The sequence below is a fragment of the Dendrobates tinctorius genome, unplaced genomic scaffold (assembly GCF_039654945.1).
Source record: "Dendrobates tinctorius isolate UK_male_01 unplaced genomic scaffold, ASM3965494v1 ptg000028l, whole genome shotgun sequence".
Taxonomy (NCBI): Eukaryota; Metazoa; Chordata; class Amphibia; order Anura; family Dendrobatidae; genus Dendrobates; species Dendrobates tinctorius.
Window position 1 is genome coordinate 38,081,646 of NW_027361696.1, and position 62,102 is coordinate 38,143,747.

The window sequence follows — 62,102 nt, forward strand, 5'->3', positions numbered from 1 at the left end:
CACCGTCAAAAGTGCGCAGCGCAGGTCAAAGCGCAACTAGCGCACGGCCTGCGCACGATCTGCGCACCCTATGCTAAAGATAGGGTGCGCCGATCGCAGGCGCCGCTGTGCGCTAGGAGGCGGCGCTACAAGCAAGGGGCGGGCACGCCGGGCAGAGAGCCAGCTCGGGGGCGGAGCTACCCCCGGCCGTGCATGCGCTTAAAAAGCGCTAATGTGAAACCAGCCTTAATGATGTTCTGCACATGCACCAAGTCTATTTTATAAATTACCTCTACTGTCTAGAGCAGTGTTTCCTAGTCTCCATTTCTCATTCCTCATGGTCTCCAACACATCATGTTTTCAGGATTTTCTTAGTATTACACAGTTTATGAAATTTTTATTAAGGAATCATAAACTGCAACAGGTTCTCTCACCTGTGCAATAATAAGTGTTAAAATTTTTAGATACTTAGTACATTAACACAATGAAGCAATTGTGAAGTTGAGATCCCACATGTAAATGTAACATTAGAATTAAAGGGAAACTGAAAACAGGTCAGCTATTTAATCTGAGAATGGCATAATATAGGGCAAGAGAACCTGATTCCAGGGTTGTGTAGTTTAGTAAGCTATGTGTTGTCATTTCAGTACAATCAGTGTTTTATCAGCTGGAGATTATCAATAGAGGACTAGTTCTCACATGCAACCCAGTCAAGCTATTCTGTGTAACCCTGCCCCCACCTGAATTCACAGTGTAGACAGGAAGCTGCCAATAAGGGGTGTGGGCAGTGTTATACATAGTCCAAAAGTCTCAGCTCTCCTACATCTACATCAAGCAAAATAGGGAATCTATTTAAACTCCATCACGCAGTCCAATGGATGACACATCCCTGTAATCAGGTTTACTTGTGTCATGGTATCTGGAATTTTTGTCTGACAAGCGAAACGTTAATGGTTAGAGCCTCTCTTTGACCTCAGGTATTTATGGCCATAGGCGGTCAACCTTCCCTGTCGTTTATACTTCATACTTGAGTGTGTCCGACCCTGTCTTTGCTAAGTGCCTCTCGCCTGTTCCCGTGTCTATGGTGTGTATGATCTGGTCTGGTTTCTGGTTTTGTCTCTTGGCTTTCTGATTTGGTACCGTCCTGCCCGACCCGTGTTCTGACCTTTGGCTTCCCTCGACTACCCACTCGCTTTCTGATTTTGTACCGTGCAGCCCGACCCGTGCCTGACCTCCTGCTTGCCTGACCATTCTTGTTCTGTCTGATTCTGGACCACGTTGCTCCTCCTGTGTATTACTTCTGGATTGTCTGACCCTCTGACAGCCCCGTGGTCTGAGTTGCTACGCTGACGCCGGGACCGCTGACCGGTCACGCTACCCTCCTGCAGATAAGGGTAAGCGTGATAACTTGTCCTAAATTATGCTGCTCTCAAATTATTAAGCAAAAACCTTCAGATTTCCCTAAGTCTTGACGTTGTCGTTACATTGAAAAAAATAGTAAAATCCAAGCCACATTTGAATACAAAAATTTTTTATTTTACATGAATTAAAGGATTCATAATTTAATGATACAGGAAAGATGTATATCTTTGTACCGTGTTAGCCAGTAGATAGAAAAATATTCAGAATTGAGAGTCCTCAGTGGTTGATACCTTTAATGGCTAACTGAAAAGATGGTAACACATTGCAAGCTTTCAAGACTACTCAGGTCTCTTCATCAGGCATTGACCAATACAACATCTGAAGAATCACATATATATGCACAACACAGCACAGAAAAAATGCAATAGATAAGACAGGTGACATTTTTGTATGCCTGATCACAACAACACCATGGATATGAAATTACTGGTATTGAAAAGTAACTTCACATCTCAGAGAGACAGGAGGGTATGGGAGTATAAATTTATGATGACCTTTGACACTCTCAGTGCTGGAATGAATGTGTTGCATGGATTTATGTCTTTTTACATCAATTAAGGAATTTGCTCCTAAGACCTTGTGGGGGAATCACAACACATTAGGAGACCCCAATCAGAGGACAATAAAACATCCAGACTCCTTATCTATGAACTAGTCCAATATTTGTGTTTCTCCCTATCCCATAATGATAATTCTGCTTCACGTCACTTGTCTTATCTATTGCATTTTTTCTGTGCTGTGTTGTGCATATATATGTGATTCTTCAGATGTTGTATTAGTCAACGCCTGATGAAGAGACCTAAGTAGTCTCGAAAGCTTGCAATGTGTTACCATCTTTTCAGTTAGCCATTAAAAGGTATCAACCACTGAGGACTGTCAATTCTGAATATTTTTCATAATTTAATGAGATATTGAGGGTTTACATTTAAAGGCTATATACAACATTGTACTGGTTCTTATATTTTTCATTGGCTGCCTAAAAAGCAAAATTAAGAAACTATTTAAATGATTTTATTAAACACTAGCTCAAGAGCATGGCATTGCACGGGTATAGTAGCTAACTGTGGTTAGTTATAACAATTTATAATGATTATATCTATATATAAAACTGAGTGTATAGCCCCGCCCACTCTGCATAGCCAAACTCACTCTAATATCCCACATCATCCTGTCAGCCATAGCCACCGGACTACTACTCCTAATATCCCTCATCATCTCGTCAGCAACACCGAACTACTACCACTAATATCCCACATCATCCCGTCAGAGCCACCGGACTACTATCCCTAATATCCCACATTCTCCCATCAGCCAGAGCCACTGGACTACTACCACTAATATCCCACATCATCCGATCACAGCTGCCGGACTACTACCCCTAATATCCCACATAATCCCATCAGAGCCACCGGACTACTACCACTAATACCCACATCATCCCGTCAGAGCCACCGGACTACTACCCCTAAGATCCTACCACATCCTGTCCGAGCCACCGGACTACTACCCCTAATATCCCACATTATCCCATCAGAGACAATGTTGCCAGGTTGGCGCTGTTACACCGATTAAAATGATACCTGAGTTGGAGAAATCCGTCTTGTGTTTCTTTTTTTAATCAGTGTTTTAATTTTTAAGTTAATGAGATGCTTCATGCCAGACAAAGAGAAGTTCCTGATTCTGGGCTCCTCCTGAAGTCTGTGTCAGAGGTTGATCTGTGTCGGTACGGTAATAAATTGTGTTATTTCCAGCTTTACAGAAGGATGATAACACTATAGAAATGATAAGAATAATAGACCTCAGTTACCACAATTGTCTACAAGAAAAACTGTTGCTCATAGTGTGGTGCCCCTGAGGGTCCAGTCGCCACAGAGGTACTGCATCTCATCCAGAGGTGTGGTATCCCACCCGCAGGTAAGGAGGGGGCACCACTTGGGACTCCTAACACTCGCACCCAACACACACCAGGTTAGTCAGGGCATCTGGGCGTACCCTGCGGGAAGATGGCCTCATCACAGGCTGGCTAGGAAAGGGTGTTGGGGAGTTAGTGGGGAAGGTAGGTAGAAGGGGAGGAGCTTAGGAAGTGGAGTGATTTAGGACATCCAATCAGTGACAGTGAGGTGACAGTTAGTGGGGGGAGTTAGTGTGAGGTAAACAGAAGATTGTTCCTGGAAAGATCCAGTCAGTTGGTGGCAGGACAGTGGAAGAGTAGGACTGACGCGAGAGGAGTGAGGGTCAGAGAAGCAAGAAACATCTTGAGTATGCTCCCAGATAGGAAAGAATGGGTCCTTGGGGCACAGGTAGTGCGATAAGCCACCCATGGGGCCCGCATCCCGGAAGAGAAGGATCAGGCCACAGTGGGGGAGCTGGCCCCTGAGGCTAGTGGAGAACTACAAGGCTCAGCTAGAGAGCCGGAGGCTGAGGTGACTGCAAGTACCTCAGCCATATCCACATATACTTCCCAAAAAAGAAGCTATAAAGGATCCCGGGGCCTGACCCACGTCGCCCGGTGTGATCTGTGACTGCCTGCTTGGGACACTGCTCGTGAAGGCGCAGGGCAGGAAAGAAGGGAGAGATCAGCGCAGCAACACGGCCTAGAGAGGAGACATAAAGAGAAGTCCTGAAACGGTGTCACCAATTTACCTGAGAGTTGGCTGGACCCCTCCCCCGAAGGACACAGTGCCAAGCGAGTCATCGTGTGCACAAGAATTGTGAGTAAAAACCCAGAAACTGCACCCAACTGTGTCCTTCGTGTTATTAACATCTCGCCTGCTTTACACCGCATTCACCATCACCGTCACCGGCTCAACTGCTCTGGGACACAGCTCTGCCTGTGGAGAGCTTCACCATCTCTGCTGCCGTAACACCGTCCCAGTGGATCTGCATTGCAGTGTTGGCTACCCATTGCCGAATACCACAGGTGGTGTCACGATTCCCCTTTCCCTATGATTATCCTACCATCTTCCCCCCCTTCCCCTCATTGAACTTCCACCTTCATTGGACACCCAGGGCCACGGATCGGGTCACTATCACCACTGTAACACACTTACTCTTTAATAGAGCCTGACCAGCCCGGTACCGAGTAATACTCGGCTCTGAAGGGCGCTCCAATAGCAACCAATCGCAGCTCAACTTTCACCTTTTAAACAGCTCTGGTGAAATGAAAGATGCTTAGTGATTGGTTGCTATGGGCAACACAGGCAGTGTAACCTGTTGTGGTCTAGAAGATGTGCCTATAAAATAGATATATTAGATATTTATTATATACAGTAGATTAGATATTTATTATATATGCATATATTAGATATTTATTATGCGGGGCTTTGCGTGTGGAATGAGTGTGGCTATGTGGAGTGGGCTGGGCTATGTGGGGTGGGCGGACTTGATACACACATACACACACTAATTTTTATATATATATAGATGTAACACCATTTTTCTGCTATAGAGAATGTATGCCCATCGCATAGCTATTTATAGTACAAATTCTGACACATATCCACCAAATCTCTACTTGGCTGTGACAGCTCCTCCTTAAATGCCCTTTCCTTATTTCACTGTTATAGTTAAGGTTGCACATGGCAGAACAGAATGTGAAGAGGGGGAAAGCATCTACAGTATGTTCAATCAATCAATCAATCAATCAAATTTATTATCGCCAAGTACATATTACATATATACAAGGAATTCTTTGTGGCAAAGAGGCAACATAATATATAACAACAGATACAACAAGTAACATCTAACAAGACAGATACAGTATATAGTCTACACATGACGATTTAATTGTTGAACAGAGAGTGGATAGAAGCTGTTCATATGGCGGTTGGTACTGCATTTGGGGACTCTGAAGCGACGTCCTGAAGGGAGTAGTTGGAATGAGGAGTGTCCCGGGTGAGAGGGATCGGATGAAATTTTCAATGCGTGGGATCGAATACTCTTATCATAAAGATCCTGGATTTTAGGCAGGGGGGAGCCTATAATTCTCTCTGCTGTTCTGAAAGTCCTTTGTAAGCGGAGTTTGTCATGCGCAGTGGCTCCCCCATACCAGACTATCAGAGAGGAACAAATCACAGATCTGATGACAGCATTAAAGAATAAGATCAGCAGATTCTTAGACAAACCATATCTTTTCAGCTGACGCAGGAAGAACATCCTCTGTTGTGCTTTTCTTATAACAGCATCCACGTTTTTCCCCCATTTAAGATCATGAGAGATGATAACACCAAGGAATTTGGTCTCTGTGACCCTAAGAACCACTTCGTCATGGATGTAGATTGGAAGTATCTCATGTTGATCTTTCCTAAAATCCACAACCATCTCAGCAGTTTTTTTAGTGTTGAGTACAAGATTATTGGCTTTACACCAGTCACATATTCTTTCCACCTCACTCCGATACAAGTCTTCAGCATTTCCCCTGATGAGACCAATCAGTGTCATATCATCGGCAAATTTCAAGATTTTTACTGAGTCTGCTGAAGAGATGCAATCATTCGTATAGAGAGAAAACAGTAACGGGGACAAAACACACCCCTGAGGTGCCCCGATGTTTGTGACCAAGGCGTCCGAAGTGAATGGTCCAACTTTTACACTCTGTATCCTGGCTGTCAGGAAGTTATAAATCCACAAGCATAAGTTGAGAGGGACTCCAAGAGCTACCATTTTCTTATGAAGTAAATTCGGATCAATGGTATTGAACGCTGAGCTAAAGTCCATGAAAAGAATCCGGACATATGAGTGCCGTTCATCTGTATGATCCAAAATGTACTTCAGTGCCAGATTGACAGTGTCGTTTGCCGAACGATTCTCCTTATAGGCAAACTGAAGCGGGTCCCATAGCTTCTGCGTGAATTTTATCAGGTGGGACATCATAATTCTTTCGAAGACTTTCATAGCTACAGATGTGAGTGCTACTGGTCTATAGTCGTTCAACTCAGAGGATCCCACTTTCTTGGGGACAGGGATAATTGTGGAATTTTTCCAACACTGAGGTACAACGCACTCTTTCAGTGACACATTGTATATATTTGTCAGTATAGGGGCAAGCTGGGTAGCACATACTTTCAGACACATTGGAGATACACCATCAGGGCCAGGTGCCTTTTTGACCTTAAGTCCCTTCAGGATGCGTATCACCTCTGCCTCGGAGATCACTACTTGGGTGTTGCACAATGAATGATCTTTATATGAACAGACTGAGGAGCTTAGAGATGAATAGCCACTGTGTGTAGAGCTTGCCTCAAATCTGCAGTAGAATTCATTTAACTCTGCTGCCAGACTTCTGCTGGGGTTCACTATAGTGGGGTGGCTTTTATAAATGGTGACCTCTCTTAATCCTCTCCATGCAGATCTAGTATCTTTTGATGAGAACCTTTCCTCCAGAATCTTTGCATACTCGTGTTTGGCTAACTTGATCTCTTTAGATAGCGAGTTCCTAAGTTTCTTGAATTCAGTAATATCGCCTGCTTTATAAGCCTCCTCTTTTCTCTTACGGATCAACCTGACTTTATTTGTAAACCACGGCTTGTTGTTTCCCCGAAAGTGGACAGATTTGGATGGAATAAACGTGTCTTCACAAAAACGGATATATGAGGACACTGCATCAACCCATTCATCCAGACCCGAGCATGTTTCCTGGAATACCTCCCAGTCCGTGCATTCAAAGCATGCTTGCAGTTGCAATTTTGCCTCCTCAGACCATGTCTTCTTTGTATAAACTGTAGGTTTGGATGTTTTCAACCTTTGCCTGTAGGCTGGAATTAAATGAATTAGACAATGATCTGAAAAGCCCACTGCTGCTCTCCTCACTGCCCTGTAGGCCCCTTTTAAGACAGTATAGCAGTGATCAAGCGTGTTGTTCTCTCTCGTGAAGCAGTTTATATGTTGAGTAAATTTGGGGAGATCCAGGTTGAGTTTTCCTTTGTTAAAGTCCCCCATTACGATCACAAATGCTTCAGGAGATCCTTTCTCCCATTCTGATATTTTGCAAGCTAATTCACCAATAGCAGCTTTAACAGATGCTTGAGGGGGAATATATACTGCAACCAGAACCATAGATGAAAACTCTCTTGGAGCGTAAAATGGTCTACAATTGAGTGCAAGGTACTCTAGATCTGGAGAGCAACCTTTTCCCAGTATGTTAACATCACAGCACCATGTTCTGAGAAAAGGCAGGAAAAACAGGTAGTAGATAGGGTGGAAAGCACTTAAAGTGGAAATTCCTTCAGGAAAGAAGCTGTACTCATACATGAGAACTAGTGCAGACAACAGCAACTCTAAAACACAGACCTTCAATCTGGCCATGGTACACCAGTATAGAAAATTCTAAACTTAGGAGAAAGCTGCAATCTGTAAATATGGGGTCTGAAAATGAATAAAGATTGCAGTTAGGAATATAGTGTGATTTTTACGTTACTAACGATAACCACTAACGAGTAAAAATATTTTTTTCAAAGGTGTTCAATTTAGCCCCTTTGCAATGCTACCTAGGTTTCAACGACTCCAAAATGTTGTGAGAGCAATCTGTGATTTTTTTTTCTTTTTTTTTTTAAGTAAATAATTTTAAGGTTTTTTCAATTTTTCTTATTTTACATTCTCATATGGATAAGCCGCACCCAGATGTCGACCTTTGAAGATGATGTGCATGGATTTCTCAGGCTGTAAAGTAAAAGAAAATAGAGTGAATTATAGACTTTATTAATTAATATATTATTAATACTCAAAGGTAATTTAATAATTTAATGAATATTAAGGCAATTAATGTTTAGAAAAGTTCGTATTAATTTTTTCCAATGATGAATATGAAAACTAAAATGTTTTTTAACCCCTTCACCCCCAAGGGTGGTTTGCACGTTCATGACCGGGCCAATTTTTACAATTCTGACCACTGTACCTTTATGAGGTCATAACTCTGGAACGCTTCCATGGATCCTGGTGATTCTGACATTGTTTTCTCGTGACATATTGTACTTCATGATAGTGGTAAAATTTCATTCAAATAACTTGCGTTTATTTGTGAAAAAAAACGGAAATTTGGCAAAAATTTTGAAAATTTCGCAATTTTCCAACTTTGAATTTTTATGCCCTTAAATCACAGAGATACGGCACACAAAAAACTTGATAACTAACATTTCCCACATGTTTACTTTACATCAGCACAATTTTGTAACCAAAATTTTTTTTTGTTAGGAAGTTATAAGGGTTAAAAGTTGACCAGCGATTTCTCATTTTTACAACACCATTTTATTTTTAGGACCACATCACATTTGAAGCCACTTTGAGGGGTCTATATGATAGAAAATACCCAAAAGTGACACCATTCTAAAAACTGCACCCCTTAATGCTCAAAACCACATTCAAGAAGTTTATTAACCCTTTAGGTGCGTCACAGGAATTTTTTTGAATATTTAAAAAAAAATGAACATTTAACTTTTTTTCACAAAAAAAAATACTTCAGGTTCAATTTTTTTTATTTTACCAAGGGTAACAGGAGAAATTGGACTGCAAAAGTTATTGTGCAATTTGTCCTGAGTACGCTGATACCTGATTTGTGGGGGGAAACGACTGTTTCGGCGCATGGCAGAGCTCAGAATGGAAGGAGCGCCGTTTGACTTTTTCAATGCAAAATTGGCTGGAATTCAGATCGGACGCCATGTCACGTTTGGAGAGTCCCTGATGTACCTAAACAGTGGAAACCCCCTACAAGTGACCCCATTTTGGAAACTAGACCCCCAAGGAACTTATCTAGATATGTGGTGAGAACTTTGAACCCACAAGGGCTTTACAGAAGTTTATAACGTACAGCGGTACAATTAAAAAAATCATATTTTTTCCACAAAAATGATCTTTTCACCCCAATTTTTATTTTCCCAAGGGTAACAGGACCCTAAAAGTTATTGTGCAATTTGTCCTGAGTATGCTGATACCCCACATGTGGGGGTAAACCACTATTTGGGCGCATGGCAGAGCTCGGAAAGGAAGCAGCGCCATTTGACGTTTTTGACTGGAATTGAGATCGGACATCATGTCGCGATTGGAAAACCCCTGATGTACCAAAACAGTGGAAACCCCCCACAAATGACACCATTTTGGAAACCAGACCCCCTAAGGAACTTATCTAGATGTGTGGTGAGAACTTTGAACCCCCAAGGGCTTCACAGAAGTTTATAACATAAAGCCGTACAATTAAAAAATCATATTTTTTCCACAAAAATGATCTTTTCACCCTCAATTCTTATTTTTCCAAGGGTAACAGCACCCTAAAAGTTATTGTGCAATTTGTCCTGAGTACGCTGATACCCCACATGTGGGGGTAAACCACTATTTGGGCGCATGGCAGAGCTCGGAAGGGAAGCAGCGCCATTTGACATTTTTGGCTGGAATTGAGATCGGACACCATGTCGCGATTGGAAAACCCCTGATGTACCTAAACAGTGGAAACCCCCCACAAATGACACCATTTTGTAAACTAGACCCCCCAAGGAACTTATCTAGATGTGTGGTGAGCACTTTGAACCCCCCAGTGCTTCACAGAAGTTTATAACGCCCGGGCGTGAAAATAAAAAATTCGTATTTTTTCCACAAACATGATCTTTTAGTCACCATTTTTTTATTTTCCCAAGGGTAACAGGAGAAATTGGACCCCAAAAGTTGTTGTCCAATTTGTCCTGAGTATGCTGATGCCCCATATGTGGGAGAAAACTACTGTATGGGCACACGTCGGGGCTCGGAAGGGAAGTAGTGACGTTTTGGAATGCAGACATTGATGGAATGGTCTGCGGGTGTCATGTTGCCTTTGGAGAGCCCCTGATGTACCTAAACAGTGGAAACACCCACAAATGACCCCATTTTGGAAACGAGAACCCCTAAGGAACTTATCTAGATGTGTGGTGAGCACTTTGAACCCCCAAGGGCTTCACAGAAGTTTATAATGCCCGGGCATGAAAATAAAAAAATCGTATTTTTTCCACAAACATGATCAATTAGTCCCCAATTTTTTCATTTTCCCAAGGGAAACAGGAGAAATTGGACCCAAAATTTGTTGTCCAATTTGTCATGAGTATGCTGACACCCCATATGTGGTAGAAAACTACTGTATGGACACACGTCGGGGCTCGGAAGGGAAGCAGTGCCATTTTGGAATGCAGACTTTGATGGAATGGTCTGCGGGTGTCATGTGCGTTTGGAGAGCCCCTGATGTACCTAAACTATTGAAACTCCCCACAAGTGACCCCATTTTGGACACTAGACCCCCCACGGAACTTATCTAGATGTGTGGTGAGCACTTTGAACCCCCAAGTGCTTCACAGAAGTTTATAACGCTCGGACGTGAAAATAAAAAAATCATTTTTTTCCACAAAAATTATATTTTTGCCCCCAATTTTTTATTTTCCTAAGGGTAACAGGAGAAATTGGACCCCAAAAATTGTTTTGCAATTTGTCCTGAGTAGGCTGATATCCTACAATGGGGGGTAAAACACTGTTTGGGCGCATGGCAGAGCTTGGAAGGGAAGGAGCACCATATGACTTTTTCAACTCAGAATTGGCTGGAATTGAGATCAGACGCAATGTTGCATTTGGAGAGCCCCTGATATGCCCAAACAGTGGAAACCCCCAATTCTAACTCCAACCCGAACCCCAACACACCCCTAACCCTAATCTCAGCCCTAACCCTAGCCCTAACCCAAGCCCTAACCCTAGCCCTAACCCTAACCCTAGCCCTAACCCTAACCCGAGCCCTAACCCTAGCCCTAACCCTAACCCTAATGGAAAAATGGAAATAAATACATTTTTTTAATTTTATTATTTTTCCCTAACTAAGGGGGTGATAACGGGGGGTTTGATTTACTATTTATGGCAGTTTTTATGTTTGCCGGCTGTCGCACGCTAAAGGACGCTTTTTATTGCAAAAATAGTTTTTGCATCACCACATATTGAGAGCTATAATTTTTCCGTATTTTGACCCACCGAGTCATGTGAGGTCTTATTTTTTGCGGGACGAGTTGACGTTTTTATTGGTACCATTTTCGGGCACGTGACATTTTTGGATCGCTTTTTATTCCGATTTTTGGGACGCAGAATGAACAAAAACCAGCGTTTCATGAATTTCCTTTGGGGGAGTGCGTTTACACCGTTCTGCGTACGGTAAAATTGATAAAGCAGTTTTATTCTTTGGGTCAGTCCAGTTACAGTGATACCTCATTTAGGTCGTTTTTTTATGTTTTGTCGGTTTTATGCAATGAAAACTATTTTATATAAAAAATAATTATTTTTGCATCACTTTATTCTGTGAGCTATAACTTTTTTATTTTTTTGCTGATGATGCTGTGTGGTGGCTTGTTTCTTGCGGGACAAGATGACGTTTTCAGCGGTACCATGGATATTTATATGCGTCTTTTTGATCGCGCGTTATTGCACTTTTTGTTTGGCTGTATGATAATAAATCATTATTTTTTGCTCCGTTTTTTATTTTTATTTTTTAAGGGGTTCGCTAAAGGGGTTAACTAATGGGACAGTTTTATAGGGCGGGTCGTTACGGACGCGGCGATACCTAATATGTGTACTTTTATTGTTTTGGGTTTTTTTTATTTTCAAAAAATCAATTTATTGGGGAATATTTTTTTTTTTTTTACTAATTTATTTGGCGATTTTTTTTAAATTATTTTTACACTTTTTTTTTATTTTTTTTTTACTTTATTGCATAGTCCCCGGTGGGACATCACTGCCCTGTGACAGATCGCTGATCTGTCACATCACAGATCACTGTGACAGATCAGCAATCTGTCACAGGCAGTGCCGAAGGCTTCCTCATGCCTGCGCTTTGCAGGCACTGAGGAAGCCAGCTTCCTGCAGGCCCCCGAAGGCCCCCGTCGCCATCTTGGATTCGGGGGCCTGGAGGAAAGGAGCCCCCTGCAGCAGCGCTGCACATTGCGCTGCCGTGGGGGGGCGCAGGGAAGCACGGAGGGAGCCCCCTCCCTGCCGATGCTTCCCTTTAACTCCCGATACACCGCGATCGTGTTTGATCGCAGTGTGCAAGGGGTTAACGTGTCAGGGGCGGTCCGTGACCGCCCCTGACACATTGTGCCGGGTGTCAGCTGTAATAATCAGCTGACACCCGGCCGCGATCAGCGGCGCTCACCACGTGGGCGCTGCTGATCGCGGTAGACGTACTATCCCGTCCATGGGCATAGGGGCCCGGGTCCCATGGACGGGATAGTATGTCGGATGTCAGGAAGGGGTTAATACCTCAAACATTATATAAAATATGTAATACAAATGAGTGATTTCAATAAGACATACTGTAACTCTCCGATGATACTTTTTATTTAGTTGTTGGCAGTTGACACTACAAGATCTTTTCCAACCTCTCATCATATAAGAAGCCTCCATCATTTGTAATAGTCTCGTTGTCGTCTCTGAACGGACTCTAACTTCCGAAAATCCTTTTTAGAATGTGGAGCCCAAAATTTTAACTCTATTGAAGAAGTAGCCTTATGAATGATTTATAGAGGGGTAATAATACACTAGGATCACAGGAATTTATCTCTCTTTTTATACACCCCTAAAATCTTGTTTGCTTTTGCAGCTACTGCCTGACATTGAGTACTGCTGCTCATTTTTTCCCTGTGGCCAATATGCTGTTCACACATAATTTAAATGCTATTTATGTACAGATTAAGCTTATATCTGCAAGTAAATAACATTTGTGGACATGTCAGGTTTCCTTTAAGTAGACTTTGCAAAAAGTTATTTTGAATCATCATACATTGTTATATAGTTACCTGTAATTGATTATAGTCACTGGCAATATCGCTTTTCACCAGGTCAGTGTATATGTGATTTGGAGACATTTCAGTCTGAAAAAAAAAGAATTGATAAAAATGACGGTTAAGTGAGAAATGTACAATTCCGAGAATCGGTCATTGTGAACCTTGCTATTAGTTGTATTAAAAAGCCTTGCTTTGCTGTCCTTATTCTGACATTGCCACTGCAAGGAGGAGCTTTTTTGAAGAGGCAGTTATTTATATAGTTAAATATTTTTCAATTCATTTTAGAATAAATGCATGAGCGAAAGCACAAACATTTGTTGCAGGTCCTGGCCTAGTTTGAAGAGATCCGGGGTTTAAGAAGAGTGAGTACCATGCAGTTGAGATGTCTAAAATGGGGGACAGCCGGCTGCCATCTTGCTGAGTTTGCATGATGTAAATGACCCAAAAAATCTGCATTCTGGGGAATATGGATTTTTTTGTAATTTTTTTAAATTCAAGTAGAAGTATGTTCCACTTGAAGAAATTCACCCAACTCTTTACAGCAGGTGCAATTGAACATTCTTATTTTATGGTATGATGATGTCTGGAACTGGAGTTATATGTCGGAAGCACTCATCCCCTCACTCTTTATAATGTGTCTGCAACAATTCCCCCGTTCCTTATAGTGTTTTCACACAAATCTCCCACCCATATTGTGTTTGCACCAATCCCCTGAATCCCCATCTTCAGTGTGTCCTCAACAATCCACACTCTGCTCCTCAAAGTGTGTCATCAAAAATCCCTCCTAGCATTGTGTCACCACCAATCCCCACACCCCCTCACTCCATATACCGTGTCCTCACCAATACTGTGTCTGTCTTGCTCCTCATGTTGTCTTAAATTTCCTTTCCCTTCTCCAATTACAGTAAATCTTTGGTGTCTTCAGCTCCAGGGAAGTGCTTACCAGACTGATGCTCACCACGCTGCTGCGATGCTGAAGAGGAACATCATCAGTATGATTAGCTGAACTGGTTGCGCTGCTGCCATCGTCCTGACCCGGATGTGCCATCATTCACTGCTTCAATTGTGCTCCCATTTGAGAGATGCAAGTTTAATTGACTACTTCTCTAAGTTGTCTTTCAGCTTGCCTGCCAGCACAGGGAACGTCCATCTCCCACTCCAGAGGAGGGTGGCAAAATGCAACCGCCGGGTAGACACCTCAGACCACCGCCTCCGGTGGCTTGACAGTGCCCCTTGCCCTTCAGACACTATCCAGGATGTGCAAAAATGGCTGGGATTTCCTACTGCAGCTGCACATGGGAGATCGCTGTGCATACGCAGGAATGTCCCAGCCATAGTTACAGCTACAAGTTTGGACTTAGTGTGAGGATGCCCGAGGTTTCAATGTGCAGCAGTGGTAAGATGGGGCTCAAAGCACTGTACGGGAACAGTGAGCAGTGGAGATGAGCAATGAGATGACTATTGGCTGTTTCAATTTTTTACTACATCTAATGCTTATTAAGTTCTGGGGTCTCTTCAGATCTTAGACCAAAACCTAAAACATTTATTTTGTGCCGAATAAATTTGGTGCAAACTGAATTTCCCATTAAAATTGTCACGGCGTGACTAGGGGATAGCAAGTGTGCTCCTATACCAACCCTCAGGCTAGGAGGGTCTCCACCTACCTCTTTCTCCAGAATTACCCCTGAAGGTGGGGATGCTTGGGCCTTGTTCCTTACTATGCTCCTAAACAGCACTAGTCAATAAAGTGTATGGAGGAAATATAAACAGGAGAGACAGAGCAAAACAGAAGCACAGACACACTGCACAGTCTGAGGGAAATACACTAAGGAATAAAAGTGTAAAGCCCATGAGGCAATAAAGCAACATAAAGATAGCTAAGGAAAAAGGAAAGTGTTAAGCAAACACCACTCACAACAACTTTGGACATAATCACTAGTAACCAGGATGTGTCCACCTCTCCAAACCTGGATAGAGAAACTACTGCTGGCATCAACTACATATCAGAGCAAGCTTAAATAGGGAAACAGCAGACATGACTGGTTTTCCTGCAGAATATAGCCAAAGGTAATCAACAACCTCAGCTCTGCAAATATTTAACTTGCTATCCTGGTTAGGAACTGTAGCTCTTTGAGTTGATGCCTGAGTAATTCTACACTGATCATAGCTAACAATGGAGTTACAAGGAGGAATGTAAGAATCTGTGGAATTCAAAGACCTTGACGCCACCATGACAGTGGGTGAAGATTAAGAAAACCTCCTTCTGACAAAAATCTTTTGCAATTGGCAAATGTGAATTTCATCAAATCCACTCTTCTCTAGTTTATATTATTAAATTTGGCATTTTTTTCTTAAAGGGTAACATTACTATCAGGAAACGTTTCATAATAAGCTGTCCTGTGTGTACTTGAGGAATTACTTGTATTCTACATTTTTACCAATTGTGCTCTCTGCAGGTCCTATCTCTAAATGTGATTTTCATTCTTAGCTGGTAGGAGATTAGCTGCTAAGAACTCTCCCAAACACAGCACACAAATACTAGGTTTTAATTTCTTAGCAACCAAAAAGATGCAGTAGCATGGAAGACTTTATACAGCAGTACTGATCATTGTAGATGTGTGAGGCAAAAGACTTGCTAGAAAGCTCAGCACAATCTTTTTGTTTTTCCCAACAAGCTATTTTCTCACTTTTCACTTCTTTCCACTTTCCTCTCTATAAAGCATAATAGGTTGTGTAAGTTAACCCTTCACTCTGCTGGCAGAATCGATCTGTATTTTCAAAGTGAACAGAGGTGTGGGAGAAATGGCTCATATGGGAATAGCTGTAGGAGAAGACTAGCTGCTAAGAACTCTTCCAAACATGGCACACAAAGAGGAATACTAAGTTTTAATTTCTTAGCACACAAAAAGAAACATCAGTATCATGGAAGACTTTATACAGCAGTAGTGATCACTGTAATGTGTGAGGCAAAACTCTTCACTCTGCTGGCAGAAATTATCTGTATTTTCAAAGTGAATAGGGGTAGGGGAGAAATGGCTCATATGTGGATAAAGAAACTGATTTTTCTGTTACAATATTTTACAAAGTTCCTAATGTTCTAAGGTTGCTTGGTTTATGAAATCATCATCTTGATTTGTTGCTCATACCTGTCCTTCTGTGATGTTGGTGCTTGTGGAGTTCCCAGGCTGTGAAGTAACGGAAGAAATAGTAAATGATAGCGATCATCAATTAGTAATATATTAGCAATAATCATAACTTTTAGCTTTTAAGAAAATAATATGATTGATGTGAAAACTTTTATATTTTCTCTTAATGCCACAAACAAAAAATCAAAAGAGGAAAATAATTAGTAGATAGCATAGCACTCAGTGACACATGCCTCATTGCTTGTCAATTTCTGGCTTCTTTTTCTATGAAAACAAAAAATGAATCACAATTGTTAATGCTAATACGTTCTAATAGTGAATAAAGGAAACAAGAAAATGCATATATCAAACATTGTATAACAAAAACATAGACAAAGTATAATGATGGTCAGTAATCTCTGCAAGTTTTCCTTCAGAGACATTTATAGCATTAGTGATGTCAGAGCTAACTCCCAGCCGTAGATGGCACAATCATAGTAAGCCTCTTGGTTACTACAGATCTGCTGAATTACCCCCAAACCCAGTAGACCCTGTCTTCTGTCAGTTTTTTTTCTTCCCAGTGCTAATACAAGTCCTGAGTATAGTTGAGTAAATATGTTTGGAATCGGTCAACGAATCTGAAGTTGCCATATTCGTGCCGTATTAGTACCTTAGTCGTGCTGAATTTATGTTTGACGATCGATTCCGATCATTCCTACTCCCATTGACTCCAATGATGTGCGGCTGTGTTCGGCGAATATTGCTAAAACAGTATTCACCGCCGATCATAATCGGAACTGAATTTATAAAAATTCTCTCAACTCTAGTCCTGAGTAATGATACCTTTTACGGGAAATTGCAAAACATTAAGTTGAGAAAAAGAAAATGTAAAGTTCAGTGATAAAACTAATGAAGAAAAAAATGTAGTGGCATATCTTCAAAAAATGTTTTATTTTGTTTTTTTTTTCTCTATAAAACCATCTTTAGGGCACATCCATATTTCCATATCAATCAGTCCGAGATCAGACCACAATGCAAAGACTGGTCGATGGGTCTTCCGACTTACAAGTGACCACTTCATATATTTTTATTCAGTGGTCACGTTAGGGTCGGATAGATCTTACATTGCAGTCCAATCTATATCTGATTTATACGGTCGCCTGAATGCAACTTTGAAGAGACTTAGGCTATGAGCACACGCTGCGGATTCCGCTGCGTTTTTTCCACGCGGAAACGCAGGTAAAACTGCAGGTAAAGTGACCTGCGGTTTTGCTGCATTTTGGCCTGCGGTTTTGCCCTGCGGTTTCACACCTCTACTATGTTAAAGGTGTGAAACCGCAGCAGAATCCGCAGAAATAATTAACATGCTGCGGAAAAAAACCCGCAGCAAAACCGCGCAGAAAAAAACGCAGCGTGAGCACTGCGGTTTTGAAAACCCATAGGCTAACATGGTAAAGTACCATGTCTGCGGAACTGCTGCGGTTCCGCAGGGCCAAAACCGCAGCAGAACCGCAGCAAAAACCGCAGCGTGTGCACATAGCCTTATAAAGAGAAGACGTGATATTGATTAGTAATATACACTACCTCCAATAAAAGTAGACAATAAATGCAAGCAGTAGTAGTAGCAGGCAAACTGTTCCAATCGTTGCTGGAAGAACAATGCTACTAACGTTGGAGCTTTTATCTGTAAATAAATACAATATATAATAGGCGAACATATGATGAACTTATAATTATAAATTATAATTTCGGTCCAACACCGCGAGAATCTGTAACATTGTGCCAAAAATCTGACATTTGTGATTTGTAACCTGTTATGTGTTTTATGTGCTTTATACACTATGTTTGCCTTTTTCTGAAGAAGGGGCTTGGCTTTTAGGGAACGAAGGGTTGTCTATCTTTCAGCACTGTGTGTAAATCTTGTAAGTCAATGAGTGTAAATTTAGACTAAACAGCCTAAGGATGCACCAGATATATTAAACAGCATGAAACACTAAGATGAATTTAAGACTCTTTATTTGTGGATAGAAATGAAGAATAAAATATCACGATAGACACATGGTGGTTAAAACATCTACGCATTTCAGGTTCGCAACATCCTCTTCCTGAAACATGTAGATGTTTTAATCATGTCTCGATCATATAACTTAATCTTCATATGGCACGTGTATCTACCCAAAAATAAAGATTATGTAAAAAAGGAGCAATCAGCTCACCTGTCCAGGTTCAACGCAAAATACTCCAGTAATAGTAACAGTCCAAACAATAGTCGGAACTCACATCGTCTTAAAAGAATTTATTTGAAACAGTAGTATAAAAGGCATTACAAATGGTTGAACACAACAACACAAAAATTAAAAAGGAAGAAAAAGGCACGAAAAAAGAAATATCCTCTGTGCTTCCAGGCAACATGTTTCAGACCTGCATGAGCCTTTGTCAAGTAAAGGATCATGCAGGTCTGAAACATGTTGGCTGGGAGCACAGCGGATATTTCTTTTTTTGTGCCTTTTTTACTACTCGATGAATAAAGCAATTTATTTAAGATGTTAGTGCTGAATATAGTTTGGACTGCTGCACAAGTAAAGATCCTGCACATTGTTGTAGCTGGACTTTCTACTTCTTTCACGAATTCTGAGCCTAGACGTCTGCTCATTGACAGAACTACCAAGCACACGATACACCCCAGTCTACATGAATTCACAAGGTTCCAACCAATGTCTTATTTAAAAAACTGAGAATGTAAATTAATGTGTATGCACAATGTAACACATGACCATTAACCAGAGAAAACAAAAAGCAAAAAACACAAATATCCTGAAATAAAAAGTAAAAAATAAACTGCAAATAATGCATAAATGTAATAATAATAATAAGGTTATTTAGTAAACATAATTTTGATCAAAATAATGTACAAGCCATCCCGCCACGTCACGGCAACCCTTATGGGACAGTCCTACTCTAGTATTTAAAACCTTTTCACTTGCCAAGTGGCGTGAATGTGAACAAGGATCGAGGGACTGACACACTAGTGTTAATATGCACTTACATTGTGCATGCACAATAATTTATGTTCTCAGTTGAGACTTCAGTCTTTTTATCCATTTCATTGTGCATTCAGTGCATATAAGGGGTGACCGCCCTCTTTCTGAGCTGGGAAAACCATCCAGTCTGGCCTATGCTTTTATTAGTGGGTCAGTCCCTCGATCCTTGTTCACATTCACGCCACTTGGCAAGTGAAAAGGTTTTAAATACTAGAGTAGGAGTGTACCACAAGGGTTGCCGTAACGTGGTGGGATAGCTTGTACATTATTTTGATCAAAATTATGTTTACTAAATACCCTTATTATTATTATTACCTTTATGCATTATTTGCAGTTTATTTTTTACTTCAGGATATTTGTGTTTTTTGCTTTTTGTTTTCAATGTCTTATTTAAGCTGCTCATACACATTAGATGGCTGTTGGCTGAACGATGCAGGATAGATATATTTCACAGATGAGCATTGTTTTCTAAGGTTGTATACTTACATTGTATAGGTATCTCCATCAGGGCTGATTCACCTCTACCCACAGAATTTATGGCAGCACAGGAATATGGCTCCGTGTCCCCGGTCACATTCCATACTCCGATCTTCGATCCTGTGTATGGTAATTTAATTTTGTCTTTCCCTTTATACCATTCATATTTATCCACTTTAATCTTGGAGTAGCAATTACATTTTAAAATCACAGCGCTTCCTTCTATCATTTCACCCATCCCAACGGTGATGACAGTGACAGTCACATTTTTTGGTGCATCTATGGAATTAAAATATTATATAGAGATTAACATTAGTTCTACAAACTGCAAGAAAAATGATCTATTATAAATATAACTTATTTTACTGAAAGCATGCAGTAAGCACTAGTGCTTACAGAAGCCCACCTGTTAAATACAGCAAAAGTGCCAACGTTTCTTATGCCACAGATGTTACTCTAGTCCCTGACCAGAGTAATAGTTCAGGCAATAAGTAAATCACTGATAAGATGTGCTAAATTAAGTGGCATAAAGCTATTTCTGAATTTAGCATATCTTATTCCTGCATGACCCTTATTAAGACTGGTGTTTGAAAATAAATTAATTGGGGTCTTAAAAGTCTTCTAATAAGAAAACAAAGTTGCAAATGTTGTGAAGATAACAACACTTAACGCTTACCTTGGAGTCAATCACTTTACACTAGGTCTGTTTTTATTGGGTTCATCTGTCATGATCCAGGCCAGGTTTTGAATCCTGTTTCCCTCTTTCCTGGTCTTGTCATGTCAGAGGTTAACTTTTCTCTGTCTCATTCTGGTGTCAGGTCTGCTATTTCTCTCCACTGCATCCTGCAGGCAGTGTCAGTTATATTTCTGCCTACGGTGTGAGTAGCTGACTCTAGTTATACCCTGATTTGTCCTTCTGTGTTTTGATGACTGTGCCCGTCCCAACTCAGTGTTTCTCTTCGTATTTGGATTCTCCGGTACCCGATTCTGCTTTGACTCTGACCTGCTCTTGCCTCCTGCTTCTGGTATTTCTGCTTCTGACCGGTACCGACTTTTTGGTGCTCCTCTGACTCTGTGCTTGGTACTTCCCTTGGTACTGTGTTACTCTCCAGTTTCAACAAGGCTTGTTTGACTATTCTGCTGCCACCTGGTGGTAGCCATGCTGCAGTGCTGCTGTGACTTCTCTGAGCAGTATTTCAGTCTTCCCTCCACTCTGCTGCCATCTTGTGGAGGTTGCATTTCCCTGCAGAGCTGCAGCATGATATTATAACTGACACTGCCAGCAGGATGCAGTGGAGAGAAATAGCAGACCTGACACCAGAGCGAGGCAGAGAAAAGTTAACCCCTTACATGACCAGATCGGGAGAGAGGGAGACCGGACTCAAAACCCAGCATGGATCATGATATCATTATAAATATTTATGGCTGGTATTGGGTCACGTTTCTCCAAAAGTATACAACATACATATAAGCCATACAAAAAGATTTTTTCACAGAAGAGAGTGGGAGAAATCAATTTTTGAAAATGATTGTCTCTTTATAAAGCCTTGCCAGAGATCTTGGGATATATTCCAAAGCAAAATCTTTTCTGGAAAGAGTTGACCTCCATTTGCAGACAGCTGATTTGGTGTTCTGGTATTTCAGTAGTGCTTCAATACAGTAGGTGGCATTGTCTATGAATAGGTTATTGGTATTTCTTTACTATCCAGGGAGCATTTTATGTCCTAGATAATAAAGGGAAACTCCTTCAATCCTCTGTTGATGGTCTCTCAACCAGCCAGACAGTCTTCTTCTTCTCTCCATTGTTGAGAGGCAAGAAAACTCAAATAAAAGCTGTTGGTAAATGGTCGTCTTTTCCTTTTTGAGTAGATTCTGGTTGAGCTTGATTCATCTATTAACTAGCTTGCGACACAACTCAGTTGTACTCTGTTGGATATGGCCAGCCTAGTATATTACAGTCATGTGTTAAAGTTTGGGCACCCCTATTAATGTTAACCTTTTTTCTTTATAACAATTTTGGTTTTTGCAACAGCTATTTCAGTTTCATACATCTAATAACTGATGGACTCAGTTATATTTCTGGATTCAAATGAGGTTTATTGTACTAACAGAAAAAGTATGGGCACCTCAACATAAAAGTGACATTAATATTTCGTAGATCCTCCTTTTGCAAAAATAACAGTCTCTAGTCGCTTCCTGTAGCTATTAATGAGTTCCTGGATCCTGGATGAAGGTATTTGTGACCATTCCTGTTTACAAAACAATTCCAGTTCAGTTAAGTTTGATGGTCGCCGAGCATGGACAGCCCACTTCAAATCATCCTACAGATGTTCAATGATATTCAGGTCTGGGTACTGGGATGGCCATTCCAAAACATTGTAATTGTTCCTCTGCATGAATGCCTGAGTAGATTTGAAGCGGTGTTTGGATCATTGTCTTGCTGAAATATCCATCCCCTGCGTAACTTCAACTTCGTCACTGATTCTTGCACATTATTGTCAAGAATCTGCTGATACTGAGTTGAATCCATGCGACCCTCAATTGTAACAAGATTCCCGATGCCGGCATTGGCCACACAGCCCCAAAGCATGATGGAACCTCCACCAAATTTTACTGTGGGTAGCAAATGTTTGTCTTGGAATGCTGTGTTTTTTAGCCTCCATGCATAACGCCTTTTTGTATGACCAAACAACTCAATCTTTGTTTCATCAGTCCACAGGACCGTCTTCCAAAATGTAACTGGCTTGTGCAAATGTGCTTTTGCATACCTCAGGCGACTCTGTTTGTGGCGTGCTTGCAGAAACGGCTTCTTTCTCCCATACTGCTTCTCCTTGTGCAAAGTGCGCTGTATTGTTGACTGATGCACAGTGACACCATCTGCAGCAAGATGATGCTGCAGGTCTTTGGAGGTGGTCTGTGGATTGTCCTTGACTGTTCTCACCATTCTTCTTCTCTGCTTTTCTGATATTTTTCTTGGCCTGCCACTTCTGGACTTAACAAGAACTGTACCTGTGTTCTTCCATTTCCTTACTATGTTCCTGACAGTGGAAACTGACAGGTTAAATTTGAGACAACTTTTTGTATACTTCCCCTGAAAAGCTATGTTGAATAATCTTTGTTTTCAGATCATTTGAGAGTTGTTTTGAGGAGCCCATGATGCCACTCTTCATAGGAGAATCAAATAGGAGAACTACTTGCAAGTGGCCACCTTAAATATCTTTTCTCATGATTTGATACACCTGGCTATGAAGTTCAAAGCTCAATGAGGTTACAAAACCAATTTAGTGCTTCGGGAAGTCAGTAAAAAGTAGTTAGGAGTGTTCAAATCAAGAAAATGATAAGGGTGCCCATACTTTTGCACCAGTCAAATTTTGCTTAAATGCAGATTGCACATTTTCTGTGCAATAAACCTCATTTGAATCCAGAAATATAACTGAGTCCATCAGTTATTAGATATATGAAACTGAAATAGCTGTTGCAAAAACCAAAATTGTTATAAAGAAAAAAGGTTAACATTAATAGGGGTGCCCAAACTTTAACATATGACTGTATATGGAATACCTCTGTAGACCTTCACTCTTAGGGAGTCATTTTATCTTCAGACATATTCATCTGTAGACTGGCATGAGCAGATTTACATAAACAAATTACACCTGGCTAGCACCACAGCCCAGCTGTGCTGTGCATGGCTCTGCAATGCCTCATAAAGAAACTTAATGCTTCCCCTATTATTCTGCATTATCTCCCATAAATGATGTCAGTAATAAAAAAGAGACCACAATAGCACACAATAGCAGACAGATTACAGCAAGTCAATTCAGAGAGGTAGGACATCTAAGGAAGCACATACAGTAGGGGAGAAGATGGAGGGGCTTGCAGCACTGAGCATTAGCAGGGTGCCCCTGGGAAATGTAGTTTTAGCAGATAAGAGAATCTGTTATTTTGCTCTGTGGAGAGGCTATTTGCTTAGGCCTCTTTCACACTTCAGTTTTTTTGCATCAGTTCAAATCCGCCAAAAAGTCAGACAAGCGGATCCGTTCTCAACTGATGTGAACGGATGGCACAGGATCCGTTTTCAGACGGATCCTGAAAATGAGGAAATATAAAGGAACTGCTGGCCGGGAAAAGAGAGAGAGAGAGAGATTTTTCCTTTTGTCCGGCACCCAGAAAGAATTTCGGGTTAAATAAGTGTCTGGAGGATCCGCCAGAGAAAAAAACGTTGCAAGCTCCGTTTTGAAATCTTTGAGGATGGTGACGGACAGCAACTTTTGGCGGATCCTCAAAAAAAACGGATGCAACGGACAGCAATCCGTCACAATCCGCCATTAATGGAAGTCAATGGGGGAATAAAACGGATCCTCAAAAGAAAATTGAGGATCCGTTTTTTTCAAAACCTGGCGGATTGTGACTGATTGTAAAAAACTGAAGTGTGAAAGAGGCCTTAACGTCATGGCTAGTATACATGGAGAGTGAGCCCTGAGTATTATGTCCTCTGATATGATCAATGTATTCCAGAAAGATATTATGTGGAGACAAAATAAAAGTAATATTTCCTCTTATAATTAAATATTAAAAGGGAAAAACTAACAAAATGTCACCTCCTTAATTTTCAAACTGAAGACCAAATGTATACTGAGAAATCAGTGATTTTTGCAGATGCAAATACTTATGGAAGAAGAGAATGAAAAAAATGTATGGTTAATTGTACCCTATTATCATTAATACGTACAAATGATGTTCATAATACGTGATCTCTCAAAACTTTGTCTATTAGGATATGTAGCAGTGCACTTAATTCTCCCATCATCTTCATTTGAAGGAACATAAGTAAGTTTTGATACTTCTTGCCAGTATCCTGAAGTTACTTCCTCACTCTGAGATTCAATGTGACCCAGCTTGTTCCATTTTATAGATGGAGGCCTGGAACGGCACGTGTGTTCTGCTGTACATCGTGTGACAGTGGCTTCTCCTTCAGTTGCATTTTCAGATGTAAAAATCCAAACTTTTTCTCTATCTGTAAAGTCAGACAATTACAGTATTAACAGATGTATGGTATCTATCTATCTATCTATCTATCTATCTATCTATCTATCTATCTATCTGTCTATCTATCTATTAACTAACATCTATTTATTATTTATCTATTATCTATCATCTATTATCTATCTATTATCTATGCACAGTGGGTACAGAAAGTATTCAGACCCCTTTACATTTTTCACTTTCTGTTTCATTGCAGCCATTTGGTAAATTCAAAAAAGTTCATTTTTTTCTCATTAATGTACACGCTGCACCTCATCTTGATGGGAAAAAAAAGAAATGTAGACATTTTTGCAAATTTATTAAAAAAGAAAAACTGAAATATCACATGACCATAAGTATTCAGACCCTTTGCTCAGACACTCATATTTAAGTCACATGCTGTCCGTTTCCTTGTGATCCTCCTTGAGATGGTTCTACACCTTCATTGGAGTCCAGCTGTGTTTAATTAAACTGATAGAACTTGATTTGTAAAGGCACACACCTGTCTATATAAGACCTCACAGTGCATGTCAGACCAAATGAGAATCATGAGGTCAAAGGAACTGGAATTCACCAAATAGCTGCAATGAAACAAAAAGTGAAAAATTTAAAGGGGTCTGAATACTTTCTGTACCCACTTTATCTTATCTATCTATCCAATGATATATCTACACTGGTTAATTTCACTACGTTACCTAGACTAATCCTCAGAGCAATGGATGAGTTAACAATGAATAAATGCAATTGTCTTTTCAGAGAGGAATAGGACTTGAACTCTAGCGCCACTTATCAGAAGTTGCAACATTAACTCTTTAACAAGCCGTGACCCATGACTTAGCATAAAAGGCAAACCAGAACCTCATATTTCAGACAACTGCTTGGGTGCATTTACCCCTTCTCAGCACAAAGCATGAGTTCTGATTTGGCAGTATGAGATACCTCTGACCTCCAGTGGGTTTTGCTATTACTCCCACCCACATACCCTTTAGATGATACAGTAAATCATTCATCTGACTGCTACAGTATCTCGCTCAACTCTCCTGTACACAGAATGATGGTGGCTTATCTCAAAGAGAAAAACCGTAAAGTCTGAAATTAGATATACCAGGTCCTTATTTCCCTACAGAAGTGTCTGTCGGGGGCCACTATGTATATTCGACTCAGCCAAATAAGTTGATTTTGGTGAGTTCAACCAACGTTAGTCCAATGTGTATGAGTGGCATAAGATATTTTATATATTTACCTGTGACATCAAGATAAAGAGTTTGAGTATATTCACTATATGCATTATTAGCTTTATTTTCTGGGATCCCTGGATAGTAATACTTGTAGCAATCTTCTACTCTCACATTATCTATCCGCAGGGTGCAACTGTTGTCTCCCGGCACCAGTGAGGTCCGATTTTTGTACTCCGTCATTACTGAAGTTGAATGCTTAGTGTTTAGGATTTCTGGATAGCTCTTTGTAGAGAATAAGTACCATGCAGTGTTGGATTTTACTGAATTATAATATGTACAAGGAATCTCCACACAGGAGCCAATCAGAGCAGTAATTCTAGAAGGGAATGTCCATCGCTGACATACAGAACTCAGATAGAAGCCTGGAAACAACGAGCAGAACATGAAGCCAAAGTCACAGAATCTCATTATATCAGATTATTCCGTAATTATGAGAATATTTACCTTGACAAATGAGGAGATGATAAAGCCACTTCATAGGATCCATTCTGGATTTCGCTTATTGGTGGCAAAAACAAAAATCCCGGTCATAAACTCATGCAAAATATGTAAAACAAATACACTAACATGTAAACATTTGGTTTTGCTATAAAGCGATGAGATTAACCCCTTAACGACCAGTAGTATTTTTGGTTTGGCATTTTCATTTTTTGCTCCCCTTCTTCCCAGAGCCATAACTTTTTTATTCTTTAGTCAATATGGCTGTGTGAGGGCTTGTTTTTTGCGGGACGAGTTGTACTTTTGAATGACACCATTGTTTTTACCATGACATGTAACAGAAAGTAGGAAAAAAATTCCAAGTGCGGTGAAATTGCAAAAAAGTGCAATCCCACACTTGTGTTTTGTTTGGCTTTTTTACTAGGTTCACTAAATGCTAAACTGACCTGCCATTATGATTCTCCAGGTCATTACGAGTTCATAGACACCAAACATATATACGGTAGGTTCTTTTTTATCTAAGTGGTGAAAAAAAAATTCCAAAGTTTGCAAAACAAAAGTGTTGCTCATCGCCAGAGCCTACACGAAACACGTGGAGGTGTCCAATGACGGACTCTGTCCATCATTGGACATCAAGGAGTTAATAATATAATGGATCAATATGTAGTTTTCTATAAAAAAAACTTGTCTTACCTAAAGAATAATTTAGCATTTTAAATTAATTAATCAGCATCTACAAATATGTATTCCGTTGCCTTATTTTGCTCCCTTTGTTCTCTAACACCATGCTGAAAGTGCTGGTTTAGCTGCTTAGTTTGCTTTAGTAGCTGTTTGGAATTGCAGTTCTCCATACTCGTGTATTGTTTATAAACACTATGAATGTTTGATCTTCCCTCCAGTCCTCACCCATTCTTAAATAGTCAGTGTTTGTAAATAGTATAAGCTTTGTTACTCAATCTGCAGGTCAAAGCAGCTTCAAAGAGAGCATGAATTAGGGAGCTAAAACCCTTCTCAACCAATGATGTACATATAAGTCATCGGCCGTGCCCATGCCATTTATGCGGGCTCACATGCAGAACCCGCGTCTTCCTCAACACTTGATAGCTGATTTAATCAGCCATTAAGTGCCTCTATCTGCTGCGTGTGGATTGGAGATTAACTCATGGCTGCTAACCAGTTAAATGCCACTGTCAACAGCTGCAGGTGGATCAGAGATCCATGCATGGCTATTAACCAGTCAAGTCAATCACTGACAGCTAGAGAGCAGGAGAAAGATGAGCAATAGGGTCTTATCCAGTAGAAAGAAATTTTAGAATATGAAGATTATGCTAACCTAATTAAGTTATGATCGCACAACTGTTGTAAAAGCATATGATCCTGGCTACTGCAGGTCCACGGCTCCTGACACCAAGTAAATTGTAAAGAAGGAAAGAATGTGGATATTCCATGCTGTTAGCTGGTGAAATGACAAATCCAGGTGTACACAGGAAGGGTATGCAGCTTTTCATTTGTCGACGCGTTTCGAAGTCATCCAGCTTCTTCATCAGGACAAAAAACCTTAAGCTGACAAACATGATATAGACAAACTTACAGTGTTGAAAACTCAAATAAGGCTAATTTCACACTTGCTTTTTTTTGCAGCGCGTTTTTAGCGCCAAAAAATACATAGAAAAAACGCATACAAATGCATACAAACGCTGCGTTTTTTTCAAGCATTTTTATGCGCATGCAGGAAAAAAACACAGCGTTTTTATGCGTTTGTATGCGTTTTTAGTGCGTTCGCGTTTTTTTACACATTTTTGGACAGCACCCAAAAAAAAAAAAAAAAAAACATTCAACAACACACAAGACCAATGGGACGTCAATGTCGGTGTGGTATGTTAATATATAGACCCTGTCTACAGTATTCTTCAGATTTGCTTAATTCTTCTCGTGTCAACATGGATCTGCGCTGGAAGAGTTTTCACTTCAACTTGGATTTGGACATCGCGATGGCTCAGGCGTATGCAGTAGCTTGCCATGAACAAAGGAAGAGAGAGAGGCAGCGAAGATGGCAGCGGCGGCGTATGTGGATACATCCGATTGTTGAACTCCGGGAGAGCCGTGGGGCATACCACACCCTCTACAGTGAGCTACAGGCAAACCCGGAGAAATTTACAGATTATATCCGGATGTCCCAAGAAAGCTTCAGGGATTTGCTTGCTCATGTCCAACAATCCATCCGGAGACAGGACACACAGCTCCGTCGTGCGATTCCTCCTGAGGAACGGCTACTGATGACATTACGGTACGTAATATTTACAAACCAAGGGGTTGCGGTCTGATGGTTTTTTTTTAAATTTAGTATTCAAAACCTTGGGTAATTAGTAGAGTTGAGCGACTTTTGGTTTTTTAGGGTCGAGTTTCGTTTCGTGAAACCCGACTTTTCCAAAAGTCGGGTCGAGCAAGATCGGCCGATTATAGGGAAAAGTCAGGGTCGTCCCGAAACACGAAACCCAATGTAAGTCAATGGGGAATAAAAGTCGGCAGTGAGAGGACAGGAAACACACCTACAGTGCTCATTTGAATGCCAAAAGCATCAATTCTTCTTACTTAAGCTTGTCAACCTTAATTAACTTCATAATACAAGTTACGCACTGAAAAATGGGGGTTATTTGGCTAAAGTTGTGGGGGGGTAGGGCTGGCTCCAGGTTTTCATGTGCCCTGGGCAAAAGAGCGCCCCTTTAACACATACCACAACTCATCATGCTCCGATATGGCAGAGAAATAGCGGTATAGTACAATGAAAAATACTTCACTTTTTACATCTCATGACGAGGCCCATCTATTTCTCCATACAGAATCATTGGTCCCATATAATGTTTGAAACAGTATATGATGAGCTCCACATAATGCTACAGTATATGTTGGTCCCCATGGATGAAGCTCCACTGTCTTATGGGCCCAAATAATGCTCCAAACATAATGGGCCCCATTTCTAATGCTCTAGTGTATAATGGGCCCTGTAAATGCTGCTCCAGTGTCTGATGTCCACCTTTGGAATGTTCCAGTGTATGGTGGGCCCCATCTATCATTCTCCAGAATATAGTGCTCCCCAAAAATTGCTGTCCCAACATTGAAAACAATCAAATAAGTCTCCTCGCTAGGGAATCCCTGTACTAGTCTGGACTCCTCGTCGTCCCCATCTTCCATCTCACTACACAGTATTTCAACCTTGCAAGTGCTGTGATCCTGAGCAAGCAGGGGGGGCCCACTCGTTGGCGACAGCACTGGCACAGGGCCCCTGATAGTACGGTGGTGTGTCTGATGGCGGGTGGGCCGAACCTGCACTTTCATCTGCAGCTTCCTCTTTGTCACCGTGTAAGATGGAACTGTATATGGGAAGGGTAACCTGAGTTTCATCAGGGTCAGATTCAGGCCGTGTAGCATGCGAGGGGAATGTAGTGGTCTGGGTCAATGTACCAGCAGATTCATCGAGCAGTGGCTGGGCATCAGTGCACTTGTGTCGCCCCCAGGAGTACGGTTGCCACAGTGGCATTACCTTCCTCCTAGGGAGTGTGATGTCATGCTTGGGAGCAACGAAGGATCTCTCTAGCAGGTTAACTGATTGGGCGGCGTTATTCCCACGAGTCATGACCCTCCAAACAGCGTTCATGAAGGCAAAGTGTGTGTTTTACGTGGGCAGTATGGTTGCAAAGCTGAACCTTAAAGGAATGTCCAGAAGGGCACCACCAGGAGTGGAGCCTACGGTTAAATTCGACTCCACCTGGGAAACCTCAACCATGCCAGCTACAGAACAGATGCACACATTGCAAGCTTAATTCCGTTAACGAACGAGACTCCGTCATGCCCCGCGGTCCGAGTCCGGCTTACTAGAGGGACACGTGAGGCTCTGGCACATGAGATTGGCCAATAACTGGTGTGTAATGCCCTTACATGTCCGTGGCTGTATGTGCGCTACACTGAAAAGGCCAGCGTTTGTCGCTTACAGGTGCAGATAACCCGCTGAACAACGTTAGTAATGGGGATCACTGATTACAATTATTACCCGCGAACGATGATTTCCCAGTAAGTGCAGGTCAACCGCAGTTCCGGAATTAGGCCTAACCGTCATTCCTGAAAAAATGAAAAACTTACGTGTGCAAACCACAGGTGCTGTAGCTTGCTTAACAGCTCGCCAGCCGTTCTCACGCCCAGTATGGATTACACGTGATTGCACAAAGGTGATAAAGGGTACCATATCCCCGGATAACATGTATGGATAGCGTACACCTTCAAAAGATATGTCTATACATCAGGAGGCAGGCTCAGACGGTGTCAGGCCCAGTATGGATTGCACGTCATTGCACAAAGGTGAGAAAGGGTACCGTATCCCCGGATAACATGTATGGATAGCGTACACATTCAAAAGATATGTCTATACATCAGGAGGCAGGCTCAGACGGTGTTAGGCCCAGTATGGCTTGCACGTGATTGCACAAAGGTGAGAAAGGGTACCGTATCCCCGGATAACATGTATGGATAGCGTACACATTCAAAAGATATGTCTATACATCAGGAGGCAGGCTCAGACGGTGTTAGGCCCAGTATGGCTTGCACGTGATTGCACAAAGGTGAGAAAGGGTACCGTATCCCTGGATAACATGTATGGATAGCGTACACATTCAAAAGATATGTCTATACATCAGGAGGCAGGCTCAGACAGTGTTAGGCCCAGTATGGCTTGCACGTGATTGCACAAAGGTGAGAAAGGGTACCGTATCCCCGGATAACATGTATGGATAGCGTACACATTCAAAATATATGTCTATACATCAGGAGGCAGGCTCAGATGGTGTCAGGTCCAGTATGGATTGCACGAGATTGCACAAAGGTGAGAAAGGGTACCGTATCCACGGATAACATGTATGGATAGCGTACAGATTCAAAAGATATGTCTATACATCAGGAGGCAGACTCAGACGGTGTTAGGCCCAGTATGGCTTGCACGTGATTGCACAAAGGTGAGAAAGGGTACCGTGTCCCCGGATAACATGTATGGATAGCGTACACATTCAAAAGATATGTCTATACATCAGGAGGCAGGCTCAGACGGTGTTAGGCCCAGTATGGCTTGCACGTGATTGCACAAAGGTGAGAAAGGGTACCGTATCCCCGGATAACATGTATGGATAGTGTACACATTCAAAATATATGTCTATACATCAGGAGACAGGCTCAGACGGTGTCAGGCACAGTATGGATTTGACGGCCCAGACTACACAGCGGAGGAGCAGGGAGAGGTAAAGATTGCAAATGCTGGGGCCCTGCCCAAGCAAGGGGGGCCCACTCGTGGGCGTCGGTACTGGCACTGGGCCCCTCATAGTACGGCGGTGTGTCTGACGGCGGGTGTGCACCACCACCGTCAGAGACACTTGATTGCACTATGAGGAACTCTGTGCCAGTGCCCGCGCCCAAGAGTCGGCCTACCCACCTGTCCAGGGCAACGGCACTCGCACGGTGTCGTGCGCTAGGTGGTGACCCCGGCCATGGGGGGGGGGAGGCAGCACAGTTAGGGAGTTTTAGAAAGTGGCATATGTTGATGTTGGACATTCAGCTGATGCAAAAGGCGAAATAGGTCAAGTCCCAGGAAGAGGTGGACCAAAGCAAGCCATTTTTCTGTCACCCTATGTGTCATCAGGGGAAGGTGGGACAAAATCCTTGGAAACCCATGCATGGTTCATTTTAATGAAGGTTAGATCATCCACATTTTGGGTTTCCAGACGGGTCCTTTTTTCTCTCAGGATTGATCCAGCAGCACTGAAGACTCTTTCCGATAGCACACTTGCAGCTGGGCAAGCGAGCTCCTGTAAGGCATATTGTGCCAATTCAGGCCAGGTGTCCAGTTTAGCGGCCCAATAGTCAAAGGGGAATGACCTGTGTGGGAGAACATCGATATGGGAGGAAAAGTAGTTTGTAACCATAGTGACAACTGCTGTCTCCTGTCACTTTCCATCTATGCTGTATTACCAGTTGTGTGAGCGGTACTTGAAAAATCAGTCCACAACATTGTCATGAAACCCCTGTCTCCAACGCCACTTCTGCTGTGTGCACCATGAACACCTCTGCCAAGCTGCCCCCGGCCCGTACGGCTCGTGTGAGAACCATCACCGCTGCTGTGTGCTGGGAATGCCTCAAGCAACCGATTTACCAGAGTTGCTTGTTTATTAGCCAATGTTAGGTCAAGGTTCTCCTGTGGCATGATGTTTTGTAATTTGCCTTTATAGCGTGGATCCAGGTTGCTGGCCAACCAGTAGTCGTCATCGTTCATCATTTTGGCAATGCGGGGGTCCCTTTTTAGGATCCGCAAGGCATAATCTGACATGTGGGCCAATGTTCCCGGTGTCAATGATGCACTGCGAGTGCTGGTTGGAGGAGCACTTTCTGCAAATCCACATCCCTCCAGTCACACACAAACCCTGTAGCAGACCTTGCCACGCCAACATTTTCACTTGCCCCACGAGATGCATCCTCCTCACCTAAGTAATCATCCCCATCATCATCCTCCTCCTCCTCTTCTTCCTCCAACTCGTCCAGGAGAGGTCCCTGAGCAGACAATGGCTGAATGTCATCAACGATTCCCTCCACCTCTTCCTCCTCGTCAACATTGGCTGCAGACGCCTGCTCCTTAAGGTACGTCAAAGTTGACATGAGCAGACGCATAAGTGGGATGCTCATGCTTAGGATGGCGTCGTCTGCGCTTACCAGCCGTGTGCATTCCTCAAAACACTGAAGGACTTTACAGAGGTCTTTCAGCTTTGACCACTGCACACCTGTCAACTCCATGTCTGCTCTCAAAGTGCCTGGCCGTGTATCCTCCCACAAATGCATTATGGCCTGCCTCTGCTCGCACAGCCGCTCCACCATGTGCAGGGTGGAGTTCCACCTTGTTGCAATGTCGATAATGAGGCGGTGGTTGGGAAGGTGGAGCAATCGCTGCAGCTTCTGCATACGAACGGAGTGTACAGGCGACCGGCGGATGTGCGCGCACAGTCTTCGCACCTTATGGAGCAGGGCTGTTAACTCCGGATCATTTTTGAGGAAGCACTGCACCACCAGGTTCAAGGTGTGAGCCAAGCAAGGTATGTGGCTGAGTTTTGAAAGGGCTATGGCTGCCACAAAATTACGGCCGTCATCACTAACTACCTTGCCTGCCTCAAGATGTACACTGCCCAGCCATGACTCAGTTTGTCGCTTCAAGTACTCGGCCAGCACCTCGGCGGTGTGTCTGTCGCCCAAACACATAATCTGCAACACAGCCTGCTGACGCTTTCCACTAGCTGCTCGATAGGGGGACACCTCGTGTGCAACAGTGGCAGCTGCAGATGGAGTGCTCGTACGACTGCGCTCTGTGGACGAGCTTTCCCTTTGGAGGAGGAGGAGGAGGGTCGAACGCCTACAGCCAACTGTTTCCTATACCATGGGCTAGGCAGCACTGTCCCACCACCGCTGTCCCCTGTGGACCCTGCATCCACCACATTAACCCAGTGCGCAGTGATGGACACGTAACGGCCCTGGCCATGCCGACTGGACCATGCATCAGTTGTGAGGTGCACCTTTCCACTCACTGACTGCTTGAGTGCATGGACAATGCGGTCTTTCACATGATGGTGGAGGGCTGGGATGGCTTTGCGAGAGAAGAAGTGGCGACTGGGTAGGTCATAGCGTGGTACTGCATAGGCCATGAGTTCGCGGAAAGCTGCGCTTTCCACCAACAGATAGGGCATCATCTCAAACGAGATTAGTTTGGCAATGTGGGCGTTCAAACCCAGTGTACGAGGATGAGAGACTGAGTACTTTCTTGACCTACTCATAGTGTCTGGGAGGGTGAGCTGGACTTGAGAGCTGCATATGGTGGAAGTAGCGGTGGACAGGGCGGACTGAGAGAGGGTTGATGATGGTGATGGAGTTGGTGTTCTTTCTGATGGCCTAGATTCAGTATTTCGTTGATATAACAGTGGGATTCCCTGACTGCTGTGGCCTTGCAACGACACCTCAACATTTGCTGCTGTGCTAACCGGTGGGCTTACAGTGGGGGAAACAATGTAGCGTTGCTGACTACCTTCTTTGTGATCAGTTGCAAATGTGGCACTTGAGGTTTGGTGTTGTGTCCACGCTTGCAAGTGCATGCTGGTTAAATGTCTAAGCATGCAACTGGTATTCAAATTTTTCAGATTTTTCCCTCGGCTAAAGGTCTTTGCGCACTTCTTACAGATAACCTTGGCCTGATCATGAGGATTTTGTTCAAAAAAGTGCCACACTGCACTCTTCCTACTTTGGCAGACATTTTGCGGCCTAGCACGCTGTGATGTTTTGACCCTCTGGAGAAGCTGTCCAGCAACTCTTTTGATTTTTGGAACCTGTCTTTGGAGTGCTCCGGGCCTGCCAGATAACAGCTGTTGCGATGTCGATGTCTGCTGTGGATGCTCCTCATCTGAGCTATTGGAAGCAGCACCCTCTTCCCCCAATGGATGCCAATCTGGGTCAACAACTGGGTCATCCATCACCTCCTCTTCAATGTCATGTGCACCTTCCTCTGTGTCACTGTGTATGGTGGTATAGTGTGCGGGAAGGGGCACCTGAGTCTCATCAGGGTCAGAATCTGGCTCTGTACACTGCGAGGACAATGTAGTGCTCTGAGTGAATTTACCAGCAGAATCATCTATCAGCGGCTGTGCATCAGTGCACTCCATGTCAGATTCATCTTGGCCTGGGTAATTCACCATTTCACTTGATAATCCAGGCATGGTATGTGAAAACAGCTCCATGGAGTAGTCAGTAGTATGGCCTGCGTGATCCTTCAATCTTGGTTGGGGTGAAGGACACAAGGAAAGGTGTGGTTCATGAACATGAGCCTCCAATGACGACTCAGTGCTTTTACTTTTTACAACTTCAGAAGAGGAGGCGATAGAGCTGGAGGCTGAGTCAGCAATGAAAGGCAAAACTTTTTCCTGATGCTCTGGCGTTAAAAGCGGTTTGCCAACTCCTAGAAAACTAAGCCTTCGAAGCCTTATGGAGCCAGACGATGACGCAGGCTCAACACCTCCTGCATTCGGTCCTATTTTGCTTTTGCCACTACCATCAGATCCACCACCAACACCATCATTACCAGCTGCCAACCCCCGCCCAATTCCACGGCCTCTTCCACCAGCCTTCCTCATTTTTGGTAGAAATGTAGACAAAATCCAACAAACTATATAGTAATGTAAAACAAGGTACAAGGTGTATATAGGACAGGGGAGATTTAGATTTTCTGCACACACTAGTGGACACTGGACACTTTTGGATTGTGTGAGGCCCACTGAATATCAGAGCGCTATGTCACAGGCTCGATGGCACAGGTGTGAAAAAAGTGACTACAGGATAAGGGAGATTTTGAATTTCTGCAGACACTTGTGGACACTGGACACTTGGATTGTGTGAGGCCCACTGAATATCAGAGTGCTATGTCACAGGCTCGATGCAGCAGGTGTGAAAAAAGTGACTACAGGATAAGGGAGATTTTGAATTTCTGCAGACACTTGTGGACACTGGACACTTGGATTGTGTGAGGCCCACTGAATATCAGAGCGCTATGTCACAGGCTCGATGGCACAGGTGTGAAAAAAGTGACTACAGGATAAGGGAGATTTTGAATTTCTGCAGACACTTGTGGACACTGGACACTTGGATTGTGTGAGGCCCACTGAATATCAGAGCGCTATGTCACAGGCAGAAATTGGCTAGTGTATCACAAACTACAAGATGTATGTAGAATTGGGCAGAATAGGAACCTCCCTAGAGTGTAGGTCTGTAAGAACGGAACAAGTCCTCCACTTATCCTTCCACAGTGACACACAGATAGCTTCACTGTGGCTGTGATAACAGCCGTTACACGGTACTGTGTGGGGAGCGTACACCGCTGTATGGTGTGAATAAATGCACGCTCAGTACCTCAGCAGGACAAAAAAAAAAAATTGGGATTGCTTTTAAAAAAGCAGTTTGCAGAGCAGTGGGGAAACAGCAATGCAGCTGTCAGGAAGCCTTAGGAGGCAGCCTAACAACCAACACCGCTGATCCACCACGATATAGCCTCCCCTTGCACTGCACACAGTGACTGGTGTGTTGTACAGGCAAAATCGCTAGCAGCAGAAGCAGTTTTTTTTTCTTCTTCCCTGCCTAACGCTCTCCCTACAGAATCAGCAACCTCTCCCTATGCTAAGATCGGCAGAAGTAAGATGGAGGTCGGCGTGCACGCCCTTATATAACCCCTGTGACGCCCACCAAAGCAAGCCAATCACTTGCATGCCCTTCTGAAAGATGGTGGTGACCCCTGCCTATGTCATCACGTTGCCCACAGTGTCCGTGGATCCTGATTGGCTGAAAAAGAGCGCAAAACAAACTTTTGAAACGCGACTTTGGCGCGTAAGTCGCCGACCTCATCCTAGGGTCGGGTTTCGTTTCATGAAACCCGACTTTGCCAAAAGTCGGCGACTTTTGAAATTTTTCGACCCGTTTCGCTCAACTCTAGTAATTAGTTTTCGTGAATGTACTAATATTTTATTTTATAGTTTTACAAAATAATATACAGAAATATTAATTTTATTTCGTTCTCTGTTCACAGATTCCTGGCGACTGGAGAAACCCTATCTTCACTACACTTCCAGTACCATATTGGAATCTCTACCTTGTCTGGAATTGTTGTGGACACCTGCCGGGCTCTCTGGAATGTTCTTTGTCCAGAATTTATGCCCCTGCCCACCGCTGAAAAGTGGATGGAAATTGCTGACAAATTCTGGACAGTATGCAATTTACCCAACTGTTTGGGAGCTGTTGATGGTAAACACATACGGATCATCAAACCCAAAAGAACAGGATCTGAGTACTATAATTACAAAAAGTACTTTTCAATAGTACTCATGGCCATTGCGGATGCCGGATGTATGTTTGTAGCAGTGGACATTGGAGCCTTTGGCCATGGTAATGACTCACAGGCTTTTAAAAACTCAGACATGGGCCGGAGGTTGTATGGCAACCAATTTAATTTCCCTATGCCATGGCCTCTTCCTCACACCAAAGCTCCGCCACTGCTCTTTGTAATGGTTTGGGATGAGGCTTTTCAAATGTGCGCAAACTTACTGAAATCCTACTCCAGCCGGGACTTGGACCACACCAAAAAAATATTTAATTACAGGCTGACCAGGGCCAGAAGAACTGTCGAGTGTGCTTTTGGGATTCTTGTCTCAAGATGGCGAATTCTCGGCACAGCCATAAACCTTAAACTTCAAACGGTCAATGAAGTGGTGAAGGCATGTGTGGTTCTAAAGAGCACCCGACCTTTGAACTGGACGATGATGCTCCTAACCCATTGCCTGAATTCACTCAGCACCCTCTCAGGCCATCCGTTGAAGTTGGCCAAATGAGGGACCAATTTGCGGCCTACTTTATTTCTGATGTAGGACGGGTGCACTGGCAAGATGAAATGTTGTAAGAATGTTTTCGTTTGTTTATGGTAATAAAAAACCTTATTTGATACCATTACTGAGTGCACTATATTTTTTACACTCCAATTAAATAAAAAACTTCCCATGTATACCTGTGAATTTTTTGATGTTATCACACCTGGGCCGGTAAATACACATATGAGTTAAAATGCAGCATTGCTAGTCTGCGTGAAATATATCGGAACGTATGCAAAGCTGCATGTTAAATCTGATGTGTATTAACCAGGGCATGATTGATAACTATAACCAGTATATAACATATGACTATACTAGGCCTTGGTATTTAACATGTGACTATACTAGGCCTTGGTATTTCACATATGACTATACTAGGCCTTTGTATTTAACATATGCTAAATACAAAGGCCTAGTAAAGTCATATGTGAAATAACAAGGCCTAGTATAATCACGTGTTAAATACCAAGGACTAGTATAGTCATATGTTAAATACCAAGGTCTAGTATAGTCATATGACTATACTAGGCCTTGGTATTTCACATATGACTATACTAGGCCTTGGTATTTCACATAAGACTATACTAGGCCTTGGTATTTCACATATGACTATACTAGGCCTTTGTAATTTAACATATGTGTGTACGGCGCAGTGTGTGTGAGCGGCGCCAAAAACATTAATCAAAATTTGTTATGTTGAACCACAAATGTAAATTTATTTTTAACCACGAAAATAAAAAAAAACTTTATTTTTTTCTGCATTTGGGGGCAGATGGTTGCAATTTGGGGGTATGCAGGGAAAATGCAACACTTGCAGTTGAAGAAGGTGTTTGAGGGGAAGGGGCAACAAAACTTGTGGGTGAAGGTAGTCCAGTTAAGGGAATTAAACTAGGAACACTTGGAGGAGAGGAAATAGGTTCAGGTACATTTGTTCTAAGTGCATGTCGCCGTAAGCTTGTCTGCCTGGACCTACTTGGGCCCAATGCCCGCCTTGATTGATTTCGCCTTGAACTTGGGGCAAATATTGAGTGTAGGTCCCCCGTCTGCTGCTGTGGCTGCTGCTGCTGCTGTGGCTGCTGCTGCTGCTGTAGCTGCTGCTGCGGTGGCTGCTGCTGCTGCTGCTGTGGCTGCTGCTGCTGTGGCTGCTGCTGCTGCTGTGGCTGCTGCTGCGGTGGCTGTTGCTGCTGTGGCTGCTGTTGCTGCTGTGGCTGATGCTCTGTGTTGGCAGTGCTCGTCCTTGCAGGAGGACTGGTGGCTGCAGTGATGGTCCAGGTTTGCGGAGTGGTGGTGGCAGGGCTACTACATGTTGTTGTAGCGGCAGGGCTGTTCCACGTTTGCCTAGTGGTGGCTGTGCTCCATGCATGCATGGGGGTGGCGGTGGTGCTGCAGACAGGAGCAGTGCTTGCCATGGTGATGTTGGTGAAGTGACCAGCTGCACTGAGACTTGTGGTGGTGTAACGATGGGTGTCCTGGCTTTGAATAGAGGTGTCCGTGCAGCGGTATGCAGCACAAGTCGGTAGTGAGGTGAAGCGAGTCAATGGTGGCACAGGTGGAAATGACATTTATAATGATAAAGCCAAGGAGGGCACCACGAAATACAATGGTGGGATCCTCCTGCAGTCAGCAAGAAAATGGTACTATATACATGTAGAAAAGCTACTGACCAAAAAAGCAGGGATCACCAAAAATCATAATAATTTTTATTATTAAACAACCATAGACAACACATATATAAAAACAATTAAAAGTCATCACACATGACAGATCGTACACACGGCTCCTGATAAAGCCAAACAAGCATCCCCCTTGGGGCTGAAAAATGTTGGGCATTAAATACAAATAATCTGAAGAGAGCAATGTGTAATAAAGGTAATCAATAACAGTGATTCAGAATATACATAATTCAATACATGCCATGGTGATGTTGGTGAAGTGACCAGCTGCACTGAGACTTGTGGTGGTGTAACAATGGGTGTCCTGGCTTTGAATAGAGGTGTCCGTGCAGCGGTATGCAGCACAAGTCGGTAGTGAGGTGAAGCGAGTCAATGGTGGCACAGGTGGAAATGACACCACTGACTGCTGCCCGTACCGATTATGCTGCATAGCCTGCAAGAAAGCATTGTTGCAGGCCTGCAGCACATTCAGCTGTTGCTCAGGACTAAGGTGTTCCGCCATGCCCTTTTCAATCTTACTAAAAAAATGGTGCGCTGGTCTGTTGAGGTCGGCCTCCAGACGATCAAGGCGCTGTTCGACAGAATTGAAGCGGTGTTCAAAGTGGTTAAAACCACGTTCCATGAGTGCAAAACCGCTTTCAACTCTGTCGGACAGCGACTTGAGGCTGGCATTAAAGGCCTCGCTCAAGTGCATAAATTCGGGCAAGACATTCCTGTCCAAGGCCCTCTGCTGCTGGTGGCTAGTGCCCGCATAACCAGTGGCAGAGACCTGGGACAGGGAAACCCCTGATGGCCCAGCTTCCTGGTCACCAGCTGTCTGTGTGGCTGACTGGCAAGGTGCTTCCTGGCTGTCGGTTGGCTGGGACGGGTCAGAGGACGTCCGAGGAAGGACCGCTCCAGGGCCAGGTTGCAGGGTGCTGCTCCAGGTGCTGTGGAAGAAAGGAAAATCATTACTACCATGCCTTTACAAGAAGCATCAGCTGTGGATTAGAAAAACACAGATTAATAAAAATAAAAACCCAAAATGTATAATACTTACGATCTGGTGGCAAGGACCTGTCTTAGGAACTGCAACGCGTGATAGTGACGGTATCTAGCTCTTGTCCTTGACGCAGATCCACTGCGAACCTGGCCCTCAGCACGAACATCACTGTTGAAGCGGTCCTTAATCGAGCGCCAACGTGTTCGGACTTTGTCCACTGTCACTACATGTCACTTGTGTTTTGGATGCACGACATATGCTATCACTAAACCCAACAGTGCCATCAAGGACAACAGTCACTGCGGCACAATACAGCAATACAATACTCAAAGCAGTCACTGTAGAGCCCGATGACACTGTTGGATTTCCTGCTAGAATATATCTAGCACGAAACCCAACAGTGACATCAAGGACAACCGCCACTGCGGCACAATACAGAGCAGGGAAATACTTACTAAACGCTTTTTTGGAGGATGCAGTGGCGCTGTCCCAGCCATCCATCAACGCTGTGGCCACCTCATTCCATAGCCGCCGGGTCACCACATTGTCCTTGTACAGCCGGTCACGGCTGTCCCACAATGGGGCACGCTCCTGGACCAGGCTGATGAGCTGCTCATTATCCAGGTAGACGTCTTCATCCCGTTGTGGAACCTAGACAAAACACATTCATTAGAATAATCAAATTTAAATTGAATAAAAAGTTACAAAAAAAAAAAGATAAGATGAAAAATAGAAGATAAAAAATAAAGAACATTACAATTCATTTGATACATACATATCCGTATGACCACCGGGACTTGGCTTCGCTGCTCCTGCTCTTTGCCCTCAGTAGTCCCGTCCGCAGAAGATGACGATGTCTTAAAAAAAAAAAAAACGTAAGAGATTTGGAGTAGCAGCAGATATACTTACCAGATGCCCGAAAATAATCACGTCACGGTCTGCTTGCGCCAATTCCTGCCGCGATGGGGAATATTCTGATTCCGAAGACATACTGCATGTACAAATAATAAAAATCATTAGTACATACACAATTTAAAAGGACAGGCATACGATGTAATAATACTCACATTCTTGACGCTGATAGAAGATGGGTTCGTTGGTGAATGTCTGCTCTCCAATCTGTCACTGTAGTTGTGGTACAGTGTTGGCAGACACCTCCTTTATATAGGCTTTTTTTGACTTTTGAATTTTAGAACTTGTCTAAATAGTGGACACCAAAAAAAACCGCAGCGCTAAAAAAACGCATACATGCGCATGCCAGTGCGCACGTATGCGCATCCATAGGCCATAATGGCCTTTTTTAGCACAAAACGTGCGCATACGTGCGCATGCGCTTTTTTGAAGTGGTTGGGTGGAGCAAAAAATGCAACATGTAGCGTCTGGAAAATAAAATCGCACACCACAAAAAAACGCAGCTCACGAAAAACGCATACGTGCGCATGCCAATGCGCACATATGCGCGACCATGTTAAATATAGGGGAAAAAAGCGCATGCGCACATATGCGTTTTTTTCAGCGCAAAAAAACGCAAATGTGAAACCAGCCTAATGACCCCAAAACAGATACATGACGTGTCAAAGTTTATCAAGTCCCGTTTGCAAAGAAAAAAATGGTTACAATTGATCATAGCTAAAATCATGAAAAGATTGCAGATCATCGAGATAAAACATTATATAAATATGACTAAAAAGTAAAAATAGAAATAAGTATGATTGTTATGCGTTTATCAGTTCGAAAAATAATATATAATATAGTGGTGTAAAGTGGATTTGAATTCCAAAGACTAAAATGAATGAATTGCTTAATAAAAAATATAGAGATATATATGTAATATTGTATGAAATTATAATAAGCTGAATTATAATATACATTCACTGGCCACTTTATTAGGTACACCATGCTAGTAAGGGGTTGGACCCCCTTTTGCCTTCAGAACTGCCTCAATTCTTCGTGGCAGAGATTCAACAAGGTGCTGGAAGCATTCCTCAGAGATTTTGGACCATATTGACATGATGGCATCACACAGTTGGCGCAGATTTGTCGGCTGCACATCCCTGATGCGAATCTCCCGTTCCACCACATCCCAAAGATGCTCTATTGGATTGAGATCTGGTGACTGAGGAGGCCATTTGAGTACAGTAAACTCATTGTCATGTTCAAGAAACCAATCTGAGATGATTCGAGCTTTATGACATGGCGCATTATCCTGCTGAAAGTAGCCATCAGATGTTGGGTACATTGTGGTCATAAAGGGATGGACATGGTCAGCAACAATACTCAGGTAGGCTGTGGCGTTGCAACGATGCTCAATTGGTACCAAGGGGCCCAAAGAGTGCCCAGAAAAAATTCCCCACACCATGACACCACCACCACCAGCCTGAACCGTTGATACAAGGCAGGATGGATCCATGCTTTCATGTTGTTTACGCCAAATTCTGACCCTACCATCCGAATGTCGCAGCAGAAATCGAGACTCATCAGACCAGGCAACGTTTTTCCAATCTTCTACTGTCCAATTTCGATGAGCTTGTGCAAATTGTAGCCTCAGTTTCCTGTTCTTAGCTGAGAGGAGTGGTACCCAGTGTGGTCTTCTGCTGCTGTAGCCCATCTGCCTCAAAGTTCGACGCACTGTGCGTTCAGAGATGCTCTTCTGCCTACCTTGGTTGTAACGGGTGGCAATTTGAGTCACTGTTGCCTTTCTATCAGCTCAAACCAGTCTGCCCATTCTCCTCTGACCTCTGGCATCAACATGGCATTTCCGGCCACAGAACTGCCGCTCACTGGATTTTTTTTCTTTTTCGGACCATTCTCTGTAAACCCTAGAGATGGTTGTGCGTGAAAATCCCAGTAGATCAGCAGTTTCTGAAATTCTCAGACCAGCCCTTCTGGCACCAACAATCATGCCACGTTCAAAGGCGCTCAAATCACCTTTCTTCCCCATACTGATGCTCGGTTTGAACTGCAGGAGATTGTCTTGACCATGTCTACATGCCTAAATGCACTGAGTTGCCGCCATGTGATTGGCTGATTAGAAATTAAGTCTTAACACACAGTTGGACAGGTGTACCTAATAAAGTGGCCAGTGAGTGTATGTGAGTGGTCAGTGATGCATTTCCTTATTTATTAGGACTTGAAGAAAAAATTTGAGATGAAACTTTTATTCAGTTTGGAAAGAGGCGTTTTTAATTCAGAGGGAATTTGCATTACATGAGCTCTGTGCTAGAATCACTGTGTGACGTAGCATCGGAGAATTTGTTCAGCTTGAAAGTCCCATTGGCTGAACTTCAATGATCTCTTTTTGTTGCAAGCGGGACTTGATGAAGTTTGACACGTCATGTGTCTGTTTGGGCACCATTATTTGAGTCTTCAACACTCTAAGTTTATCTGGATCATTTTCGTCAGCATAAGGTTTTATGTCCTGAGGAAGAAGCTGGTTGACTTCTAAATGCGTCGACAAATAAAAAACGGCATACCTTCCTGTGTGCACCTGGATTTGTCATTCCACCCACCAGCGATGTGGAATACCCACATTCTTCCTTAACTACTTTACAGCTGCAATTAATATGCACAGACAAGAAGCGTGTTATTGATCCTGCCCATCAAAGGGTGTCAATGGACTGTCATAATAGATGGGGGTCAGCTCAAGACCATTGGGTCTCTCATCACGATCCTCCAGTGAACACCTGCCCCTGACCGGCATTCATAGGAGATTGTGATTTTTGATACAATCAATCTTGACTTTTTCACATGAACTTTCTTTTTTAATTTAGGAACCCAGCAGAATTAGAATTCCTCCAGTGGCAGCCAGTAATTTAGAACAGGCTCCATACTGATGTGAGAATTTAGTGAAAAAAATCATGGGGAGCCCTTTAAGACCCAATATCCTTCGCTTTTCACTCAGTATATCAATAATGGAAATTTAAAAAAAAAAATTCTGGCAAAACCAAAATATTTGGGATTGAACTGGCACAAACATGTTGTCCAGTACGCTGCTTTTTATAGAGCTGGGAGAGAAAATAAAAACAAATTATACTCATTTGACCTATGATTTCACCTAATTGCTTCAGCTGCCTTTACTCATGGTACAGCTCCCCAGTCTTCTCTTCGTCATTGGATAATGTGGACAAGTGCCTCGTTAACATCAGATGAGGGCTTGCTACACATGTGACCAAAAGGGTTAGGAGTATCGAAGACCCACTTGGAGGACCACTGAGCTGCAGCATAAGGAGTCAGGAAAGGGTTTAGGACAGGAGTGAATGACAAGCTTTGAGTTGAACTTTTAGGTCCTGGAAAAATTTAAAAAATTGTGAACTATTAGCGCAGATCACAAAATAAAAAATGACACAGTGCTGAGGATTGTAGCAGCCAGAGAGTGGGTTCATGATGTCATGCGTTTTATTCACATCTTTTCTGAGCAGTCATAGGTATTTCAGGATTGAAATTCGAAACTCATTTATTCTCTGAGAACAAGAATCAGATTTTGTAGGAAAATTAATTCAAGTGGAAGAAGTCAAATTTCAAAAGATTTACTCATCTTTATTATCCTCTATTTACTATGCTCTGGAGTCTGTAGTCTATTCACTATGCTCTGGAGTCACTGTCCCTGCCTCCTGTCGAATTGAACATAAAGAGGAAGTCAGAGATCAGCTGCAGTCCAGACTTCCTCTTCGTGTTCGATTTGTCCAAAGGCGGGGGGACAGTGTCGCCAGCACTGATTGGGTGCCAGGGTCACACGTCACAACAATGGCACAGGAGCCACAGGGACAGCAAGTGCCAGAACCAGGGGAGCGACGCCAGCATGGAAGACGAGCATAAGCTTTATTATTTTATGGGGGCCAAACATTTTAATCAAGAAGGGGTTGTCCTAGTAGTGAACATCCCATTTAATCTGCCCTAAAAAAGAATTTGGGGAAATTTTCTCATCTCTACATATTAGTTATGAGAACATTAGAACAAAAAGATGAGCAGAATTTCAAAGAATCTGCATAGATTTTTTCAGTAGGTTGTAACCATGGGGTCATATCAGATCTAAAAAAAAATGAATACATCTACAGGATTTTTTTAAGATAAGCTTGACATTTAGGTAATATTGTTTGCAAGCATGCTATAAAAAAGGTTAGTGAGCAGAAAAAAGGCAAAATATGATTTTACACAATTTAACAAACGATATATAACATTCAAATTGATTTGCTCCCATATAATTAATCTGTAAGGTAGAGCCACTTCTCAAGTTCCTCCACTAGCAAAAGCTTGCCTGATAATGTATTCAAGTACAGTTTTCACAAATTCTTAATAGAAATCTTACATATATTACATTTTCAACAAGAAGAATGCCTCTTCTTGGAGAAAGAGGACATAAACTCTAGTGAGCATTGCATGGCTTATAAGCCTCCTTATATTGGCATGTCACTTTCCACAAGGAGAAACATTACTCCTTAGACCTTAATAGAAATCAGTAGTTAATGAAAATGATAAACAATTAAAGAATAATTACTTACACACTCAGTCCTTGAGGCACAAGTCCTTTGTCTTCATCGAGCATTTAAGGAAGTGATTCGGGTATTTCCTGAAATTTGCAATATCCTCTGTTGCACTAAATAAACAGTTGGTTTTCTGGAAATATTTCAATACATTTTGCATCAACATGTTGTAATTTTATATGCTGGATATTCTGCTCACCATATGTCTATTCAAAATTATTTCAAATTACTGTCTTAGAAAGTCTAATATCATCTTTGTTAAAGGGGTACTCCATTTTGCCAAACCGTAGTCTAGCTGCAGTGTCTTCTACAAATGCATAGGATATCACAATATCTTGACCTTTGGTATTTAGTAGAAAAAAGCATATTCATCCATATAAAATCAATTTATTTACAAACAGTAGGGTGCCATATTGTGTACCAGGCTGGAGTTAAAATAATACCCAACATGCTCATCTGACTCCTCACATCACCTCCGCTGACTTTGGGTCTTCCAGAGTTGAGGCTAGTCATTGGCCTTACATGGTCACTTGGAAGCCTACACACATTAGTGACATCAATGAAGTGTGTTGCCCTCACCAGAGCGGAGGACCATAATGCTTTTGTGGGAATGGGCCAAAGGAGTCAAGTGAAAGCCTTGGAAGTGAGAGTACATGTGTTTTACTCTTTCTCAACTTTTTCAAACTCCTTCCTCCCACTTGTTTAATATGCTTTTGCTTTAGAGTCTAGGGCACTTGTCCTCCAACCTTTCTGACCTTGAGAGCCACTTTCAGCTCTGAGAGAGGATCGAGAGCCACATCCAGGTCCCGCCCCCTTAGAATAGTGGCAACCAAAGCCTACGTTAAGGTTATAATGATAAATAAAAGCTTTTACACAGAAATCGCCCTGAAGCAGAATACCAAGATCCATGATTTCTGACAATACCCCCATACAGTATTTTCACATCAAGCACTCCAAACACACTGTCACCTCCAGCTTCAGGCACCTCCTCTGGCATGTAGCATCATCATGTCTCCAGCATACCATACTAAAATTATCTCTTAACTCCTAAGACCAGTGTTTGTGCATCCAGATCTGCACTTCTATGCAGAACTACTGACAAAATTCACCATTTTGAGAGGAGCTCTTCATACCTGTTTGCAGACAGCTGCAAGCTGCAATTCATGGAACCACAAGCCACATATGTCTCTCAAACAACAGGTTCGGGACCTCTGGTCTAGAGGGATCTAAGAGCATAATAAATGGCAATCAGGGCACTTTTTATTCTGAACCAATATACAGGGTGGTCCAAAAGTAGGTGGACAGTATGTGTAATAGGGTTATGAAGGGGGAGATTTATCCATCATGGTGTAAAGTGAAACTGACTCAGTTGCCTTTAGCAACCAATCAGATTCCACTTTTCATTCTTCACAGACTCTTTGGAAAAAGGAAGGTGGAATCTGATTGGTTGCTAAGGGCAACTGAGTCAGTTTCACAGATCCAGTTTTCACAGAAAAATTTCCCCCAAATCTGTTTTCTTTTCAGATAATTCAGATAACCCATAATGGCAAATAATTTAAATACAGATCAAAGAAAATGGATTTTAAAAGAGTATTGGAAATCTCAAAATGCTGAAACAATTAGAGCAAATTGGGTTGAAACATTTGGTACTCAAACCTCAAAGAGACAAACCATTTACTGCATTTGTGACAAATTCGATGCCACTGGCTTAGTGCTCCAAAAACTGGTCGACCCAAATCAGCCTGTACAGAAAATAATAAACAACTTGTTGCTGAAATATTTGTTCAAAGTCCAAAAAAGTCCACCAGAAGAGTCTCTTTAGAATTGGGAATTTCCCGAGCTTCCATCATGCGAATCCTGAAAACTATTGGGTGGAAAGCTTATCGTCCACTTCTAATCATCTAATTCATGGTTTATTGGAGGATGATCCAGACAGGCGGCTGCAATTTAGTGAGATTATGCTTAACGAAGCTGAAGAAAGTCCAGTAATTTTAGATAACATTATGTGAAGTGATGAAGCTTCTTTCAAATTATCTGGCCATATTAACAGACATAATTGTATTGAATGGTATAATGAGAACATGCATTTAACATTAGAGCAACAACTAATTGAGCCTGGTGTCAATGTTTGGGGTGGTACTTCACGTTTTGGTGTTTTTGGACCATTTTTTTTGATGGAACAGTCACAGGAGGTAGGTATCTTGAAATTCTAACGAATCAAGTTGTTCCCCAGTTACAGCAACAGCCTAATTCAAATGACCTTTATTTCCAAAAAGATGGGACCTCTCCACATTATTCAAGAGTAGTCCGCGAGTATCTTGATGAAACATCTGCTAATAAATGGATTGGCTGAAGAGGCCCACTTGATTGGCCGACACGTTCACCAGACTTAACCCCAATGGATTTTTTCTTTTGGGGAGTACTCAAGGACATAGTCTATAGTCGAAAACCAAAAAGTGTCAGTGATTTGAAAAATGACATAAAAGATGCATTTCAAGAAATTAATACCCAAAGAGACTTGTGCAAAAATGTTTGTCGAAGCGTAAGAGGCAAACTTCAAAGCTGTGCAAATTGTGATGGAAAACAGTTTGAGCACCTGCGTTGATAAAATTTAACGGCTTTTGTATTATTGTTAAGGATAAAATTTAATTGTCAATGTTATGCTTGTGTTAGTAAATATTACTTTACATATAAATCAAAATAAATGTTATTATTTTCTGTCCACCTACTTTTGGGCCACCCTGTATTAAGACCAATTCGAATCTCCCTGCCGATTTGAGTGAACCTTACCAAAATGAATTTCAGGAGATTCACTCATCTCTATTGATTAGCTGAACTTAGTCTAAATAGTGACTCACATTTCATCAACTTCAACTGTTTTCAATGCAGTATTTGGACATGCCAGGAACACAAAAGCTAAATATGCTCTACAACTTCATATGTCCTATAAGGGTTAATCAGGATCATCAGAACAGCAACTTACTCTAAACAACACATTATGTTAATTTCTTTATATTCTGTAGCCTTCTGAAAAAGTTTTAGGCAGAAAAAAAAAATGCTGCAAAATGTGAATGTTTAAAAAAAAAATAAAAGTTTTAATAATTTATTATTATCGATTACAAATCGAAAGTAATGAACAAATGAGAACTCTAAAAATATTTGGTGTGACCATTATTTGCCTTCATCACTTCTTCTTGTAACTTACACAAAGTTTTTCATGGAACTTAGCAGGGACATTGCTCCAAACATCTTGGAGAACAAACTCAGATCTTCTATGTATGAGATTTGTGGATATCAGTCATATAAAAAAATGCTATTAACTTGCAGATATGGGGTTAATCTGCAGGTTAAAAGCATTCTGAATGCTAAATTAACTTTATTCTTCCTATCAGTCTCAGGCTTTCAGTCATCATAGAATCATAGAATTCTGGAATGCTAGAATTGGAAGGGGTCATCATGTCCAACCCATTGCTCAGTGAAAGATTCACTAAATCATCTCAAACAGATGTGTGTCCAGCCTTTGTTTGAAGACTTCCATTAAAAGAGAACTCATCACCTCATTCACTAGTCATAGGGAAGTGGTCAGTGTGGATTCAGTGCATAGTGACTGTAAGCTGCATCCATGCCTCTGGTACTGACTGACAGCAAGCTCTAATGCCGAGCCGGCTCTTAGTCATTACCAGGGTCATTGTTACAGCTGCCATTCACTATACACGGAGACATGACGGCGCCGGCACTGTCCCATGTTATTCTTGAAAATCCGAGGCTGCCTTGAGGAACAAAGATTATTTCCTCCAGGCAGTGGGGCTCTCCGTATGGGAGCCATGCAGTTTCAGAACGCTAATTAATCTGAAGATAAGCTCCATATCTGCAGGTTACTAGCGTTTTTGCTTGACAGGTTCCCTTTAATAAGTTTTACCCATAATAACAACACAATGCAAAGAGTATAAAGTAATGTGCCATCTAGAAATTCATTCTATTTGCTTGGTTTAAGTTTAGTCTTTAAAGAAATATAAGAATTAATTCATACACAATGTATCCTTAAACCTTTTGAAAGCCAATAGACTTAAGATATTCTAAAAACAGTGATGGCTCAGTATTACAGCTAGATTTCAAAGAAAACTAGATGTGTATTTCCTGAAGGAAGTACAGATAGTGGTTTGAAATGGTGCTCGGGCTGCCCCGGCAAGACTTTCAACTCAGGATTCGTTTTAACTGTGAGTGCCTCTCAGGGGCCACTTTGGCCTCAGGGTCTGATTTGGTGGGTGGGGCCCCTCAGGATCTGATTCCTTGGCCTGGGCTCCTCAGGGCTTGAATTGTTGGTGGGGATCCCTCAGGCTCCGATTTTGTGGGTGTGGCCCCTCAGGGCCCCCTTGGAGGTCGGTGCGGCTCAGCCTCCGATTTGGAGGTCGGGGTCGATCAGCCTCCGATTTGGAGGACGGTTTGGCTCAGCCTCCGATTTGGAGGCCGGGGTGGCTCAGCCTCCGAATTGGAGGCCGGGGTCGATCAGCCTCCGATTTGGAGGCCGGGGTGGCTCAGCCTCCGATTTGGAGGCCGGGGTGGCTCAGCCTCCAATTGGGAGGCCGGGGTGGCTCAGCCTCCGATTTGGAGGCCCGGGTGGCTCAGCCTCCGATTTGGAGACCGGGGGTCGATCAGCCTCCGATTTGGAGGCCGGGGTGGCTCAGCCTCCGATTTGGAGGCCGGGGTGGCTCAGCCTCCGATTTGGAGGCCGGGGTGGCTCAGCCTCCGATTTGGAGGCCGGGGTGGCTCAGCCTCCGATTTGGAGGCCGGGGTGGCTCAGCCTCCGATTTGGAGGCCGGGGTCGATCAGCCTCCGATTTGGAGGCCGGGGTCGATCAGCCTCCGATTTGGAGGCAGGGGTCGATCAGCCTCCGATTTGGAGGCCGGGGTGGCTCAGCCTCCGATTTGGAGGCCGTGGTGGCTCAGCCTTTGATTTGGAGGCCAGGGTGGCTCAGACTCCGATTTTGATGCCGGGTTCAATCAGCCTCCGATTTGGAGCCTGGGGTCACTCAGCTTTCGATTTGGCACGCCGGCCCTTTAAGAATCACTTTGGCGCGTCGGCCCTTTAAGAGCCAGTTTGGCTCACTGGGCTTCTAAATCCACTTTGGTGCACATTCTCTCTCAGGGGCATGCGTCATGTGATGAAGCTGCCCCATGTCTTAATATAGCAAAATTTTCCCATTGAAATGCATTGAGAATGCATTCCAATGGCGAGAAAAAAATGTTTCAAATGCAAATTGCTCAAAAGCTACAAATCCGATTGACACGAAAAATACTTAGCACACCTCTAGTGGACGGTGGCTTCGAAACGACGCCTCAACGGAGTCTGTGCGTGTAGCGGTTCGGGCCGCATTAATTGCGGAAATCAACTGAATAAAGATAACAAAATTAACACTAGATGTGTATTTCCTGAAGGAAGTACAGATAGTGGTTTGAAATGGTGCCTGGGCTGCCCCTTTAAGAGAGACTTGGCTGCTGCCCCTGCAAGACTTTCAACTCAGTATCCGTTTTAAATGTGGGTGCCTCTCAGGGGCCACTTTGGCCTCAGGGTCTGATTTGGTGGGTGGGGCCCCTCAGGATCCGATTCGGTGGCCTGGGCTCCTCAGGATTTGAATTAGTGGCCGGGATTCCTCAGGGTCCAATTTTGTGGGTGGGGCCCCTCAGGGTCTGATTTTGTGGGTGTGGCCTCTCAGGGTCCGATTTTGTGGGTGTGGACCCTCAGGGTCCGATTTTGTGGGTGGGTCCCCTCAGGGTCCGATTTTATGGGTGGGGCCCCTCAGGGTCCGATTTTGTGGGTGGGGCCCCTCATGGTCTGATTTTGTGGGTGGGGCCCCTCAGGGTACGATTTTGTGGCCGGGGCCCCTCAGGGTACGATTTTATGGCCGGGGCCCCTCAGGGTCTGATTTTATGGCCGGGGCCCCTCAGGGTCTGATTTTGTGGGTGGGGCCCCTCAGGGCCTGATTTTGTGGCCAGGACCCCTCAGGGTCCGATTTTGTGGCCGGGGCCCCTCAGGGTCCGATTTTGTGGCCGGGGCCCCTCATGGTCCGATTTAGTGGCGATTTTCTTGGTTGGACCCCTCAGGGTCCGATTTTGAGGGTGGGGCCCCTCAGGGTCCGATTTTGTGGGTGGGGCCCCTCAGGGTCCGATTTTGAGGGCGGGGCCCCTCAGGGTCCGATTTTGTGGGCGGGGACCCTCAGGGTCCGATTTGGTGGGCAGGGCCACTCAGGGTCCAATTTTGTGGGTGGGGCCCCTCTGGGTTCGATTTTGTGGCCGGGGTCTCTCAGGGTCCGATATTGTGGCCGGGGACCCTCAGGGTCCGATTTTGTGGTTGGGGTCCCTCAGGGTCCGATTTTGTGGTTGGGGCCCCTCAGAGTCCAGTTTTGTGGTTGGGGGCCCTCAGGGTCCGATTTTGTGGCGGGGCCCCTCAGGGTCTGATTTTGTGGTTGGGGGCCCTCAGGGTCCGATTTTGTGGCCGGCGCCCCTCAGGGTCTGATTTCGTGGCTGGGGCCCCTCAGGGTCCGATTTTGTGGTTGGGGCCCCTCAGTGTCCGATTTTGTGGCCGGGGCCCCTCAGGGTCCGATTTTGTGGTTGGGGTCGCTCAGCGTCTGATTTTGTGACTGGGGCCCCTCAGGGTCTGATTTTGTGGTTGGTACCCCTCAGGGTCTGATTTTGTGGCCGGCACCCCGCAGGGTCCGATTTTGTGGCCGGGGCCCCTCAGGGTCCGATTTTGTGGCCGGGGCCTCTCAAGGTCCGATTTTGTGGCCGGGGCCCCTCAGGGTCCGATTTTGTGGCCGGGGTCTCTCAGGGTCCGATTTTGTGGTTGGGGCCCCTCAGGGTCCGATTTTGTGGTTGGGGGCCCTCACGGTCCGATTTTGAGTCCGGGGCCCCTCAGGGTCTGATTTCGTGGTTGGGACCCCTCAGGGTCCGATTTTGTGGCCGGGGCCCCTCAGGTTCCAATTTTGTGGCCGGGGCCCCTCAGGGTCCGATTTTGTGGGTGGGGCCCCTCAGTGTCCGATTTTGTGGCTGGGGCCCGTCAAGGTCCGATTTTGTTGGTTGGGCCCCTCAGGATCCGATTTTGAGGGTGGGGCCCCTCAGGGTTCGATTTTGTGGCCTGGGCCCCTCAGGGTCCGATTTTGTGGTTGGGGCCCCTCAGGGTCTGATTTTGTGGCCGGGTCTACTCAGGGTCCGATTTTGAGGGTGGGGCCCCTTAGGGTCCTATTTTGTGGTTGGGGGCCCTCAGGGTCTGATTTTGTGGGTGGGGCCCTTTAGAGTCCGATTTGGTTGGCGGAGCCCCTCAGGGTCTGATTTGGTGGGCGGGGCCTCTCAGGGTCCGATTTTTGAGGGAGGGGCCCCTCAGGGTCCGATTTTGTGGCCGGGGCCCCTCAGGGTCCGATTTTGGGGTTGGGGCCCCTCAGGGTCCGATTTTGTGGTTGGGGCGCTCAGGGTCCAATTTTGTGGGTGGGGCCCCTCTGGGTTCGATTTTGTGGCCGGGGTCTCTCAGGGTCCGATTTTGTGGCCGGGGCCCCTCAGGGTCCAATTTTGTGGGTGGGGCCCCTCAGGGTCCGATTTTGTGGGTGGGGCCTTCAGGGTCCGATTTTGTGGGTGGGGCTCCTCAGGGTCCAATTTGGTGGGCGGGGCCACTCTGGGTCTGATTTGGTGGGCGAGGCCACTCTGGGTCCGATTTCGTGGGCGGGGCAACTCTGGGTCCGATTTGGATGCCAGGGTTGCTCAGCCTCCTTTTTGTAGGCCAGGGTCTATCAGCCTCCGATTTGGAGCCTTGGGTCACTCAGCTTTCGATTTGGCACGCCGGCCCTTTAAGACTCATTTTGGTGCGCCGGCTCTTTAAGAATCACTTTGGCGCGTCGGTCCTTTAAGAGCCAGGGTGGCTTACTGGGCTTCTAAATCCACTTTGGCGCACACATTCTCTCTCAGGGGCATGCGTCATGTGATGAAGCTAGATTTGCATTTGTGCCGTGGGTTTAGCTTTAAGAGCTGATATTATGTGGCAAAAGCTCTGTTCTGGAGATGTCATGTGACGTTCGTAGGCGTTGGCATAGTAACTGGGTCTGCCTGCGCATATCAATGAGCTCAACTGCCATTTCAATCGCCTCAGGGCACGTTTTAAGCTTCCCATTGAAAAGCATTGACACAGTGCATTCCAATGACGGGAAAAAAAATTTTCAAACGCAAATTGCGCAAAAACTACAAATCCGATCGACACGAAAAATACTTAGCACACCTCTCATGGACGCTGGCTTCGAAACGACACCTCAACGGAGTCTGTGCGTGTAGCGGTTCGGGCCGCATTAATTGCGGAAATCAACTTAATAATAATAAGAAGAATAAGTTAGCAGCGTTCGGATTACAATATAGTGGTTTTTTCAAACCACTATAACTAGATGTGTATTTCCTGAAGGAAGTACAGATAGTGGTTTGAAATGGTGCCCGGGCTGCCCCTTTAAGAGAGACTTGCCTGCTGCCCCTGCAAGACTTTCAACTCAGGATCCATTTTAACTGTGAGTGCCTCTCAGAGGCCACTTTGGCCTCAGGGTCTGATTTGGTGGGTGGGGCCCCTCAGGATCCGATTCCTTGGCCTGGGCGCCTCAGGGCTTGAATTGTTGGCGGGGATCTCTCAGGCTCCGATTTTGTGGGTGTGGCCCCTCAGGGTCCGATTTTGTGGGTGGGGCCCCTCAGGTTCCGATTTTGTGAGTGGGGCCCCTCAGGGTCCGTTTTTGTGGCCGGGGCCCCTCAGGGTCTGATTTTGTGGCCGGATCCCCTCAGGGTCCGATTTTCTGGCCGTGGCCCCTCAGGGTCCGATTATGTGGGTTGGGCCCCTCAGGGTCCGATTTTGTGGCCGGGGCCCCTCAGGGTTCGATTTTGTGGCCAGGGTCCCTCAGGGTCTGATTTTGTGGTTGGGACCAATCAGTGTCCGATTTTGTGGTTGGGGCCCCTCAGGGTCAGATTTTGTGGGTTGGGCCCCTTAGGGTCTGATTTTGTGGGCGGAGACCCTCTGGGTCCGATTTGGTGGGCGGGGCCACTCTGGGTCCGATTTAGTGGGCGGGGCCCCTCAGGGTCCGGTTTGGTGGGCAGGGCCTCTCTGGGTCCGATTTGGTTGGCGGGGCCACTTGGTAAGATTTTGTGGGCGGGGCCACTCTGGGTAAGATTTGGAGGCCGGGGTCGATGAGCTTCCGATTTGGAGGCCGAGGTCAAAGAGCCTCCGATTTGGAGGCCGGGGTGGCTCAGCCTCCGATTTGGAGGCCGGGGTGGCTCAGCCTCCGATTTGGAGGCCGGGGTGGCTCAGCCTCCGATTTGGAGGCCGGAGTGGCTCAGCCTCCGATTTGGAGGCCGGGGTCGATCAGCCTCCGATTTGGAGGCCGGGGTGGCTCAGCCTCCGATTTGGAGGCCGGGGTGGCTCAGCCTCCGATTTGGAGGCCGGGGTCGATCAGCCTCCGATTTGGAGGCCGGGGTCGATCAGCCTCCGATTTGGAGGCCGGGGTCGATCAGCCTCCCATTTGGAGGCCGGGGTGGCTCAGCCTCCAATTTGGAGGCCGGGGTGGCTCAGCCTCCCATTTGGAGGCCGGGGTGGCTCAGCCTCCCATTTGGAGGCCGGGGTCGATCAGCCTCCGATTTGGAGACAGGGGTGGCTCAGCCTCCGATTTGGAGGCAGGGGTGGCTCAGCCTCCGATTTGGAGGCCGGGGTGGCTCAGCCTCCGATTTGGAGGCCGGGGTGGCTCAGCCTCCGATTTGGAGGCCGAGGTCGATCAGCCTCCCATTTGGAGGCCGGGGTCGATCAGCCTCCCATTTGGAGCCTGTGGTCACTCAGCTTTCGATTTGGCGTGTTGGCCCTTTAAGACTCATTTCGGTGCGCCGGCCCTTTAACAGTCACTATTGCACTTCGGCCCTTTAAGAGCCAGTTTGGCTCACTGGGCTTCTAAATACACTTTGGCGCACATTCTCTCTCAGGGGCATGTGTCATGTGATGAAGCTAGATTTGCATTTGTGCTGTGGGTTTCGCTTTAAGAGCTGATATTATGTGGCAGAAGCTCTGTTCTGGAGATGTCATGTGACGTTCGTAGGCGTTGGCATAGTAACTGGTTCTGCCTGCGCATATCAATGAGCTCAACTGCCATTTCAATTGCCTCAGGGCACGTTTTGCCATTTCCCCATTCAAATGCATTGGAGACAGTGCATTCCAATGACGGGAAAAAAAAATTTCGAACGCAAATTGCGCAAAAACTACAAATCTGATCGACACGAAAAATACTTAGCACACCTCTCATGGACGCTGACTTCGAAACGACACCTCAACGGAGTCTGTGCGTGTAGCGGTTCGGGCTGTATTAATTGCGGAAATCAACTTAATAATAATAATAAGAAGAAGAAGTTAGCAGCGCTCGGATTACAATATAGTGGTTTTTTCAAACCACTATAACTAGATGTGTATTTCTTGAAGGAAGTACATATAGTGGTTTGAAATCGTACCCGGCTGCCCCTTTAAGAGAGACTTGCCTGCTGCACCTGCAAGACTTTCAACTCAGGATCCGTTTTAACTATGAGTGCCTCTCAGGGGCCACTTTGGCCTCAGGGTCTGATTTGGTGGGTGGGGCTCCTCAGGATCTGATTCCTTGACCTGGGCTCCTCAGGGCTTGAATTGTTGGCCGGGATCCCTCAGGCTCCTATTTTGTGGGTGTGGCCCCTCAGGGTCCAATTTTGTGGGTGTGGCACCTCAGGGTCAGATTTTGTGGGTGTGGCCCCTCAGGGTCCGATTTTGTGGGTGTGGCCCCTCAGGGTCCGATATTGTGAGTGGGGCCCCTCAGGGTCCGATTTTGTGGTTGGGGCCCCTCAGGGTCCGTTTTTGTGGGTTGGGCCCCTCAGGGTCCGATTTTGTGGGTTGGGCCCCTGAGGGTCCGATTTTGTGTCCGGGGCCCCTGAGGGTCCGATTTGGTGGGCGGGGCCCCTCAGGGTCCGATTTGGTGGACGGGGCCCCTCAGGGTCCGATTTGGCGGGCGGGGCCTCTCAGGGTCCGATTTGGTGGGCGGGGCCCCTCAGGGTCCAATTTGGTGGGCGGGGCCCCTCAGGGTCCGATTTTCTGGCTGGGGCCTTTCAGGGTCCGATTTTGTGGGTTGGGCCCCTCAGGGTCCGATTTTCTGGCCGGGGCCCCTCAGGGTCTAATTTTGTGTCCGGGGCTCCCAGGGTCCGATTTTGTGGTTGGGACCCCTCAGGGTCCGATTTTGTGGTTGGGGCTCCTCAGGGTCCGATTTTGTGGCCGGGGCCCCTCAGGGTCCGATTTTGTGGCTGGGGCCCATCAGGGTCCGATTTTGTGGCTGAGGCCCCTCAGGGTCCGATTTTGTTGGGGCCCCTCAGGGTCTGATTTTGTGGCAGGGGTCAATCAGCCTCCGATCTTGAGGCCGGAGTGGCTCAGCCTCCGATTTGGAGGCCGGGGTCGATCAGCCTTCGATTTGGAGGCCGGGGTCGATCAGCCTCCGATTTGGATGCCGGGGTGGCTCAGCCTCCGATTTGGAGCCTGGGGTCACTCAGCTTTCGATTTGGCGTGTCGGCCCTTTAACAATCACTGTGGCGCGTCGGCCCTTTAAGAGCTAGTTTGGCTCACTGGGCTTCTTCTAAATCCACTATGGCGGACATTCTTTCTCAGGGGCATGTGTCATGTGATGAAGCTAGATTTGCATTTGTGCTGTGGGTTTCGCTTTAAGAGCTGATATTATGTGGCAGAAGCTCTGTCTTGGGGACGTCATGTGATGTTCGTAGGCGTTGGCATAGTAACTGGGTCTGCCTGCGCATATCAATGAGCTCAACTGCCATTTCAATCGCCTCAGGGCACGTTTTGCCATTTTCCATTGAAAAGCATTGGAGACAGTGCATTCCAATGACGGGAAAAAAAATTTTCAAACGAAAATTGCGCAAAAACTACAAATCCGATCGACACGAAAAATACTTAGCACACCTCTCATGGACGCTGGCTTCGAAACGACACCTCAACGGAGTCTGTGCGTGTAGCGGTTCGTGCTGTATTAATTGCGGAAATCAACTTAATAATAATAAGAAGAACTAGATGTGTATTTCCTGAAGGAAGTACAGATAGTGGTTTGAAATCATACCCGGCTGTCCCTTTAAGAGAGACTTGCCTGCTGCACCTGCAAGACTTTCAACTCAGGATCCGTTTTAACTGTGAGTGCCTCTCAGGGGCCACTTTGGCCTCAGGGTCTGATTTGGTGGGTGGGGCTCCTCAGGATCTGATTCCTTGACCTGGGCTCCTCAGGGCTTGAATTGTTGGCCGGGATCCCTCAGGCTCCTATTTTGTGGGTGTGGCCCCACAGGGTCCGATTTTGTGGGTGTGGCCCCTCAGGGTCAGATTTTGTGGGTGTGGCCCCTCAGGGTCCGATTTTGTGGGTGTGGCCCCTCAGGGTCCGATATTGTGAATGGGGCCCCTCAGGGTCCGATTTGGTGGGCGGGGCCCCTCAGGGTCCGATTTGGTGGGCGGGGCCCCTCAGGGTCCGATTTGGTGGGCAGGGCCGCTCAGGGTCCGGCTTTTTGGGTGGGGACCCTCAGGGTCCAATTTTGTGGGTGGGGCCCCTCAGGGTTTGATTTTGTGGCCGGGGTCTCTCAGGGTCTGATTTTGTGGCCGAGGCCCCTCAGGGTCCGATTTTGTGGCCGGGGCCACTCAGGGTCCGATTTTGTGGTTGGGCCCCTCAGGGTCCAATTTTGTGGTTGAGGCCCCTCAGGGTCCGGTTTTGTGGTTGGGGCCTCTCAGGGTCCGATTTTGTGGATGGGGCCCTCAGGGTCCGATTTTGTGGCCGGCGCCCCTCAGGGTCCGATTTCGTGGCCGGGGCCCCTCAGGGTCCGATTTTGTGGTTGGGGCCCCTCAGGGTCCGATTTTGTGGCCGGGTCCACTCAGGGTCTGATTTTGTGGGTGGGGCCCCTTAGGGTCTGCTTTTGTGGGTGGAGCCCCCTGGGCGGGGCCCCTCGGGGTCTGATTTGGTGGGCGGGGCTCCTCAGGGTCCGATTTGGTGGGCATGGCCTCTCGGTCCGATTTAGTGGGCAGAGCCCCTCAGGGTCCGATTTGGTGGTCGGGGCCCCTCAGGGTCCGATTTGGTGGGCGGGGTCACTCTGGGTCCGATTTGGTGGACGGAGCTCCTCAGGGTCCGATTTGGTGGGCAGGGCCCCTCTGGGTCCGATTTGGTGGGTGGGGCCACTCTGAGTCTGATTTGGTGGGCGGGGCCCCTCAGTGTCCGATTTGGTGGGCTGTGCCACTCTGGGTCCGTTTTTGGTGGGCAGGGCCACTCTGGGTCCGATTTGGAGGCCAGGGTGGCTCAGCCTCCGATTTGGAGGCCGGGGTGGCTCAGCCTCCGATTTGGAGCCTGGGGTCACTCAGCTTTCAATTTGGCACGTCGGCCCTTTAAGACTCATTTCGGTGCACCGGCCCTTTAAGAATCACTTTGGCGCTTCGGCCCTTTAAGAGCCAGTTTGGCTCACTGGGCTTCTAAATACACTTTGGCGCACATTCTCTTTCAGGGGCATGCGTCATGTGATGAAGCTAGATTTGCATTTGTGCTGTGGGTTTCGCTTTAAGAGCTGATATTATGTCGCAGAAGCTCTGTCCTTGGGGCGTCATGTGACGTTCGTAGGCGTTGGCATAGTAACTGGGTCTGCCTGTGCATATCAATGAGCTCAACTGCCATTTCAATTGCCTCAGGGCATGTTTTGTCTATGGCAAAATTTCCCCATTCAAATGCATTGAGACAGTGCATTCCAATGACGGGAAAAAAAATTTTCTAACGCAAATTGCGCAAAAACTACAAATCCGATCGACATGAAAAATACTTAGCACACCTCTCATGGACGCTGGCTTCGAAACGACACCTCAACGGAGTCTGTGCGTGTAGCGGTTCGGGCCGCATTAATTGCGGAAATCAACTGGAAAATAATAAGATGAAAAACTAGATGTGTATTTCCTGAAGGAAGTACAGATAGTGCTTTGAAATGGAGCCCGGGCTGCCCCTTTAAGAGAGACTTGCCTGCTGCCCCTGCAAGACTTTCAACTAAGGATCCGTTTTAACTGTGGGTGCCTCTCAGAGACCACTTTGGCCTTTGAGGCCCCTCAGGGTCTGATTTGGTGGGTTGGGCCCCTCAGGGTCCGATTCTGTGGCCTGGACTTCTCAGGGCTTGAATTGGTGGACGGGATCCCTCAGGGTCTGATTTTGTGGCTGGGGCCCCTCAGGGTCTGATTTTGTGGCCGAGGTCTCTCAGGGTCCGATTTTGTGGCCGGGGGCCTTTCAGGGTCTGGATTTGTGGGTGGGGCCCCTCAGGGTCCGATATTGTGGCTGGGGCCCCTCAGGGTCTGACTTTGTGGCTGGGGCCCCTCAGGGTCTGATTTTGAGGGTGGGGCCCCTCAGGGTCTAATTTGGTGGGTGGGGCCCTCAGGGTCCGATTTTGTGGGTGGGGCCCCTCAGGGTCCGATTTTGTGGCTGGGGCCCCTCAGGGTCTGATTTTGTGGCTGGGGCCCCTCAGGGTCTGATTCTGTGGGTGGGGCCCCTCAGGGTCCGATTTTGTGACCGGGGACCCTCAGTGTCTGATTTTGTGGCCGGGGTCTCTCAGGGTCCAATTTTGTGGCCGGGGCCCCTCAGGGTCTGGATTTGTGGGTGGGTCCCCTGAGGGTCCCATTTTGTGGCTGGGATCCCTCAGGGTCTGATTTTGTGGGTGGGGCCACTCAGGGTCCGATTTTGTGACCGGGGCCCCTTAGGGTCTGATTTTGTGACTGGGGCCCCTCTGGGTTCGATTTTGTGGCCGGGGTCTCTCAGGGTCCGATTTTGTGGGTGGGGCCCCTCAGGGACCGATTTTGAGGGTGGGGCCCCTCAGGGTCTAATTTGGTGGGCAGGGCCCCCTCAGGGTCCGATTTTGTGGGTGGGGCCCCTCAGGGTCCGATTTTGTGGGTGGGGCCCCTCAGGGTCCGATTTTGTAGCTGGGGCCCCTCAGGGTCTGATTTTGTGGCTGGGGTCCCTCAGGGTCTTATTTTGTGGGTGGGGCCCCTCAGGGTCCGATTTTGTGACCGGGGCCCCTCAGGGTCTGATTTTGTGGTTGGGGCCCCTCAGGGTCCGATTTTGTGGCCGGGGTCTCTCAGGGTCCGATTTTGTGGCTGGGGCCCCTCAGGGTCTGATTTTGTGGCTGGGGCCCCTCAGGGTCCGATTTCGAGGGTGGGGCCCCTCAGGGTCTAATTTGGTGGGCGGGGCCCCTCAGGGTCTGATTTTGTGGCTGGGGCCCCTCAGGGTCTGATTCTGTGGGTGGGGCCCCTCAGGGTCCGATTTTGTGACCGGGCACCCTCAGGGTCTGATTTTGTGGGTGGGGCCCCTCAGGGTCCGATTTTGTGACCGGGGCCCCTCAGGGTCTGATTTTGTGGTTGGGGCCCCTCAGGGTCCGATTTGGTGGCGGGGCCCCTCTGGGTCCGATTTGGTGGACGGGGCCCTTCAGGGTCCGATTTGGTGGGTGGGGTCAATCTAGGTCCGATTTGGTGGGCGGGGATCCTCAGGGTCCGATTTGGTGGGCGGGGCCCCTCAGGGTCCAATTTGATGGGCGGGGCCCCTCAGGGTCCGATTTGGTGGGCGGGGCCACTCTGGGTCCGATTTGGTGGGCGGGGCTCCTCAGGGTCCGATTTGGTGGGCGGGGCTCCTCAGGGTCCAATTTGGTGGGCGGGGCCACTCGGAGTCCGATTTGGTGGGCGGGGCCACTCTGAGTCTGATTTGGTGGGCGGGGCCCCTCAGGATCCGATTTGGTGGGCTGTGCCACTCTGGGTCTGATTTTTTGAGCGGGGCCACACTGGGTCCGATTTGGAGGCCAGGGTGGCTCAGCCTCCGATTTGGAGGCCGGGGTGGTTCAGCCTCCGATTTGGAGGACGGGGTGGTTCAGCCTTCGATTCGGAGGCCGGGGTGGCTCAGCCTCCGATTTGGA

General features: G+C 45.3%; 2 protein-coding genes across 2 annotated transcripts; both read right to left on the minus strand.

Moving 5' to 3' along the window:
• Positions 1-2,366: 2,366 nt before the first annotated feature.
• Positions 2,367-16,356, minus strand: LOC141084976 (uncharacterized). The gene is made up of 4 exons (XM_073569904.1): positions 16,316-16,356; positions 13,182-13,256; positions 5,526-8,058; positions 2,367-2,377 (listed from the first exon to the last, which is right to left on the minus strand). Exons 3-4 carry the CDS (start codon positions 7,702-7,704, stop codon positions 2,367-2,369), a joined length of 2,190 nt encoding a protein of 729 aa, XP_073426005.1. The 5' UTR covers positions 7,705-8,058; positions 13,182-13,256; positions 16,316-16,356.
• LOC141084977 (myelin-associated glycoprotein-like) lies at positions 7,984-46,178 on the minus strand. Its single transcript, XM_073569905.1, has 9 exons — positions 46,141-46,178; positions 26,517-26,570; positions 26,078-26,434; positions 24,542-24,826; positions 19,822-20,091; positions 17,879-17,978; positions 16,549-16,579; positions 13,182-13,256; positions 7,984-8,058 (listed from the first exon to the last, which is right to left on the minus strand). Exons 2-9 carry the CDS (start codon positions 26,557-26,559, stop codon positions 7,984-7,986), a joined length of 1,236 nt encoding a protein of 411 aa, XP_073426006.1. The 5' UTR covers positions 26,560-26,570; positions 46,141-46,178.
• Positions 46,179-62,102: the final 15,924 nt, after the last annotated feature.

Coding starts and splice junctions, on each gene's coding strand:
- LOC141084976 (XM_073569904.1), bottom strand. CDS start 7,704: ATGGCCAGATTGAAGGTCTGTGTTTTAGAGTTGCTGTTGTCTGCACTA.
- LOC141084977 (XM_073569905.1), bottom strand. CDS start 26,559: ATGGATCCTATGAAGTGGCTTTATCATCTCCTCATTTGTCAAG. Junction 26,435..26,516: donor TCATCTCCTCATTTGTCAAG/GTAAATATTCTC, acceptor CGTTGTTTCCAG/GCTTCTATCTGAGTTCTGTA. Junction 16,580..17,878: donor ATTGTCTACTTTTATTGGAG/GTAGTGTATATT, acceptor TTGTTTTCATAG/AAAAAGAAGCCAGAAATTGA.